Genomic DNA, 72089 nt, shown 5'->3' with positions numbered 1-72089 from the left:
GTCATTTTCTTTAGTATGTTTGTATCAGTGCAATACCAAATACTTCCCACCATATATTCTTGCGGGCTCTTTCTAAAAGCTGCTGTCTATCCCTCTTCTCCCACTACTCCAATAGTCTTCTGTCCATTCACATTTGTTTTCAATACCACTTACATAGTTTGTCATTTGTGGATTTTGATCTATAATCCAGTTTACCGGTCAAATTGTGTCCAACACCCCCCCACACACAGACCAAAAGGTAGGTCGAAGTCCTAACTCCTAGTAGCTCAGAATGTGTCCCTAGAAATAGGGTCATTACAAATGGAATCAGTTAAGACTGAACCATACTAGAGTAGGACGGGCCCCCTCCCCAATCCAACATAAGTGGTGTCCTTATAAACAGTCACGAAAAGTCAGACACACAGGAAGAATGCTGTAACGAAGGAAGAGACTGAAGTTATGTAAATGGAAGGCACGGAACGCCAGATTGTCAGCAAACCATCAGCAGCTAGGCAGACAAGGACTGCCCTACCGTTTTCAGAGGGAGCGTGACCGAACCAACACTTTGATTCTGAACTTCTAGTCCCCAGTACTGTGGGCCAATAAATTTGTTTTAAGTGCTGGTACTCTGTTACAGCAGCACTGAGAAAATAATATGCAAGGTGCCCCTCCCGACTGCCTGTTGTTTTGGTTGGTGTCTAGGAAGTGGGAGGAACTTTGGATCTAAGTGGTCACAAGTGTTACTAGCCACCATTCTCCACTTACTAAAGAATTGTCACTAGAATTCCCCACATGATTTCCCCATAAGGAATGGAGTCCTATTCCACCTACTGACCTACAAAGAATCCTGAAAAAAAAAAAAAAAAAAACGAACATTTTCATACATGGAGGCAAATGAACTTCTCCATAGTATGAATGTGACTACAACATGTAAGACTTAGGAGTTACTGTGAGCTTGTGTCCTTGCTAAGTGCTTGCATTACTAGGAACAAAGGCTCTCTGTAAGTAGCTGCATAGTAAGTTCTGGTAAAGTCCATTATGCCCTCCAAGTCCCATATGAGACACGGACTTACTATGTGAGAGAGATGGGAAGCTCCATTGTTAGGACTATGGAAGCCTCAATGAAGTCACATCTCTAAAACTTTAGATACTTCTGCTACTCCCTGACCAGTAGCAGCTCACTGGAAAATAGCTATTTTGCAAAAGTGTGTACTTCTTGGGGGCTTTAAGCTTATACAAGACAACAAGTGCAGAGCACTTGACCACTCTAAATAAATCAAGACACCTGGTTTGTGCAACACTCCAAACGTTGATTAATAACGTCCCTACCCAACTTCTTTTCCATTTATTTTCTCTTCACAGTATTCTTTCAAAGAGTTGAAAAAAAAAAAGACTATCTCCTTTTTCTCCTTCCATTCCCTTCTGGATTCACACCAACCTTTTTATGCTCATCAGTCCACTAAATCACACAAAGTCACCAAAGAATTCTGGGTTATCAAATCAAATGGTTGGCTTAGTCTTCATCTCATTGAACCCCTCAGTAGCATGTGACACACTCCACACCCTCTTTTGTGAAGCTTCACTTGAGACACCCTCCTGTTTGTTCCTTCCTTCCTCTGTTCCTCCCTTCTTTATCTCCCCCTTCCCACCCTTTCTTTTTTTGGGCTCTCTCACCTCATGGGCTGCCCCGTCAGTACTTTGTTGTATCATTCCATTTTCCCTATTTCTAGCCATAGAAGCACCCTATAGTTCAGTGTGCTGACCTTTTCTCTTTATCTTTCATCACCCTCCTGGTGATCTCACCTGGCTCCACTGCTGTAAAATTCTATTTAGACACCGTATCTCCCACAATTTTATCTCCAGCCCTGAAATTGTCCCTGAATTCCAGGCAAGTAGATCCAAATGACTACCAGTTGATATCTCCACTAGGTTTCCTCAAACTCTGCATAACAGGAACCTTTTGATTCCTGATCCCACCCCATTCTCCAGTCTTCATCTCAGTAGAAGACAACTCCATCTTGTTTCTTAGGTCAACAACTGGGAGATATCTTGATTTCTTTCTCTCACGTTCATTTCTTTCCCACCAATAAATGAAATTGGCTCTACCTTAAAAATATGCTCAAAATCTACTGCTTCCCCACTGCTATTACCCCAATCTAAACCATTATAATTACCTACATTAAGGCAAAATCCTTCCAATTCGTTGGCCTGCTTCCACAATTGCTCCCCCCGCCTATTCTTCAGATAGCAACCAGTGATAAAATGTAAGATCGTTACATCTTTGCTCATACCCTGTCACACATGAGTAAAAACTAAAATCTTTACCATTCCCCATAAAGCCCTGCACAATCATGTCCCCAAATACCTTCCAAATCCATTTCCTACCATTCTTCCTCATTTCCTCATTTTACCAGCCTTTGCTGCTTCACTTACCTTTAAGGGCATGTGCACTGATTTCCTCTGCTAGCATGGTCTTCTCCTTGATATCTACATGACTGACTCCCTCACTATCTTCAGATCTGTCCAAACTGCACTTTGCAAGGGCCTTCCCTGATGAACCCATATAAAAATACCCTGCCTTATTTTACTTAATAACGTTAACACCAACTGGTATATTTGACCCCTATCTTTCCTTACTAAAAATAAACTTCAGAAGAGGGATGTTGTCTGTCACATTCAGTGCTATATTTCTAGCACCTACATCAGTGGCCAGAGTATTTAAGGGAACAAATGAATCCTACTAGAGAGAGATGCTAGTCATACAATGTGCTATTCAGATGCCGTATTTGACCTCACATAAATTCCTGTTGTAAGACTTCCTGAATATTGCAGCACATCTATTCTGGGGCTCATCTTGAAAAGTACACATATAAACACCTAAAAAGTGAAACAGTCCTGAGCTGTACCTTCTTCAACCAGGTTATCTCCATCATATCCAACAAAAATTCAATCATGATATATTGGAAGCTCTCCAAATCGATGAAAATATACTACTACTTCATAGGAAAAAATACATTCTCAGCTCTTCACTAATTTTGAGATGAAGGCGCTTTTTAATTTGGCCCTAGAACAGTGTCTGGCATCTAGTGGGCAACTCAGTAATTGCTGTAAGAATGAACAGAATAGAATCCACTGATAATTAAAACCTTTCAAGTACTGGAAGACCCTATTAACTACCACCCAATACCAGTTTCCCTAATCCAGCCTGGTCTGCCACCTAATGGTAGTTGCTCTCATTACTGTGCTAGGGCCCATTCTGTCCCATGAAGATTCTGGTTCTGATGACTTCCATCTCAGCCAATTTCTTCAGGAAACAGATTCCAATTGAGGTTACCATTCTAAGATTTGGGAGCAGTTAGCACAAGTGTCGGGCTGAGGTACAGGCTCACCAGAGTGGCTCTAGAAAGCATAAAATTCTAAACATTCTGCTGAATGAGAAAGGCTGGCTGTTTAGACTACATCTAAGTACACTGCGTTTTATCATTGCATCACATCTAAGACATTGAATACATGCACTTTTGTGTAGCCTCACATGCACCTCAAAGTTTCAAAATGTTTATCTTGTTGCTGACCATCACTGGCAATTGCACTTCTCCCAAAACCCACTCCAGTACCCTGGACACTGGTGACCAGACACTTGGCTTCCTCTACCCAGTATTGTGTGAAGTATCGAATTTTAGGCTGTTCCCAGAGAAATTTGTGTCATGGCTCACTTCTGATAATACAAACCTTATGCTCGCCTTTGATGGTATCTGAAATCTTAAAACATATCAAAGCAACCATTCTAATAAATGTACCTTAGGAGCCCCAGTGGAACACTTCCCTTGACTGTATTCTTTTACCTGCCTGCCTCCAGAACTGCTATGCTGAATATTAACGATTTCCTTGTATTACTTTTCTATTATTTCCCTAATACTCACACACTCATAATTCTGTTTGGGAACTTTATATAAATGGAAGAACACTGTGTGAATTCCTCCATGACTTGCTTCTTCCAGTAAACATGATTTTAAGATTCACTTAATTTTGCTGCATATGGCTAGAGTTCTTGTATTTTTAGGCCAGAGTATTTCATTGTACAAATGTCCTATCTATTGTCAATGGGCATCTGAGCTGTTTCGTTTTTTGCTATTTAAAATGTTGCTATAAACATTCTTGTAAATGCTTCCTAATGCAGAGACACAAGCTTTCCTAGTGTATATGTGCATTTACTTTACAAATTAATGCTAAATTGATTTCCACAGTGGTTGTACCAATTTACACTCCTTCCAGTAGTATTATTCACTGCATCACATCCTAGCCAATACTTAGAACCAATTAAACATTTTCGCCAATCTTGTAGATATGAAATGGCACCTGTGATTTTATTATGCATTTCTTACTCATTTGCCTTTAACTTCCACATAAAGTTTAGAAACAGATTATCAAGTGTAATAACAAAAAGAAACAAACCTCTTGTAATTTTAATTGAATTTGCACTAATGCTAGATCAGTTTGAGGGAACTGTCATAATACTCTTTATTCATCAACATGGTATGTCCATTAACTTGGATCTGTATTGTCTTCCAATTAAGTTGTTTAAAAGTTCTTCCAAAAGAGGGCTTGCACATCTTTTAGTAAATTTAATACTAGCTACTTTATACCTGATTTCTATATTTTGTGTACGCTAACCTATTAATTCTAATAATTTAACTTCAGTCCTCCATATCATCTCCTATCATCTGTAAATAAAGACCACCAAGACCCACTATTACATTCTCTTGGGTGGCTCTTCTGACTCCATGGTAAAGTGGATTACTGCTTTGCTACTGAATCTTTCTTTTTTTTTAAATTTTTTTTAAAAATTTTTTTATTTATGATAGTCACAGAGAGAGAGAGAGAGAGGCAGAGACACAGGCAGAGGGAGAAGCAGGCTCCATGCACCGGGAGCCCGACGTGGGATTCGATCCTGGATCTCCAGGATCACGCCCTGGGCCAAAGGCAGGCGCCAAACCGCTGCGCCACCCAGGGATCCCTACTGAATCTTTAAGACTTTATTTGAGAGAGAGAGAGCGAGAGAATGCACACACACCCAAGCAGGCTCCCTGCTGAGGGGGCTCAATCTCAGCACCCGGGGATCACAACCTGAGCCAAAGGCAGATGCTTACCCGACTGAGCCACCCAGATGCCCTGCTACTGAATCTAAATTTGTTTTCTCATCTGTAAAATGAGGAATTCCAATAATACTGTTTTGACACTTTTATGAAATAACACATCAGAAGTGACCAGCATATATTAGTCTCATCAACTCTGATTCCAGACAGCACAACTCTGATTCCTTTGTATGTTCAAGGTATTTTGCACATTACAATAATTTTGAGTATTCTCTAAGGGCCCCTGGGTAGCTCAGTCAGTTAAGTCTCTGCCTTCGGCTCAGGTCATGATCCCAGGGTCCTGGGATCGAACCTCTGTGTCTGGGCTCCCTGCTCAGTGGGGAGTCTGCTTCTCCCTCTGCCCCTTCCCCGCTCCTGCTCTAAGTCTTCCCCTCTACCCACCAAAAAAAATAAAGAAAAGAAATACACAATTTTAAGTATTCATTGAATAGAAATTTTTCTTATTCCTGGCTCCCCCAAAACAAGGAATATTCCTTGGTCCATTCCTGTCTCATACTTAGCACAGACTAGGCACTCAAATGCTAAAAAAGATAAGCTTTCAATTAGGGCTAAAAACAAATACAGATAACTAAATAAAATTAAGACCACTCATACCCACCTAAGAATTCTGTTCAGAATGACATTAGAGTATTATATACACCTCTTCAAAGAAACATTAAATATATTCTGTAATTAAAGTAACGGTCTACCAGGATCGAATCCCACATCGGGCTCCTGGTGCATGGAGCCTGCTTCTCCCTCTGCCTATGTCTCTGCCTCTCTCTCTCTGTATGACTATCATAAATAAATACATTTTTTAAAAAAGTAACGGTCTATGTATAGAAGTACAAAATCTGTAGGTACAAAGTAACTTCCCTTCAAGGACTTATTGTGTGCATTGATCAAATTCAGAAATATTTTCAGTAGAAGGATGCAAATAAAGATATTAACCAACTAACTGGTTCTATTAACTGATTCCATCAGGAAAATCATTATTTTTACCTCATTCTGGTTGGACTATCCTGCTGGGACTTACCAGAGATATTAGATTAGAAAAGAATCTTTCAGATCTTTCTTGGATATTCAAACTTGGCTTGGACCCTTCAGTTTTTTGGTCTGCCCTTTATTGGTTTTATTAGTTTGGGCCAGAATGCTTACAAAATCAATTACTAAATCATGACTCACTCTTTTCTTACATAAAGCTATCACTAGATGGCAGCATGCTAACCTTTTAAAATATTTAAACTATTTAAGTCATTGTAAAAGTCACAAAATATTTAAAAACACCAGTTTTCACCTCCAAAATGGATGGAGATATATCTATATATAAAGAAACCATTATTGAAAAGTATATGGAGAAATGTGACTTTTCACATACAGCTAAGGTGAAGGTAAAACAGAGGGTAATTTCAAGTATCAAAAAACCTCAAATATTCATATTTATTGAATCCAGCACTCTAAGAAATTTCTTTTTGGAAAACAGAGATGAACATTTATTTATACAGACATTCACTGCAGTATCCTTTGTTATCCAAAATCGAGTGAAATAACCTGAATACTCCATAAGAACTGATTGAAACTGTAAGTTCAAATATTAGGTAGCTATTAAAAGTTTAAAAAGTCAATTTGTTGATCTTTACATTGCATAAGTCACTTGAGCATCTTGTCCAAAGGCATATTCTGATTCCTTAACTCTGGGATGGAGCCCTGGATTCAGCATTTGTAACAAGTTTCCCGCTCAGGTGATGCTCACATTGGTAGGCTAGAGGCCACGTTTTTAGTAGCAAGTTTTTCGAACATTTAATAAGGAAAATGTTGATACTGTATAAGCACTCAAGTGATCCCCATATAACCTACCTATACATTTTTTCTATAAAACAGACTTATACATGTCCAAAACCAGCAGGCTTTTTTTTTTAAGTTTATAGTTTTAATAATCTCTCCATCCAACGTAGGGCTCGAACCCACCATGATCCTGAGATCAAGAGTCACATATTCATCCAACTAAGCCAGGCAGGCACCCAAGAACTTCTGCTCTTACTAATTATGTTTACTATTCAGTTGCATTTGCTCTTAACTAGGTCAATAGTACCTTTTCCTTTGATTTCATGACCTTCTATTGCACAAACCAGTGAAATGAATACAAACAGAATTGGTTCAATGAAAACTAAGCTTAGTATGTTGGGAAGACTCAATAATGATGAGTCACCAAAAATCACAGTGGACAATGACACACTTCAAACCCATGAAGATGGCTACTATCAGAAAAACGAAAAGTGTTCGTTAGGATGTGGAGAAAGGGAAATTCTTACCCATTGCTGGTGGGAAGATTAAATGGTACACCTGCTGTGGAAAAGTTTTGGGGTTCCTCAAACATCGAATTACTGCGTATGATTCAGCAATTCCACTCCTAGGTATATATATCCAAAAGAATTGCAAGAAGGGACTTGTACACAAATGTTCATAGCATTATTCACCATAGCCAAAAGGTGGAAAACCCCTAATACCCATCAACAGATGAATAGATAAATAAACGGAAACTCTGATGGATGAACATGGATGAACCTTGAAAACATTATGCTAAGTGAAATATGCCAGCCACACAGGACCACATAGCATAGGACTCCACTTCTATGAGGTACCTAGGAGAGGCAAATTTGTAGACAGAAAGTATAGCAGTTTGTCAAGGGTTGGGGGCGAACTGGGAATGGGGAGTTATTGTTTAATGCGTACAGTGTTTGCCTGGGATGATGCAACAGTTCTGGAAAGGGATAGTGGCGAAGAGTTGCACATTGTGGCAGTATTTACTGCCACTGAAATATATTTAAAAAGGGTTAAAAAGACATTTTAAAAACGTTTTACAATTTGAAAGATGCTAAATTAGCTCTTCCAACTAGTATTACAGGTTTCCCTGTTAACCAAAAGTAGAGCTAACATGGCATAAAGAAGGAATTACCATTAATTTATGTAGAAAACTTTTTGAGTATTCCCAGGCCCAAAAAATAACCTCTCAGACTTTTCTAATACCTTAGCACACATTTTGCTAAGGGATATACAAAATAAATCAAGACAAAGCACAGATGCTCACAGTTCAAAGCTATGGTGGTTTGATGCGGAGTGGTTTCCAGGGAAGGAACTTGGTTGGTGGTGCCACTCAACTGCCAGAGTACACACAACCTCTATAACAGCTGGCTGTAAAACAAGTGCTTAACACTTTTTACTTTTTGCCTTATTCCATAAAAGCAAAAACTCTCTTCAGATTTCCTTTGGTTAGTGAAAACAAGGCACTAAAGCTTTTCATGAAAGTGGCATAAATGTGAGCTTTTGAAAACTACAAAATACCTGTATAAGCTTAAGCTAATATAATGTAGTAGAGCTACATTTAAAAGACATTCATTCACTTATTAACATCTATGTAGCACACACATTCATGTAGGAACTTAGGATTTACAAAAACAGGATCCTTGTTTTCATGGGTCTGTGTATTCTATTAGACAACAAACAGACCGTATACTGTGGTAGTAACATATTATGTTAATAAGCTTTTGGGGAAAATAAAGCAGAGTAAGGGAGTTAGGTTCCATTCTTCCAACAGAAAGGTGAAAATAAACCACATGAAGATGACACTGTAATGCAGATATCCAAAGCATTCCAGGTAGGGGAAATGGCCCCTGCATAGGCTGAAAGGCAGACACATGCCTGGCCTATTTGAAAAAACAAAACAAAACAAAAAAAAAAAAAAAACAAAACAACAAGGCCAGAGTGGCTGGAATGTAATGAGTCGGGAGGAGGAAGTGGTATTGGGAGGTGTGGTCAGAGATGAAACGGGCCAAATAATGGAAAAACCTTTTAAAGACTGGAGCTTTCGTGATAGAAATGGGGAACCACTACAGGAGTTTGGAGAGACATGATAAAAAACTGACAAACATGCCGAGAAGATTGTAGACAGGCCAAGAGAAAATGGGGAGACCGTTAGGAGTTACTGCAGTAATTTAACAGGCAAATGATGAAGGCAGTGGAAGGAGTAAGTGGTCAGATTCTAGGTTATTTTCAGATAGACAAAAAGATTTTTGATGTATTGGATGTGAGGTATTGATAAGTCAAGTGATTTCAAAGTTTGTATCTAAGCAATTAAAATGATGGTATTGGCTATTGAGAAAGATTGCAGGCTTAGCAGATGGTGGGGGAACGGGAAAGGGTAAAGAGTTCAGCCATGGCAGGTTGTTTGGTGTGCCTACTAGATATTTAAGGAGACTAGGCAGTTTGGGGAAAAGGTCTGAATTGGAAATATAAATTTAGAAATTGACAGCATATTAACATCTAAAGCCAGAGACGGGAAAAGAACAGCAAGGCTTGCAGGGAAGCTAAGCCTCCTCAGAGTACCCCAAAATTATAAGTCTAGGGAAGAAAAACAGCAAAACTGATTAAGGATTTAGGGAATATTAAATTTAAATGAAAATCTTCATTTTAACTTCACTTCATCTGCCTGCTTATGGCTGATACAAGGGCATGTTCATGTTCCACTCTCAGTATTTGTGTAAGCAGGGTACACAATTGGTAGAAGGTAACTTTAGGTAGATTACTGCCCAGGTATCCTCAATAAAGATGAGAGAAGTTGTGCCATTCATCTCCGAACTCCATTTCGTGTCCATTCCTATACTCAGATCATTTAGAAAGTCAGGGACCACAGACTGCTATAGAAGCTATTAGATAGGCAGTCTCTGTGTGCAGATACTCCTAGCATGTTCACAAGTAATGGGAAATAGTTAAGAGCTTAAGTTAATTTTTTTTTACTTTTAAGTTTTATTATAGTTTTAATTACCTAGCTTTATGATTGTGGCTTTTCATTTTTTTTAAGGATTTAATTCAGTAACAATTAGCTCTAGTCTTCACGTTCAGCAAATCATCTTCTAATAAACTGAACATGGGTCTTAGGATCAAGTAATATATTCCTAAATGCTTACAGTTCAGGTATCAATAAAGCTTAAGTTACCAGTTACAGCAGGGTGTCAGACGGTAGGGGCACTGAAGTTTGAGGACATTCAGCAAGTTAACTGTGAACAGAGGATTTGGAATCATGAACACATTCTAACTTTGACTCACCATTCTGCTAGTAGTCATGTAACTCTTTGAAGCCTATTGGCTCGCTTGGAAAAAAAACAAAAGACTACTACCTTAATAAGGTGCTTTAAGAAGCTCTGAGACAACAGGTAGGACAGCAATTTTTAAAAATGCTGATGGCAACCCCCCCACCCCATCAAAACAACCAAGTATCGAGAGGGCATAGGTGATGATTCTATAGGTGGGTTGACAACCATTAAACAGAAGGGTAATGACAATTATTAAAGCCTTCCCTATCCCAGAGCTTGATCTAACTACCCACCTGCTGGGTGACTGAATGTGTTAGTAAGTGGACTGCCACCACAAAACTGGAGCCTATTCTTAGCTAGACTAACCAAGTCCCAACAAACCTATCAACAGTTTTTCTCCCAAACTTAAACCCCAAACCCTTGCACAATGCCCTTAACTGTCTAAAGTCACTAGATATGAAGGTCTTAAAACTTCTACCCACCTTCAGCCCACAAACCTCCATATACTTTTATCTATCTACATCTTCCCTCATGAGGAGGGAGTGTTTCTCTTCTAATCCAAAGCCACTTCCTCTCTGGGCACCTGGCTGGCTCATTCCAGAGCATACAACTCTTGATAACCAGGTCATGAGTGCAAGCCCCATGTTGGGCATAGAGCTTACTTTACTGATCTCAATGAGCACTGTTTCCCAAACCAGAAACCTGGAAGTTGTACCGGACTTCTCACCTGCCCCACCTTCCCATGTTTTGATGGTTTCTTCTCTATTTTAACTGTTACTATGAAGTTATAGCTTTAACACATATATTCAAAACTCCAAAGCCATATAACTAATTAGAACTATTGGATTCCAAAGGCACAAGATTCATATTATCTCCACAGCTTTTTCCAAACTTCCTGACTTGGGCAATGGTATATACCATTACATAAGCTCTAAAAGCCATCCTACTCTATCATATCCAAACATCCAGTTAAGTATCAGTTTAGTTTCTTAAGTCTTTCATTAAATCAACTTTTCTGTGTCTATGATCCTATCTCCCTGTAGTTGAAGACTTCTACTACAGTTTCACTGGTTTACCCTATTCTTTTCCTGATTTGATCTTATACCCAAAAAGTTTTGACACTTCACACCCTTCGAGGATTCCACATTATTCTTGGGGCAATCTCTTTTTTTTCCCCTTGGGGGCAATCTTTAATGTGATTTATAAACCCCACAGTCTTGTTTTTTGCCTTTTTCTTGAAACCCAAACACAGGCTACTGTTTTTCACTTTAGCTGAATTAGCATTCTTCCAATTCCTACTAATACACTCCCTCCTGACACAAAAGCCCTTTAGTGCAAAGGTCTTTCACTAGAAGGTACCTGCTTTCCCTCTTTACCACGGCTTATTTGTTCTTCAGGTCTCAGTGCTATCATTAAAAACTAATTCCTAAAGTTTTCCCATAAAGCTGAATATACATTTTTGAAAGTTAAGATAATGTATATTTATCCCTCATTGGGCACGGACAACAGCATCTGATGGGAACAGACATAACAAAAATTCAAGTTTTGTTAGTGAAAGATAAAAGGGAGACAAGATGGAAACAAGAAGCATTGGAAACCATTTCTAATAACATTTCTTGTTTCATGGTAATGGTTATAGGTAATAAAATCAGGTAAATTGTCTATCAATTCCTTTTTTTTTTTTTAAGATTTTATTTATTTATTCATGAGACACACACACAGAGAGGCAGAGACCCAGGTAGAGGGAGAAGCAGGCTCTGTGCAGGGAGCCCGCCGTAGGACTTCATCCCGGGTCTCCAGGATCATGCCCCCTGGGCTGAAGACGGCACAAAACCCGAGCCACCCGGGCTGCCCTATCAATTCCTTATTTAAAAAAAAAAAAAAAGAAAAGAAAAAAAGTCCATCTTCCACCGAATCAGGCCTTGACTGATTGCTATGGAGTCTTGTGTTGCATCTGGTTAAAAAAAAATGTTCCTGATAATCTTTATTTCAAATACTCTCCAGTAAAAGTCTCAAGGAACTCAGGGAAAGGAGGATCAATGAATGTAATCTTCAAAATGTAAACATGTAACAGAGTAATAGGGAAACTAACAAAAACTGAACCACAATTTTAATGGGGACATGGAAAGGATCCTAGAAATGGTAACTTACTATTTCTTATATGGTTTTTACTGCATATAGACTTGTCACTTTCACCACACTCTGAAGCCTATTGGTGAGAATCTTGGACCTGATTATATCTGGCATATAAATCTGTACTGAAATCATAACTTGTTACTGTTTTAAAAGTACTCTATGTGGTTTCTAAGCTAGCTGGTGAAATTTTTTTTTATTTTTTATTTGTTTTTGGTGAAATATTTTTGCTGTAATCTAGAAACATTTTTTATTTGATTCAAGTCTAACATGGTAAATAATCCCCTAAAACTAAAGTTTTCTGAATCTCAGGTTTGAGAATAGAACAGCCTAGAACTGTTTTATGTTTCTAAAGCCTAATTTTAGCTAGGTATAATCTTCCTTCAAGACCACGAAAATGTCAATACAGAAGAAAATTACCACTTTAGGCTGGCTTAAAGACAAAATACAAAATACTGTAGTGTAACAACCCAATTTCTGTTATACTGTATATTGCCAATGGATACGAATTATTCAAACCATACACAATGGTTAAATTATGAACCAAATAAAAAGGACAAACTGTAAAGTATTATCAAAACTGTGTTTTATTTTTCAATACAAGATAAATACCATGCTTGTTACTAGTGCAGTTTAGGGCCAACAATGGCCATATAGCAAACTGCTGAACAGTCACCTAAATGCTAAAGAAAGAAAAGACAGAAAGTAAACATTAAACACAAAATTGCAATTACAAACATTTTAATAAAATGGAATGAGCTTTTTAAAGAAGCTAATATGGAAGCTAGTTCTCACGGACACCAAAAAGATGTCTATTTGATCAAATATCACCTTACCTTTTGCACAGAAATCTTATTGTGAAGTCACCAGAGTCAATAGCTAAAATTTTAAGACTTTCTTTGGCCTTCTGGTATTAGACAAATTATTTACAAACCGTGATTCAGTCAATTCATGGATACTGGTAATATGATACAATTTTTTGTTGTTGTTGTTAAGGGCTTTCCATTAAAAATTGTAAAACAACTTTGTAAGGCTGTACAAGGCTGTAAACTACTTTGCTAATATACCATGGGATGAAGAGGAAGAAGAGTAAGAATAGACCTTTTTTTTAAGGCTAAAGTCATCAATGTTATAGATGCATTCCTTAGAATACATTATGATTTACCCCAAGGATCCTTTCCCATTAAATACGACCTGAGTACTACAATTTTCAAAGTAAAAAAATAAACATGAATTTACCATTGTATTTTAAAATAATTTAACTTACAAAATGCTGCGAAGTGTTATGCAGTAACAGTGTGACAAAAAGAACACATCTTCAAAATGCAATGTTTTTACTAAATGCAGGGTCTATCTGTTCAATTATGAAATTAATGCAAAACATTTATACCCATGGCAGAATTTTAGGATGCTCGCACATGAAAGACTTTCTGTAGTATTTACTATTTGCTGATACCATTTCAAGATTTGTGTGACTTCAATTAAATTCTACCTAATATTTTAAGACTCCTATTACAACATGTTAATAGAGCAGGAAGTCTCTGAAATATTAAAATCTGTCTGCACCTAACAAAGTGTTTATATGTCCCATACAAAAACCACAGTAGCTGCATACTCAGAGTGAATGCCAACAACCTGAAATTTTAAAGAAACATTGGTTAAGACAAACCTAAATCAATCTAAACTGGATACAATTGCCTGAATATTTGTAAAAATTCATATTGCTTCTTTCTAATGCAAAGAAAGAAGAGTGTAAGAACTTCCTCCCAGAAGCCTAGACATTTTAACATATTTTCTATTTCAACTTACAATGAAACTTTAATCCAGAATCTTTTGATTTCTCTAATCAAAAAATCTCACATTACAAACACAAGGAATGCTATATGTAAGGCCACATCTTAAGAAATTTATAATTTTTGGTTGAATATTAAAAAATTAGTCTAAGGCTTCTAAGAGTCAAGTTGCTAAAAAAAATGAAATAAATACTCCAGTGTTTAAACTGAAGGTTAATGTAAAAAAACAACACACACAGAGTAAGAACAGAAAAATAGAATGCTTTGCTACAAAAATCCCACTTAATATATTTTAGCACAAAAAATGTCTAGTTATGTACAATGGATAAGCGTGCATTTAAGTACATACAACTGCAGGAAACATTTACAGACGGCTATGGGATGCAAATGAACTTAATGAATAAAATTTAAAAGGCAGTTATCTGTAAAACAGTAAGACTCTCAATACTGTATTCTAGTAAGGAATCAGAACATAAACTTCCTCTTAAAATAACAGGCTGAAGCTTAAAACACAAAATTGGAGCCATCTTATAAAATACAGAAAATGCAATGATCATTCAGGTATGAAAACCAAAATGTTGAGAGAACTCCAACAGAAAGTCTCATAGTAGCATTTCATTGTATAAAACAGTATGTATTTAGGTTATTGGCACATTTAAATACATAAGGGAAAGAGAAAGTCTTTACCCTTCCAACAATTTCCCCCTTTCACTATAAAATGTTATACAACATTCATTAAAATCCTGTTGTTTATTTAAAGAACTGACCTTAAACTAGTAAAAAACAAAGCAGTATTCTCCACAGGAGAATTAAATGAAAATAACACCTTAAGCTACAATCCATAAGTTATCTGTGAACTCCAAATTGTAGTTAACTGCTTAAGAATATTCTGAGTAAAAGGGCCATTAAATGGGCTAAACTATGATCAACAGCCACTGCAACTTACTACAAATCTTGCTTATGAAAACTGACAAAATAAACACTTCCAAACTTACACTGGAATATCCCTTCCAAAACATGTGTCCTTTAGCTAAAAGTAGCACGTCTGATTCAAAATGTTGCTTCAGAAGCAATACCACTGAGGTGCTGCATCACTCATTCATAACTACCGGCTGAGAGGAATGTGATCGCAGAGCACTTATAAATGCCTATGGTTTAAAGTTAAACTCAAAGTTGTTTTCATGTCACTACAATTATTAAGAAGAAGAAATGAAAAGGTCTCTGAAACTCTCTTTCTCTATCTTTTTTTTTTTTTTTTTTTGGTGTCTATGTAATGATTTCTCTCTTTGGATTGTTTTTACATGTTAAAAAAAAAAGAAAGTTTTCAAATAACATTAGCTCATAAACAACACAGGGATATGAAGAATTAAACAAGGCTTGCAATTTTCACCTTTACTGCTATACATTCATGTGTTATCAGATAGAAGACTAAAAATGGGTCAAACCAAAGTTATTTCCTTCTGACAACACTTAAAAATAACGGACTAGCAGCAAACAATTCTAGTACACTCACATTGTCTGCAACAAAAGTCACGTAATGAGATCAGTCACGTAGTGATATAGAATAAGCAATTAAAGGGTTCCACTGATAAAAAACAAAAAAGTAAATGAAGGATTTAATTAGCACAAAATTTCCAGTTTCATCTCAAGTTCAAGCAGTTAAGATTTTTAGAATTCCATTTTAAAACAAAACTCTCAGAGTATCTTATTCTCATGGACATTTACTTACCTTTTTAAGCTCACTATTAACTAATTTCCCTTGTAATATATTTATGTCCATACTTCTTCACATTAGGGCATTAGAATTAAAATATAAAAAAAGCTAAGGAATGACAAAACAATACCTATACACAAAACAAGAAAACCGATTTTGATACAACTCTCAAATAATGTTAAAAAAAAAAAGGCAACTGCATTTTCAACAAGATAGAACACTTGAAAAATTTCTGAGAGCAAACAGTTCTGATAAACACCAGTGATCCCATGCACAAGTACTCTAATCATAAAATGTTTTAAAATAAAACTAGCAAGAATATGAGTAATTTGAAACAGCTAATTTGTAAGAACTAGCGTGATAGCGGACAAAAGGAAAGTGAAGAACTGCAGTGCAAATCTTTAGAGGGCTTCTACGAGTTGCACATGACATAATATTTAGGGTACCTAAATACTTAAAGCATTGCCCTAAAATTTGGCTGTATTAAAAAAAAACCCAATGTGTATTATCAGATCTCTTAAAGACAATAGATCTTAAAAACAAATTAACTTGCTTAGGATTTCAACTCAAATTTCTGAAGTAGTGATTCGGAAGCACCTTCCTATAAAAGTATCTAATCAAGTTGACACTCTGCCTATGCTAATTTTGCAATTAAGAACACATGCTAGCCAAGTGCTTTTAGTGTGGGCCTATATGCAAGGCAGATTTGAAAAAAATCTTTGATTAGTAAGTAACTCTAGCATGAATCAAAAGGTTGCATGAATACACACAAAATTCCTTACTTAAACTGTGGTGACAGGGTACACCTATAATCACCCATTACACAGACAGGAGAAAACAACTCGGTATTAGTAAGCATCACGCCCTCCTGAAATCTATAGTAACCAGAAAATAAAACTAATGCTCTCCTTACTCACATTTGTGTGCTGCACGGCTGTATTTACATTGCCTATGGCTTCAAAAATAAACCATAAGCACTATTAATATAAAACAGCTAATAACTGCCGCATCAAATCAGAATTGTCAAAATATTTCTTCAATGCTAGCAGTTTACAATTAAGCGTTTCAGTACATCTGTTGTAATTAAGCTGCATTACTGTAGCAAATAACGTATGGGTTTTTACTCAAATGTTAAAACCACAAAAATTTTTTTGACCCCTAACACATTGACTGGATTGCTATGTCTGTGAAATTTTACAAGTTTACATACCATTCAGCAAAATCACAAGCTAACTAGGTAAAAACAGCTAAAAAAGCAGAATATAGAAATATTAAATATCCATGTAATCACCTATTTCTAATATCAAAATCAAGGGCAAGAGACACTTAATTAGTATGTTTAATTCACTGAACGCAATTTTAGATTGGTGCATATCCAAAAACGCTATTGCAATGCTTTTTTAAAGGACAGTATAAATGTCATAGTAACATTATCTTTAGATATTGCTGAACACAAGACTTTCCCTGAGGTGTAAACATCAAATAACTTGAACAGCTTTACACATCAGCCCCATTAAACAGTTTATTACAACACTACATCTATTGTAATCAAAGTGGTGCTGTTTACAGACATTATCATATGAACATTTTTAACAAGAACAAACTACTATAAAAACAAGCATTTACTTGACGGTTTTTTTCCAATTGCTTGCACATTATAATGGCCAAATGTATATAACCAGTAATAAAGTTGCAAAAGCTATAACTTTTTAAATCACACAGGTTTCCTTCAAATAAAACAGTTAAGCAACATAAAAAATAAAAGTAGAGCTACTGGTTACCATTTATGCAGATTTGCTTTATTCAGATCTATTCCTGTTCATTTTATCCATGAATCCTTACAGGTTCAGTTCAATCACAAGAAGCAAACTGCTGGACAAGCGTCATTTTTCCCCCATGAAGACTGTTTTGTCTTGGAAGGTGTTCCTCTTCCTTCAGCTGTAATGTGTCAAAATTTGTGATGTAGATTTTGCTATTCCCCATAATACACAGAAAAACGCTGGCTTAACTATACATACACAAGTCGTGCATCTACTTCACTGTTACGTATTCTAACACAATAAGCATTAACTGAAACAGTAGCTGCCTTTATGGTGGAGAAATGCTCCCAAATTTATGTACTGATTAAAAGTGAGACACTCTGATTTCATTCTTCTGTTTTTATGGCTTTATGTAACTGAAACAAATGAAAATATGGCAGCTGCTGTTTCTGTGATGATGGAAACATTTATAAGTCATTTTCTAAAGTATGCATACTACAAAAATAAATGGAAAAATGCTTGAATGATTTTAATGTAAATATTTTTCATTCACCCACATATCAATTCTAAAGAACTCATTAACAATTAAATGTGAACTGAATATAAAATGCAATAAACTATTTTACAAATTAGTTGTATTTATTTGACAGCATACAGGAACTTCTGCAAATGTTATAAATCAAACTGTTTCATGTTACAAAATGCATAAATAAAATTTATAAATATATAGCTCAGTATGCACATTTAAATAAATATGACATCCACATACAAATCTTTAGACATAATACAAGTTTAAAACATTTACTTTACTTTTACTCTATTCCACCTATATTGAAATAACTAACGTAATATAGAAGCTAACCAAAAACAAGCTAAAATAAGAATCTACAATGATAAATTTCATTGAAAACTCACATAAAGAAAAAAAACAGTAAATTTGATAAACTAAAATTTCAAGAATACAAAAATATGCAAACTTCAAGCAGAGGTTCACAAAAGAAACATTCAATTAACTTGCATGTAAGTGGTCACTGAAACACCATATTTAAAATGTAAATTCCAAGAGAGCATTTCAATATGATGATGTAGTAAGAGGTGAAGGGCACAATATTTAGTGATACTCTTGCCATATAAGTAATTGGAAAATACTTTCTGCTTCATACTTAAGAGTCATTAATAGTGTCACAACTCTGAACGTTCTATTTTATGTTCCTTCCTCCCCTACTAGGCTGTAAGCAACTTAAGTGTATCAATACACATACTCATTCACGTTACCTAGCAATAAAAACACAAATTTTACAACTGCAACATAAACAAAACCCCTCCAAAGCCCCAAATGTTATAATCCTGAACTGTCTCTTTTAAATAGTTCTATTTGCCTGTATTTTTCAATGAGATACTTAAGCCATTTCTAATGTTACCTTTTATTGTACCTTTATCTTATGTTGATAAAGCTTTAGGCAGAATTATTTCATTTAAAAAAAAATCTAGAAAGACAGCTTTCATAGGTTTTATTTTTATTCCTTGCAACATATCTAAAACCTGGTATTAAAGTATTAAATAAAGATAACGAATATGTTCTAACCTGAAAAGATGCACTACTGGAAATCCCTAAGCTTTACTGCAAAAGTATGTTATCTCCCTAAAATTTTTGTTGTGATGTGAGAGATAAAGAGAGATCTGGTCATTAAAGAGGGAAAAATTGTTTAAAGTCACAGTGAGCAAAACAAAAATACCCAATCCTTCCAAAAAACATATGGCATACACTGCAACTTATTTATTACTCCAAAGGAGAATTTTACTACTTTTTCTGTAGAGAATGCTGTTTGTAAAATTATAATACACATCTTTATGCAAGAAAATGCACTCATCTTTTGATTATACTTCATAGGTCTTTACTATTAATAACTCTCTCATTTTCACCATATAGACATAAAATCTGGGGGTAGTCTGACAGGTTTTATTTCTATTTCTAAACACTTTACATTTATCCATTGGGAAATACAAATTTTACAATCTCAAACGAAAGCAAATTTGAAGGCAATACAACCCATTTCCAATAATCCAATCCCATATTATACTCTCAAATTTCTAGGTAGACATCTACATAAACAAAGATATCAAAAAAGCTTAAAAGTGACAAATACATTCAATGCTCATGTTTTCAGAATACCATTTAGTCAAATATGTTAATGTCAAAGTCACAATTACTTGTTTTAGTTGTCAGTTATATAAGGAAGATCTATGCAAAAGCTTGTTTAAAAAAAAACTAAGACAAATGAAATCTACAGCTCTTTAATGAAGCCTATAAAGTACTAAGTAAAATTTCAATACAGAGAAGCACCTCTATCTTGAGATAATGTAAGATCAAGCCAATAGTAACAACTCAAATTACGAGCGTTTCTGTTAGAAACTTCAAAGTAAATTTGTTAGCATCAGTATTTCTAAGCTCATGGCCAATTCACCTTTCCAGTAAGATTCAAATATATATATTTGATATAGCTCTTTCATAGGTTTTTCACATTAATATTGAATTAAAAGAATTAACTGAATACTGAATTGAAATTCTAATATGCTTTAAGAGATGTGCATCTACTAATTCAGTGAAATAAAACTCACTTTTCTCTTTTCTGAAAATTTCTCCTTAATGAGAGGAATGGGGATGGAGTAGACAAAAGAAATAAAAGATTCTGAATATAAGCCAACTCTTATAAAATCAAAATTCCTTCTTGTGCTGACTAAAACATAGTACAGAAAATTTTGTTTACTGTAGATATTTACAAAAATTCCTTTACTACCACATTTGTTATTTCCTTCTTTCTACCTGTGGACATAGTACTTACCTCATTTTAACTAAAGTCTTTCATTACACTAATAAAACACATATACAAGATGGTTGCTCTAGGCAGGTCACTATCGAAATAAACTTCACCATAGTCAAGGAAAACTCTTATTTGCCCCCCAAATTTCACAAAATGGACATTTCAAAATAAGCTGTTTAATGTGACTTAGACTTTCCTGTGAGGATTAAAACATGCTACCACAGAAGGCAAATTAGTAAATTTGGATAGCACATATGGCACACTTACCCCCTTTTGGTTATTAGGTTTTCTTTAAAACAATGCTAACTACTCATTCAAAACATTACTTATTCAAAATGATCTAATTTACAAACTAAAACAATGATAGTAAATTTCACACTGAGATGAAGGTGAGAGCAAGGTGACTCACACTGGCACTGAATTTTCTTTTAACAGGGAACATTAATCATTTGTAAACAAAACCCATTCTTAAACCACAGTGAGCAAAAAACACACTACACATCCATACAAGGGATTACTCCCTACCCTCCTGTCACTTAAGAGAGCTGTGTAGTCAGGTTTTACAAATATTAAAAGGAAACCTAGAGCAAAAGAACTGAGAGCTAGCATATTCAGATGAAGCACAGCAGTTAAGATATATGGGAAAACACAAACACAAGGCCAGATAATATGAGGCAGATCTTAGATGACCTAAGAGTTGTAGAAATAATTTTTAAATATCACCACCATGAGTATCATAGTATCTATTCAGTGGGAAATTAAGAGAACTTAATTTTCACATTGGCCTCAAAGTAACACTATATCTTAAGGAGATGAAATATCTTAGCATGTAAAAAAAGAACTTTTTATTCTTTTGCCTTTTTTTGTTTTTCCCAAATTAATGAAAAACTAAAGAGTGCAAACCACCCTAAATCTTATGCAGTAAAAACACAACCTAAGATTTTGATCTATGGTAAAAGAAGTCTTACAACGAAGCATACTTATTTAATACATATTCCATACAATATGCTTAAAAATTTTATCAGAGAAATGGACAATGATTTGAAAATATGCAAAACCTTGTATTTCAGGGAGAGGAAAAGCATGAATGAAGAGTATTTAAAAAGTAATTTGCATTCATTACTCCTTGTATACAAAGAAAAACTGAGTAACAGAAATTTGCTGTGGAGCATAGTAAGAGGAATGCAATCTAAAAGAAAATAACGGTGAAAGTAAAATTATTTCTGTAAGAAGTGTACAATCTTAAAACACTGAACTACTTTTGTTTTGCTCAGAGTGGTCTGAGAATAGAGGCAGAAATTACAGAATATGAAATACAATGTATGTACATACTGAAAATTTACAATACTGATATTCCCATTAAAATATTACCTACTTGAACTTAAATACTAAATGTTTTTAGAAAAATTAATACATATTTTAAATGAGAGAATGCAATTAACATTACCAACAGTTCAAACACAAAAAAAATTAAGATGGGACAGACATTAACAGCTTGCCAACATCATTAAGTTTCCAGTTAAATTAAGAACTTGCCCTTTTAGCCATTTATCACTTTAATAATAAATTACAGTATTTTTTTTATATACACGCTTACTGACATTCACGTTAGCTTCCAAGTTATTTGTATTCCATTAGTCCACTTAAAATGTACATGAAAGCTCAAAAGGACTCATATTTTAAAACTTCTAAAAAGGTCAACAGACCCTATTATGATAATAATTAAATGTGCAGATAGTTTGTTTAAAAGTTTTTCACTCGAATATATTTGATCCTAGCCCCCACCCCTATAAAGTCACATCTACAACCGCAATAAATACTGTTTGGTATAGCAAAGGTACAATATTCCAGGATAACAGAATTTTTTGCCCTAAGAATGCTTATGTAAAATTTTGCTTGGATGAAGGCACATAACAATATTACAACTCAATTCTAATTAATGTACAAACAAAACATGGGAATTTTGGTATGGTACACATCAGTGATTAAGAAAAAAAAGCCAACAATAGTTTGCAAGTTAGGAATTCATAGTTAATGTCTGAATGTAATGAAACTCAAGCCATGATATAGTTAGGTGTGCCCATTACTGGAATGTAATGTTAGTTAATTCAAAGTATTTAAAATTAACAATGGACTTTTCAAGGAGTTTGAAAAGGAGTTGGCTAACTACGCTAGTTTAACTAAAACCAAGAAGAAACTCATTATCTGGTTCAGAAGCCCTTTGATGGGGCACATCCAATTTTGGAAATGATTAAAAATGTATGGAAGATTCATTATCATGCCTTCAGTAATTAGCAGCTTGTTGATAACTGGCGAAGTCTAAATAAAAACGTAACTTAAAGGACCTGTACCTTACTATAAATGAAATGGCTGATATAGTTAAACATTTCAAGTAATATGTTGGTTGTAATTCACCTTAAGCAACTGATGGAGACGGAGAATTTTTTTTCATAAAATGGAATTATGATCTAGTCAACCCAAGGGGAAAAAAACTACATCTTTAAAATTTAGCATTTAGATTTACATGACACATTTAATCCTTACTCATATCCAAGAGCAGAATTAATTTCAATAAGCTCAGCTTTAAAGTGAAAGATGTTTTGCTTCATATTAAAGAAATGTTTGAGATTTATATTAAGTTCTACAATACAAAAATAGCTCTTAAAGCTAAAGTTTTCATAAATATTTAAGATGCATATTCGAAATGCTAGGGAAGTATTAAAACTGGCCTTTTCACTTCAAAAAGCCCATAAAACTGTCAATAATGTAATAGCTAATCTACCATAAAAATCAGATTTACATGCTTGTTTTATAAATAGTATTACTCAAAAAGGATCTCATTTGCTAAAATCTATTATAGTTAAAGAAACTGCTATTCTGTCAAAGAATTGCATACACTTGATAGTCTCTGATTTTGCCCATAACAATTTAAATACTAACAATTACCATGACTAAATTTTTAGTGTTTCCCACAATTATGGAGAATAACTGTGTAAAGAATGGTTACTTATAAGGGGTTTATTTTAGCCTAACTTAATTTGGATATGCCACCAACACATAAAGAAAAATTACTTGTTCACAGAATAACCGTTGTGTCACATGCACAAGCCTCACAGTGCCCACCCCCTACTTTTCACATGAATAAATGCTGTTCACAAATATAAAAATAAAATTACACGTGAATATGAAGTATAAACAGACAACTTCCCGCTTTATGAAAAATGTACACAAGAAATAGTTTTAAAATACAGAAAAAAAGACACAATGATTATGGTTTATGAATGAAACATCAAAGAAAATTATTTCAAGGTTATTCTAACCTGGGGTGCATGATCTGATACAATTTAAAATTCTTAGATATGGAAAACCCTAAACCCATTTTAATTAAGTTTCGCATCTTCTTTGCAAATTAAAGGATATGGTTTCTTTTAAAACAAAAGCAGAAGCCAGGAAAAGTGTCTTCTAAAGAACATTTTAAATACAAAAGCTCTTTCAATGCTGAGACCATCCTCCTATATTATAAAACTATTACATTTTCTTTAAGTTTTAGGGATAGAATGAGTTCAAGGAAAGAAACTTTCAATTTACTTTTAAATATATACGAATTAACATCTGTATTTTTTATTTCAAATTACATGCAAACTATCTATACAATTAAGACAATTCCAATTTTTAGATTTTAGAAGTAGACATGAGTCCTCTTGATTATTTTCTTGCTTTCTTAAGACCATTAACAATCTAAAAGTTTTAACTCCACAATACAATATTCAAGGATAAAACATCAAAATTTTTTTTACCTGTCAATACTTACCTGTTATTTGTCTCAGATGTTTCCAGAAGATTTAATTCAGAACAAGTAGTTGGACCATTTAAAATGTAGGTATATACTGTATAAACAATAGCCTTGGAGTTATAATTACTGTTAATAACACATATGCTAATTATAACAGGAACAAGGAATACCCACCTTTTTCTAACGATGACGATACTCGCGCTCTCGGTCCCGTTCTCGGTCCCGGTCTCGGTCCCGATCCCGGTGTCTCTCTCGTTCTCTGCTTCTCTCTCTATAATAATCATCATGACGATCTCTACTACGGGATTTATGACGCCGACTCTTTTCTCGTGATCTACTATGGTCCCTCTCTCTCGATCGTTCACGTCTTCTAAAAGAAATTACTGGATTAATGCTCTCTGTAAGTGGATAGATAGCAGTGTTTAAAAGTACCTAAGGCAAAAAATTCCTTACAAATCTAGTTTAGACTTAGGATATCCTGAACTTCCAATAATGATTTACCAACTCATCTAACAAGCATGAACTAGAAGTTCCATTTTTAAAAATATTCACCCCCAAACTGGGAACCAGACACACAGGGGCAATACATCTTATCATCTATTACATCTAACAGCCTAAAACAAACACGTAGTGTTTACTGAACAAAAAACAGAAAGGTCAAAGAGAAAAAATTTCAAAGGACATGTTGTTTCAAACTAAAGAATGTACAGAAGGGAGTTTTTTAGACATAAAATTCATGAGATTATGAGACTTAAAATACATAAATATTACCACCCATTAACAGGTTTTATAAACCTATGTGTAAGTATCAATTTTACTTTTATAACTAACCCAAATATGATTAATCATGAGTGCTACTCCCTTAAGAAATTTTCTAATAATATGTATGTTTGCTACAGGGGTGTGTGGTGGAGAGCTGAGGGACATGATGGGAAGCAAAGTTCAAAACTTAGCACTTATGACCACTAGAAAATACTACAATACTATTCACATTGTTATTCAATAAAAAGCAAGGTCTCATTTAGCTGCTTTCAAACACAAAAAAAAACAGGTAATTTGACCAAACTAAACTGCTTAAAATACTTTTCTGAAATTCACAATAAGGAAGTAACTAAGTTGAAATATCCATTTTGTATTTTTGCACCAGATAGCTAGACTTAGCAAACATCATTAGATGCTAAGCTCCTTGATCAAGGAAGTTCTTATTAAGAAGGGCTTAAAAAACTAAAAAGAAGACTATGTAAAGGTATGGTCTTCAGCTATGACAATTTTGTTCAGCTATGGAGATTCTTATTTACACTGGGTCAGAAAGGTACTCATTAGGAAATTGGGGACCATGACAAAGAAAAGCACCTTTCCCTTATCTTAATGAATACTCTACACCAGATAAAATACACTAAGGACAGATCTATGAATAGCTCATAGAGATTAAGGATCTACTACCTTTCAAATATATGTAAAATTTCAAAGGTAGCTACAATGCTTTAAAAAAAAAAAAAAAGGAATTACCTAATTAGAAAAGAACAGATCATTAATTCCTTTGTTCAAAGAAATATTTATTTGGCACCTATTCTGTACCAAACATTGTTTAGGGGATCCCTGGGTGGCTCAGCAGTTTAGTGCCTGCCTTCGTCCCAGGGTGTGATCCTGGAGACCCAGGCTCAAGTCCCACATCAGGGTCCCTGCATAGACCTTGCTTCTCTCTCTGCTTCTGTCTCTGCTTTTGTGTATGTGTCTCTCATGAATAAATAAATAAAATCTTAAACAACAACAACAACAACAAGAACAATAAAATACTGTTTAGTCATTAGAAATATTGTAGTGAACAAGACGGGTAAGGCCCCTTCCATCTTTCAACATATGTTCTAGTGAAAAAAAAAAAAAAGAAATGTGCAATAATAATAAAGAACAGGGGGGCCTGCTGAGTGGCTCAATCAGGGGAGGGTCCAACTCTTGGTTTTGGCTTAGGTCATGATCTAAGGATTATGAGATTATGCCCTGCGTCAGGATCTGTGCTCAACGCAGAGTCTGCCTTGGATTCTTTCCCTCTTTCTCTCCCTCCCCCTCAAATAAATAAATAAAATCTTAAAAAAAAATAGATTATGGTGTACTATGAAAGAAATAAAAAGAATAACCTGGGAGAAGACCTCTCCTAGAAGTCAGGTTGAGTTGAGGCATGAAGAGTAAGAAGACAGCTATATGAAGAGCCAGGGAAAAGGACTCCCAGCAGAAGGAATATCAAGTATAAAGGCAGTGAGGTGATTGAGTGTTGATGTATCAAGAGGAAGAGAAGGGAGACCACTGTGACAAGAGAATAGTGAGCAAGGGGTAAGGTACACAACGAGGCTGGAAAGACAGGAAGGTATCATACAGTGTCTCAATGTTTACAGTCTTATTCTAAGAGTAACCAGAAACCTTTGAAGGGTTTTAGAAGCAAGCAAACACCTGGCATTTGATTCAATGTTTAAAACAAAAACAAAAACAAAAAACACTCTAGCTGTTGCATAAACAGTAATAAGTAAAATCAAAGTCCTACTTTAAAGTCCCAGACACATTATTTTTTGTTATTTTAAAAGTAACAGTTTTAAATAAGACATGAGACAGGAAAGTTTTACCTTGATCCAGAACCATAAGACTTGGATTCAATTCCATGAAGGCAATCTTGCAAAGAGCTAATAAGAACTTTGCAACGATCATCAGCAGATACTTTGGATTGTTTAATTAAAGAAATTGCAGTTACCAACGTCTCAATAGCACTCCCATAATCACCTATGAGGGAAAGGAGAGGGGTTAAAATCAAATAAATTATTTCCAAAATACCACCAAACCACTTGGGATAAGAGTGATAAAATGTTTTATAAAAGAGCACTAAAATAACTACAGAAGCTGTCTTAATTTTTTTAGTGTTTCACCATGTGGAAACAGCTTTATCCGTTAAATTAGCACGATTTGTTATTATTATAGCTGTATAAGACAAGTTATTTGTAAATACAAGAATCAAACTTAAGCCATTAAATGTCAGGACTAAAATTTAAATCTACATTTAAAAATTTTAAATTATGGATCTTTTCATTACATTGTGACATATATAGCTTCCTTCAATGTCTTTTAAATAAATATAGGTATGATTTGGGAATATGAACATAGTAAGTACTAAATGTAAATGACCAATCTTTAAGATTGCACATAGTTTTAGGTCCTTTCTAATAACACAAATAAGAAATATTAATATAGGAAGAAATATACAAACCAGCACTGGCATCAGACACAGCTCTTGAAATAGCACTGCTTGAGATTGCCCTATTTCTATTCATGATTTCTTCAAACTCAGCTTCACTCAATGGCGTTCTTGCAGTATCCATTTCCCTGTAAAATAAAAATAAACCTTAAATTGTACTCAACAAATTTCCTAAGTTAGTCATAACAGTATAAAACAATTCATAGTAGTTGCTTTTGACAAGTGCCTCAGAGCTAGTAGTTACTTTCCCAGAGCGAAGCATACTATTTTTATCCTATAAAGAGAAAAAGTCTAAGCAAAATTCTCTTACACTACCATCTTTCAGCTGAAATAAAGTAGCAACTTAGAAATCTTGTCTTTCTGGAAGCCTGAAATAATATATTTACATATGCACAATATTCTTCAGGCACCCAAAAACAGAAATAAATTATTTTGATGTATACAAGATAGTTACGTGTTATTATATCTTTCATTTACATATGTTTTTAAACGTTGACAGTAAAAAATACAGCCCTATACAATTAAGGAATCTGGTTACAATCATGTTTGGATCCTTTAGGCACACGGCCCAACTCACAATAGAAGGATAACAAATGTCTGATTAATTAATAGAACTTCGGGCAGGGACAAGATCTTAGACCATCTTGTTTGCCACTGTATTTCCAGAAAAGCATCTGGCAAATAAAAGATATTAAGTATAAACAACTGTTGAAAAAAAATGAATTAAATGCTAAAATTTTCTATAGCTGCTTGACAACTTTAAAAATTATACATGTACACTGTGTCAACTATACTTAAATTAAAAAAGAAAAAGTGTACATGTACAGTATAGGAAAAGGAAAGCTTTTTTGCCATCTGAGTTACTAGTTAGGACACTGAGTTAAGGGAGGCAGTAGTTCATTCCACTGAAATGAGGAAATAGCTAATCTAATCTTTTACATGCTTTTAAGGTATTACTATTACTCCCCAAATTATAAACATCCTGAGCAAATTACAAGTTGTTCAAAATACATGTTTTTCAACCAAATGCTGTGACTTGTGCCCATCCTATCACCCTTAAAAGTTCTCATGTAAGATGAGTTTTCTCTAATTTTTTAAAAAAAGATTAGTCATTAATAACCACCTCCCCATTCTTTAAAATTTAATACTGCACAAATTCTATTAGGTTAGGAAAAGGGTATGAAACTCAAATTTTAAACAAACTAAGTCATCTAACCCATTCTTACATACTAAAGGTGAACACTTAATAATATGAAGTCACTCACTGGAATTGAACACAGAAAGTTTTACTATTACTAGTTCAAGCAGTTTTAACCGTTTTCTAGAGGAAACAGTATTTTCTTTTTAAAAAAGATTTATTTGAAGAAGAGAGTGAGAAAACACGCACACAAGCAAGTGGGTAGGGAAGCAAACGGTAAAGGGAGAAGCAGACTCCCAGATGAGCAGGGAGCCCAACATGGGGCTCAAACCAAGGACCCTGACGATACGACCTGAGCCAAAGGCAGATGCTTAACCAACTGAGCCACCCAGGCGCCCCTAAACAGTATTTTTAATAGTTATAATAATGCAACCTCTACAAACAGATAATGGTTAATGGGCGTTGTTTACAACATCAAACTTACTGCCATGTGCCTGTGCAATTGCACGGAATTAGGCAGACTTTCAAATCCATTCCTTCAGGACATTATCAGACAAAATGAAATACAAGGTAGTTTAACAGTGATAGTTTAAAAATATAAACTCAGAGGAAATTAAAGGGGGCAAATTCAAATAGTTCTTAGAGATTACAAACCTAGCTCTCTAAATTATGTTTCGAGTATGGATAGTTTTTAAATTACTTTTGAAAGGGGCTAAGAGATCACTTACTTGAACAGTGATTTCCACCTAGCTCTTCTCCAAGGATCACCATTATTTTAATTTCCATAAAAACTGTGTTTTATAGGCCTTTATCTACCCAAATATACTTGTAAATTATCGAATGTTCCCATTTTAATTAAACGTTAGTAATTTGCCACTCAGGACTCCTAATCACCATGAGATAATCATTAGTACTCACATAATAAACTGATCTAATTCTTAAAATGAAGAAACTTTAGTGCTCTGTGTAGTATCTCCAATGGTAAATGAGATTCACTTTAAAATCTTAAAAGTAGCTTAAGAATACCACTTGCTCATTTAAATTATCTTTATTAACCTCTTTTAACTTAAAAAATAATGGAAATGAATCCCTAGGATTTAGTGACTTGCTCTAAATCATGCGTCTTTATTAAGTGGCAGAGGTGGTTTATTCCCAACGCTGTTTAGTATGTCTTTCACCAGATGACACTGCCTCTTCAAACAAGAGAAAACAATATAGAAAATTTAATATCTGGGGAAAAGGTCATAATTTTAAAAAACAAACAAAAACCTTAGTGATGAGAGCATGGAATATCTTTTGCCAATCAAATCCACTGTCCTAAATACACACTAACTTACCTCCCAGGAGGCCCATAGTCACCCCTGTCATAGGGTGGGGGTCGGCCATAAGGATCTGTTGGCGGTGGGCCCCGGCTATCTGATGTAGGCATGCCGCTGTTAGTCGGTGGAGGAAAGAAAGCCGGGTTCACATGTGGAGCTGGTGGTGGGGCACCTGGAGGTGGTCCAGGAAGATGCGGAGGAGGAGCAAGTGTAAGGGGCGGCCCAAGAGGGCCGGGTGGGCGAGGTGGAAAGGGGCCTGGAGGTGGAGGTGGTCCCTGTTGTGGAGGTGGTGGGCCAGGAGGGGGGCCGTAGCCTGGAACTGGAGGTGGAGGGCCGGGAGGAAGCGGGCCCAGCGGAGGCTGCCCAAAAGGCTGTCCAGGAAAAAGAACTGGTGGTGGAGGGCGATCTCCTCGATTAGGAGGCCCAGCTAAAGGGGGAGGCAGAACCTGACCCGGAGGTGGAGGACCTGGTGGACCAGGTGGGCCTGGGGGGCCCAAGGGTGGACGTGGCGGAGTCTGTCCAGCTATAGAACAGAGGAGAGAGAAGAGAAAGAGAGAATACACTTCAGTAAGGGATTACAACCGGTATGCCAAGATCATACTTTTAAAGCACAACTCACAGACCAAGATTCTTTCTCTTTAAATGAAACCCATATGGTAAATGCTACACTAACAACTACAAAAGTGAAGTATATCTTTACAAATGTAACTAGCTCAATTTATGCTTAAGAAAAACTATTGAAACAAAAAACGTTAATAAAGAAGATTACAATGCTTAGAGAGTTTCCATCTTTCAGCGTACACACATTTCTTACAGTGAAATCACCCACCTTATATTCTACTCTGATGCCAAGCTAGAAAGTGAAACAAGGAAAAATGGTCTTGAAAGGATTTTTTAAGAGGTAAGAAAATAAGACGGATGTAAATATTCTATATATAAGTCAAGCAAGTTTGGAGAAAAATAAAGACCTTTTAGGCCAAAAATGGGTATTTCCTCTATGCTGTGCCCCATATGCCATGGAATCCTAGTTTCCAGGAACAAAGGCCGAGTTCCTTTAACAAGATGCTTGATCAAATTTCCTGGATTCCAAAAATAGCATAACAAGGAGAGTAAGTCACATTAATAATGCATTACTTGAAAAAGAGAGAAAAGGAAAAGAGGTATTAAGGTAGACACATTTTATCCATGGTAATTTAAGAAAAATTTTACCTGGAAAAGGTGGGGGTGGCCCTCCTGGTCCTGCTGGTCCAGGAAATCTGTCCCCACCGGGAACAGCCCCTGGAAAACGGCCCCGTCCTCTACCACCTTGTGGAAATGCTGCACGTGAACTGCCTCCTGGAGGACCAGCTTTACCTTCCCCAGACATTTGTCCTGATTGTGTAGCTGCAAACATCCAAATACTCATAAATAGCATTTATTAAAATAGTCCTCTGAAATGTAACCACTGCTATTAGAAACATCTATTTCAAAGTTCAAGTATGCTATATACTAAATTGCAGATGCCTCAGGTCTGTCCACATTACATGGGAAGTACTGGTTAGAAAATGTTCACATCTAGTTAAGTTCTTTTGAAGTCTCAAAATATCCAGACTTAAGTGTATTTCCACTGAGTAAATATGAGTTACTTTTGAAATACCAGTACTCTGCAGCAACCAAGACTGAAATTCTCCCAACAGAAATACGAATTTTGGTAAGCAAAAATTATTTAAATTTTATAACATATTCTTCACTTAAGTCTTATGTGCTAATAAGAAAAACAACCACTTGAATTTCTGTTAATTACGTGATCATCTACCTTATTTCTTTAAGTGATAGCATTCCTAAGTGTATAATGGCAAATCTTTTCTATATTCACTTTACCAAGTGGTGAAAGATCTTGGTGCCACGCAGAAAATCAACGAGTATTTTCTGGTTACCAGTGGTTTCTCCCCACCACAACACACATCCACATAACTGTCCTTCAATCTAAGGATTAGAATGTAGTTTCTTCCTTGCTCTAGGATGGGAATGACAGGACAAGAACGGCAGGGCTATAGAACTTACAAATTGTTGTATAACATGGGTCTGAGACATGTAGAGAAAAATGGAAATGGGTTTTCAGTACACAGGACCACAGTCATAAACCAGATTTAATTCAAAGGATGGACTTTCTAAAATGGATTCTCCAACGAACATGTTGACTTCTCTAGTGTAATATCTAACAAATACTAGCAACACTGCTTAAAATGCACATCTTTTAATAAAGGCCTCTGAGGGATTGCTTACTTTTCCTGGACTGCATTTCAAATTGACTCAGGAACTGTTTATTGCATGGAGTTACAACAGGATTCTGACCATGAAGTTCTCTTTTAGGCAACAGATCCATTAACTTTTTTGAGGATGCTTCAGATCCAACACCAACAAGGGCAAACCTAAAAGACGTTTAAAGGGGTAAGGGTAGAAGGTGAGGAAGGATTAACAAAGCAACTGTTACTGAAGAGGAAATGGTGTGAATTTACCTTTATGTAAGAAAAATGAAAATATTTCTTAAATCTATACAAGTTCACATTTTCATCTTTAACTTTTTCAAAATAAAAACATACCATACACTTGACTTATTTAAAGTGTACAATTCAGTGTCTTTTAGTATATTCAGAGTTTTACAACCATCACCACAATCAATTTTAGAGCATTTTCATCATCTCAAAATGAAACACCATATTCATGAGCTGTCACTCCATTTCCTCCCATCTTTCCCCAACCCCAGGAAACTACTAATTCACTTTCTGTATTTATGAATTTGCCTATTCTGGACATTTCATATTTATGAAATTATATAATATTGGTCCTTTGTGACTAGCTTCTTACACTTGGCAGTTGTTTTCAGGGTTTACGTATATTGTACCATGTATCATTCTTAATGTCTTTTTATGGCTGTATAATATTTCATGATATGAATACAGCACATTTAAAAAAATCCATTCATCAGTTGACAGACATTTGGGTTGTTTCCATTTCTTGGTTATTATGAATAATGCCACTGTAAAAAGATGCTCAACATCACTAACAGGGCAACGTAAATTAAAACTATAATGAGATACTGTTTCACAACCACTAGGATGACTATAATCAAAAAGATGGAAAGTTTTGGTGAGGATGTGGAGCAACTGAAAATTTCATACACTGCTGATGGGAATGTAAAATGGTGCAGTTACTTTGATGAATCATCTAGTAATTCCTTCAAAGATTAAATATAGAATTAACATATAATCCAATAATTCCACTATTGTGTGTGTGTATGTGTGTCTACCTACCTACATTATGGGACTGAATATATGGGCACACAAAACTGGTACAAGAATAGTCATGGGGCATTATTCATAATAGCAAAAGTGGAAAACAACCCTAATGTCTAACAAATAATGGAATAAAAATGTGGTACTTCCATATAATGGAACAGTATTCAGCTATAAAAAGAATTAAGTATGACACATGCTACAAAATAGCTGAATCTTGAAAACATTATGCTATGTGAAAGAAGTCAGTCACAAAGGACCACATACTGTATGATTTTATTTTTATGAAATGTTCAGAATAAGCAAATCCACAGAGATAAATTGTTTAACAGGTATGGGATTTCTTCTGGGGGTGATGAAATGTTCTGGAATTAGTGATAATATATCAAAAACCATTAGACTGAACATTTTTAATAAAAGGTCAATTTAAAAAATAAAAATAAAAGGTCAATCTTATGGATGTGATTATATGTATCTCAATTAAGAAAAATAAATTTTAAAAAGTGGAAAAAGAAAAAGAAAAAGAAAAAAAAGAAAAAGTATAAAAACAAGAAAAGAAAGGAAAGACTACCAATTTCATACAGTTATAGGATATTCTATCTCAGAGAGACTCTTAGGAGCTTAAAACTTCTCTCCAATGTTCAAAATGGTCCCTTAACTAGATCCCTTATTCTAGTCAATGAAAAATTCTGGTGTGTGACAGAAGATTATCTTGGGTCACAACACTTAGAAACAACCTAATGAATTCATTAAATTAACAAATATTTAGTGACCACCACCACCTACATGCCAGACATAATCCAGGGTTAGGGACGCAAGAGTGAACAAAACAAAATTCTTCCTCTCATGGAGCTTACAACCTAATGGAGAGAAGACAGTAAGTAAAATATACTATAATAAAGAAAAAAGAAAGGAAACAGTGAAAGGAGTAGAAGGTAATATTTTGCATAGGATGATGGTGAGGAAAGAGAACTCTTTCAAGAGTCCTGAATGAATTGAAAGAGATCCATGTGGATATTTGGGAGGAAAAACAAACTAAGAATAAGAAACTACTAGCATAAAAATCCCAGGTAGGGAATGTGTTTGAGGAACAGCAGAGATAAATGTGGCTGAAACAGCATAAGGAAGGCGAAGAGTGGTAGTATATAAGGTCAGACAGGTGGTAGGGAACAGATCACGAAGTGCCTTGTAGGCCAAAGATTCTGGCTTTTACTCTAAGTGATAGGAGCCCAACAGAAGAAGATCTTAGCAGACAAATATTGATGTCACTTTTTTCCAATGTTTACACTGTGGTAGTAACATAAGCTGTAGGGGATTTAGGGTGAAAGCAAGAACACCAGGTAGGCTATTACAAATGTTAAGTAAGAGATAACAGTGGCTCGGACCAGGTAAAAGAGAAGTGAAGTTCTTGAGAAGTGGTTGGATTCCAAATATATTTCAAAAATATTCTTAACATACACTAATACACACTGAACAACATAAAACAAGCACATTAAGGCATATTCCATATCATTTTGCATCTAGCAATTTATTTTAAAAATCCAAAATCTGCACCTAAAGGTTTATATAAAGTGATGCCTGCTGTAACATTATTTATAATTGGCAGCCTGAAAACCCAAATGACCAAAAATAAGAATGGTAAAATAAATTACTGCAGCAAATAAGCTAAGATGGAAAGAAGACATTAGAGAGGATGTGGTATTTATGGGTAAATATGTTTTTACTCATGTCCTAAAACATGTGAATTGTAATCCTGTTCTTAATTTTTTTGCCCTTAAAATACAATAGAAGCACAAGGAAAAAACCTAAAAGTATAGTCACTAAATATTAAGAGTGATTGTGTATAGACAGTGAGCTTGTGGCTTTTTATATTCCTGTTTCTGGGTGTCTGTATTTAACATGTTGCTATTAATGATCCTCTCATTTAACTGATTATCTCAGTTAAAAAAAATTAAACCAAACATTCATGCTACATTATTCTCCAGTTGCCCATCTTTGCCCATCCCTAATCACAGGAGAATAATGCTTCTTCAAACTGTCATTTCAATAATCATTTCAACCACAGCGGGAGGAACAGAAAAATTAAATAGGCCTAATCAGTCTACACTTCTAGCTTCACTAGTTTTAGTAAGTTAGGGCAAGTGCCCATATCTCTGCCCAAGAACCTTCTGCCAATGTGAATAAAGCATTTGTATAGTTAGCATTAAGAACAGTTGCTCTCAAAATTATAATCACTAGCTACTAACATATTAGGGAAAAAATGAAATTAAAATTCTTACCCCTTTGACTGGCCATTTGCCCGATTTTCAAAAAATTTTATCTCCAAAATATCATTCACTCCCAAAGAATGAACTGCTTCAGTTAAGTCTTCATCTGTTGTCCACTGCAAAACATTCCCTCCTTATTAACTATCAAAACATCCTAGATTTTTACTGTTCCAATTTAGTTTTTAAGGGTAAACTCAAACAGGAGACAATGCTCAGTGCAAATCTAAGTAGAGATACTGCCAATTAGTCTTTTTTTTTTTTAAGATTTTATTTATTTATTCATGAGAGACAGAGAGAGAGGCAGGCTCCATGCAGGGACCCCAGGACTTGATCCCAGGACTCCAGGATCACGCCCTGAGCGGAAGGCAGCCGCTTAACTGCTGAATCACCCAAGCATCCCTAGTCTTTAATTTTTAAATGGCATAAAAGCACCTGAAGACCTAACTTCATCCCTTGATAAGAGTTTCAGAAATTAGAAGGTATATATCCTTAGAGATGAGATTTTTTTTTTTTTTAACTCAAAGAATTTCTGGTCTCTCCCAACTAAACTGCTACAATGTTAAATTCTTAATAAAACCAATCTCACTTATCATTTCTTTCCTTAAAGCAAATTATTTAGGGAAATAAATTCCACCTTATATTTGAGTATAAGATAAAAAAGAAACCGAAAACCACTAACATGCACTGAGTACCTATCATGTACTTTGTATCAGATATTTAACGCTTAAAACAATACTATACGTCTTATTATTATTCCCATTTCATATATGGTGCAATGGAGAAGTTAAAAAGCTTGTCCAGGGGATCCCTGGGTGGCGCAGCGGTTTGGCGCCTGCCTTTGGCCCAGGGCGCGATCCTGGAGACCCGGGATCGAGTCCCACGTCGGGCTCCCGGTGCATGGAGCCTGCTTCTCCCTCTGCCTATGTCTCTGCCTCTCTCTCTCTCTCTCTCTCTCTGTGTGTGTGTGACTATCATAAATAAATAAAAAAAAATTTTAAAAAAAAGAAAAAAAAAAATAAAAATAAAAAGCTTGTCCAAGATCACAAAAGCAATACACAGAAAAACTAAGATCCAGAGTCTTATTTGGCAATTGCACTCCTCACAACTACCCTTACACTGTCTCCAGTATTATAAAACTGCTCAGGCTGAGTGGTTGGGGATGTAGTTAGTTTTTTAAAACTGTGAAAATTTTAAAATAAAATGCTACTAAGGAAGACGAGTGACAAATTTTGATTTCTAGACAATTTTTAAACTTTCAAATGTATGTACTAAATGTTTCTGAGGGCAGCCTGGGTGGCTCAGCGGTTTAGCACCGCCTTCAGTGCAGGGTGTGATCCAGGACCCGGGATCGAGTCCTGCGTCCGGCTCCCTGAATGGAGCCTGCTTCTCCCTCTGCCTGTGTTTCTGCCTCTCTCTCTGTCTCTCGTGAATAAATAAATAAAAATCTTAAAAATAAATAAATAAATGTTTTTGAGTAGAGATGTAGACTCTATAGGACCATTTCAATGAATATTTAGGAGTTAGGAGTTATAATAAAATAATATACACTGAACACCCAGGTAATAAAATTCCCAATCAATAATCTCATAAAAAACCCAAATTAAAATACAATGTGGGATCCCTGGGTGGCGCAGCGGTTTGGCGCCTGCCTTTGGCCCAGGGCGCGATCCTGGAGACCCGGGATCGAATCCCACATCAGGCTCCCGGTGCATGGAGCCTGCTTCTCCCTCTGCCTGTGTCTCTGCCTCTCTCTCTCTCTCTCTCTGTGACTATCATAAATAAATAAAAAAATAAATAAAAAAAAAAACCCTGAGTCTTTAAAAAAAAAAAATAAAAATAAAATAAAATACAATGTATACAGCAGTAGTTCCATAAATGAGATTTCAAATTTAAAAGCAGAAATAAAGTTCAAGTTTGTAATATAAATTAGTTAGTGAAAACTTACTTTTTTAAAGATTTTATTTTTTAAGTAATCTACACACCCAACATGGGGCTAAAACTCACAACCCCCAAGATCAAGAGTCGCAGTTCTGGGGATCCCTGGGTGGCTCAGCGGTTCAGCGCCTGCCTTTGGCCCAGGGCATGATCCTGGAGTCCCGGGATTGAGTCCCGCGTCAGGCTCCCAGCATGGAGCCTGCTTCTCCCTCTGCCTGTGTCTCTGCGCCTCTCTCTCTCTCTAGGTCTAGCATAAATAAATAAATAAGTAAATCTTAAAAAAAAAAAAAAAAAAAAAGAGTCACAATTCTTCCAGACTGAGCCAGCCAGGAGCCCTAATCATCAAAACTTTAAAAAATCCCAGGTCAGCGACACCCGGGTGGCTCTGTCGGTTAAGCATCTGCCTTCAGTTCAGGTCATGACCCTCAAATCCCAGATCAAGCTGAGTGTCAGGCTCTCTGCTCAGCAGAGAGTTTGCTTCTCCCTCTCCTTTTGCCCCTCCTCACTCCTGTCAAATAAATAAACAAAATCTTAAAAAAAAAAAAATTCCCAGGCCATATTATTTATTCTGAATTCTGGTTTCAGACCTCATGTATTTTTCTGCGTCAAACTAGGATAGCGGACATGTAGAAGTACTAAAGTAAAAAGGATATCTAATTTAAACTCAAAATATTATTTAACTGGAATCTCTACCTAAAGAAGCTGAATGACCACAAAATTCAAAACTAGATTTGAAATTTATAACGTTTAAACATACTTGAATTTTTCTCCTCATTGCATAAACAAGCATACAGAACAAATCTTCAAATTTTTATTTTATAAAACAAAAAAATTAACTACTTGACCAGTTCAAAACCAACTACTAATAATTTAATTCATATGTTGAAAGTTTACTTACCCATGTTAGATTTCCAATATACAATGCAATTCTCTTTCCAGTATACGTATAGACAACATTTGGTGCTGCTCCTTTACCCACATCATCACCAACAGTTGGTGGGAGAGTGTCCATGTAATCACGGTCTTCTGGGGCATCTCCATTATTTGCAGATGGAGAGATGACATCATCATACAAATCTATCTGATCATGCCCACCATATTCAGCTTCCTGAGGCACAGAAATAATACTCTAAATTATACAACAGTCAGACAACCACTAAATAGATTTGAATACAAATTCATTCAACTATTTTGTTTTAAAAATCTGGTAGAAGATAAAGCCCCAAAGATCTCAGTATAAATCTTCTCTTACTTTACACCATATATGTATTCTTGACTGGTACCTATAAAGTGAATTTCTAAACAGTAAATTCTATTTTCCCATTTATATATATTATAGGAAATAATGTTTCTTGGTAAAAGGAATGATGTGGAGACAAAATAATAATATAAAATTTTTCTTGGAAGTACAATACTCTTAAAGTAGAAGTAATAATACATGAATACAAATAGATGGGCTTCAAAAAAAAAGGACAGAAAATAGCAAAAAAACTCAAGAGTCATTATGAATCTTTAATATTTAACTGCAGAAAAATACAACTATTATTTTCTATGGTATTCAGGATCTTGTTGTCCAACTCTGTGAAAGGTATTAGTTTTAGAAAAAAGCACCACGAGCTAAGCCAAAGGAAAGGGGTGAAGAAATCTGAGTACATAAATAATTCCAAATGTCATAATAAATGAACAAGGAAAAGAAAAACAATAAATGAGTTAAACTATCCAAATTAGTATCTAGCAATAGTTTCACTATTCTCAGTCAACAAAGAATTAATGCTTACCCAACTTATTAGTTTTCTAGTCAATTTAGCAAGAGATATCTAGTCAATTTGCAAGAGAAAAGTGGTATGAACAAGAATTTAGTAAAGCTCTTCCACGGAGTGTCACCAGCAGAATTAAAAAATGCTAGTGGATGCCACTTACATCCCTGAATGGTGAGCAGGGAAAGAAGGAAAGCAAAAAATAGAAATGTACACAGGAGAAAAGTTTAAAAAGGAGGGTTCTAGCATCAATAATTAAAGAAAAACAAAATGCAGACATTGGCAAGACAAAAATAATACTGCCCTTCATTTAAACTGCCCTTAGTAAGGGCCACAGGCTTCACTAGCCAGAAGAGGAAGTACTTTTATCTTCCTTTCTTTCCATCACTAAGTATCTAAATAAATGTGAATTATTTCATTTTCCTTATGAGGTAGAGTATTTGAGATAATAAAAGAAAGCAATTACAATTACGAAACAACAAACTTGAGAATTTGGATATAGCTTATAACCCCTCAATAACAGAATTTATTAAAGACAAATTACAATATAAATGGCACATAAGGAGAGCTATAAGTTCCAATAGTTTTAAGGACTCTTACAAAGATAGAGAAATGACGCAGAGAAAACATTTGTAACATGACTATAAAGAGATCAACAAAAATATTGTTATTACAGGCCCCAGGAGAACACAGCTATTGTTTTGTTATTCAGAAGAACGGCAGAGTTAAGAATTTTTTTTTCAAAAGATTAAAAACCTAAAAAGGGAAATACCGATTATACACACAGCCAAAGGAATCTGAAATTTACAAAGTCATTTTCAGGTAATCTTCTGCATAACTTAGTTAGCCAATTTACTAATTATATAACACCATCTTTACATAACATTTTGTTATGAGGCAGAAGGTCTGTAAGGCTTATTATCTAATAAGAAATCCAAGATGTCTAGGTAAGTCATAGAACAAAGCCATCTTTAGCAATGGGCAGAAATAAGACCACAAGTGACTAAATTATGCCTGGATTTTATTTTGTTTGTACAGCAACATCAAAATAATCTTCTACAACTGAGTTTTTGTTAAAGTAGCATGCTCAAATTGCAGTGACAGTAAAAATTAAAAGGAAAAGGAGTTTTGTTACGAAGTTTCAGTGTAGCTAAAGCTTCAGGTGGCATGACTGCAACAGTGGTGCCATACACTTAAGATACTAAAAAGATTCCCACAAGGGGTAGTGGGCACTTTAAGCTCTTGCAAGCTAGTTCTGTACATCAACTGCAATTACTCCTCCTCCTCCTCCTCCTCCTCCTCCTCCTCAAAGGGACTTGTGTTTCCCTCCTCCTCAGCAGACTATAGTCACAATACATGGTCTGAGGGAGAGCAAAAAAGAATGCAAGGGTTATTTAAATTTACACTTTCATGTAACAGGTTAACACATTATTAGATTTTCCATTACTTGTAAATCTAGGAAAATGTTTAGGTAAGTAGACAATAATTTATAAGCATAAATGCAGCTACACTAACCTGGTGAATCATAATCACTATTTTTGTCTGTCCACGAATTCCTATGTTGACACCAACCAATTTTCTGTATTGATATGATTCTACCAATATTTAGGATCAGCCATTTTGTCTGGTAGTTGGACTGCTTCCAATTCGTTGAAGTATGATGCTAATTGAGACCATGGTCCTGGGGTTTGATATCCATGTGGACTAGTTAGCTTCACTCTGTTCCAAGGCCACAGCCTGTACTTCTAACCCCAACGGTATGCATTTGGATGTGGTGAAAAAATATTAATGAATCTGAATACATTTGCTGCCATTACTAAAAATGCAACTCAAAGTACATACTCTTGAAGTATCAGTAATCTTTCTTTTCAGCTTCAGCATATCACATCTATCCTCCACATTAAAAAAAAAGAGAGATACAGGACTCCTCTACTTTCTGTTCCCACTTTTAAAAGGAGGGAAACAGGGATCCCTGGGTGGCGCAGCGGTCTGGCGCCTGCCTTTCGCCCGGGGCGCGATCCTGGAGACCCGGGATCGAATCCCACATCGGGCTCCCGGTGCATGGAGCCTGCTTCTCCCTCTGCCTATGTCTCTGCCCCCCCCCCCTCTCTCTCTCTCTGTGACTATCATAAATAAATAAAAAAATAAAAATAAAAAAAAAATAAAAGGAGGGAAACACACATACTCTGAAATTATGCAAAATATGTATCATAGGTCATATACAAGGAATGTGACCTCTGAATGTCCAGTTATTGAACAAAACAATAGCTTCTACTTTGTCAAAGAGAAATGGTCAACAGTGTCAAGTTCTATTATGGAAAAATCTTTTCAATTATTATCTTTAGAAAATTTTAATGGCATTCGAAAACAAAACAAAAATCAATTATTGTTCCTCTAAATATTTTACATGACAAATGCTGCCCAGTCCAACTATTTTTCATAGTAACTAACCTACTGATAGAGCTGCACATTATATATAACTTTCAAAAAAAAGCAGTTCTCAGGGTTTGTTAAAAAAAAATAAATCCAGTAGTACTTTTCATTCCTTACACTCTAAATCACTACAATCGCTCTACAAAAAGGCATCCTTTCAAGATTTTACCCTTCAAGATTATGTTCTACATGATATACAAGTAGCTGCTGCCACATCAGAGAAAAGACTTTCCTCCAAGGACTTATTTTTAGGCATATTTTCCTTAATCATGTCCCATAAAATCTTAGTATCAGACATCCTGTGTATACATTCTGTATACCCTTACTGTACTACAGTAAGGAATGGAATAACTGTACTACACTCTGAGTTCTCCCTGACACGCCCAACATGGCTTTGGGTGATCCTAAATAACAGTATTCTTGCATTATATGAGTACTAGTAACGGTACAGCAAGAGCCACTGGTTTCAAAGCCCCTCTACTGAAGGAGGAGAAAGAGAAGAAGAAAAAGAAAAGAAACTAAGGAAGAATGAGGTGAAAAAAAAAAAAGAGGAATTTAACAGCCATTTCCATTTGGAGAAATATAAAGGGGGGAGGTTTATATTTTGCATTTACAAAATATTCTATACCGAGGAAGAGAAATACTAGCGTGCAAAATCCAGTAGCAGATCATCTAATTCATATTTACCTTTATAGAAAAATACCATTTTTTGTATCTACTTATGTTCTAGATTTGAAAATTAGTTTGTAATCCCTGTGAAAAGGTCAACTAATGTAAAGAAGCCAATGTGATACTAAAAATATGCCACACAAACCACAAAGTGGACAATTCATAGGCAGTTGAATAAACTACGCTCATAAATCATAAAACTGAGTGGGAAGAGTTCCAGATCCGCTTAATATTTTTACCAAAGTTTCTGACTCAATCTCTACCTACCTTATTCTCAACTTTACAGCCTTATCTCAAGATTTTCTATTAAACATAAGTTTATCAGAAATAAGGTTTCAGTAACACTTGTACAATATTTTCCAGAATTGGCTAGACGACTGGCTAGAGTAGATACATAATGATTAAATATAAAGTATAGTGACTCATGAAATAAAGGCAAGTTGACTTATGAGGATGTCTGGGTCTCTAACTTCTAAATGAACTTTTTCCCAGCCACAAACTATACACATATTCATTTTAAAAGTCATCAAATTACTAAATCAGCACAGCTACCAGTGACCTATCACCAGACGAATCAATAACTAAATTCTATATTAAGAGCTTTTGATCTCCAAACAAGCAAAATATACAGTTCAATGTATACAGTGTAAACTTTCCTAAGGTTCCTAGAATTGACTTTCCCCATCAATAAAAAACATAAAGGAGTGTTATAAACACATGACCTATCAGTGTTACAATTAAGTAGAGGCTTCTCTTCCACACTACAGTGCATTGTCAGAGTAGACTATCCGAACTTTGTATCTCTCCTTGTTGGCATATAACTCATACTCAATAAATGTATTTTGAACAACTGAGCTTTAAAATTTTTTATTTAGTCTTAGTCAAAATAAAAGTCTGTAATTATTAAATATTAGGCTAGTAACTACCACATTAGAGTACAAATCCCAGTTCAAACTGGACTGACACATACTATAGAGGCTGAAACAGAACTGCTTTCTTCTCAACTCCAAGTTCAAGTAATGTAGAGGTTTGGAAGTAGTTCAAATTCTCCTTCCACTGGAGCAACTAACTGTTCTCTTTGGTTACCTCCAAAGACCTTTAACTTAAAAACTAAAGAGCACCCATGAAGAATAGCCAAATCTCTTATGCCTTCTCCCTTTCTTCAACCTTATTCTCCATTCTTCAATTCCATCTGGTGAAGAAAGGAACTCTATAGTTTCACTAAACTTAATCTCACCCCACCCCCAAATGAAAATTTCTTCTAAGACAGTTGACCATCTCATAGATTTTTGAAACAAAAATCTATGAGATTTTGTGCTTAACCAAAATACACACCTGAAGAAAAAGCTTCATAAAATACCATTTAAAATAAAAAATGGAAAATAGTCTACAGAGAATGTCAAAGTATACAAATGCAATTAAAACTGCAGCTCACAGTGAAAAAGGACTTTTTTTTTTTTGAAGGTTTACAGCAGTTTAGAAGCCAAAATAAGTCAAGGTTGGTTATACTTAGTAAAACAGTTTACTTAACGACAGTTAAGAGTCATAGTTTCCTACAGCAACCGGTAGGAGTTAAGATCACCAGCTCACAATAAAGGGAAAATTAAATCAATCAGTAAGTAGTAATTCTGTAGTTGCCTCTAACTCTGATCAAATTTTGGAAAAATATTTCTGTGACAGTAACTTTTTAAAAAAGAGAATGAACCTTGAAAACGGCCAACTATCCTTTTGGGGCCATATTTTGTACAAGAATTACAACAGCAAGCAGATTACAAAGACTGAAAATATGCAAAATAATAACAAAAACAAAGCCTCTATTTAATCCCATTTATCTGTTCAAAAGTATGAAGACGTTACTGGTAAAATTCTACAACTGTGTGTGAGATAAAATGCTGTAAGTTCAAGTCAACAAAGAACTACGTTTTTAAGAGAACCCTACAAAGAATAGCTCATCATCAGGGCCACAAAATTTTAATCTCCTGTCCTGCTCCATTAGCACTAGTTACAGCACAGGGAGAAATGGCCATCCCAAATTAAGTATGGGAACATCTTTCATGAAAAGGTCCCGAAGAACGCTCAATTTCTAAAACTGTACCCGAATTCTTCTTTTATCAATCTAAAAAAGGCAAAGCAAATGTATTATCTCCTAAGAAAAGCTAAAGGCGGCCGCCTTGAACGTTTAATTGCTCCTCTACTTTCCGGTATTGGCCCTCTTTTGGATGGAATGTTATACCCATTTGATTAAAAAAAAAAAAAATTCCTAGAGGTCTTTGTCTACTGAATCTTCAAAAGCAGTAGAATCTGATTGTAGAGCCCAAGACCATTTTCTAACTTGTCATCGACACAACTCAGGCATCACGTATCCAAAATATAAACGCGTAACAAGACGTTAAGACTTTTTAAAGCTTAACGTTTGATTACAATACCCAGCCTGCGACGGAGTAACAACCGTTTCAAGTTAATTGGGAAACATCTTTCTTTTCACCCCCGGGGGAGGAGGGGGGAGGGGCACAGAGTCATTCCTGAAAAATGAGAACTGTTAAGGATTTCTAGCTTTCCCTATTTTTTCTTTTCTTTTTAAAATCTTGAGGCCCTAGAAACAAATAAAAATCCTGAATGGGACGGAGGGCAGGGGGTGGAAACCCCCCCCACCCAAAAAAAAAAAAAAAAACCACCAAAAACACATTAACCAGTAGAATTGTATTCATAAGCTTCTCTTACAGACCTGGAATATAAAAAATAAATAAATAAATAAATAAATAAACTTTTCGGTGCACTGTCGTCAGGCACCATTTAATTCTGAAAAAAAAAATGTGTTTCTAGGATGGGGACAGCGGGCTCGGCTTCCACGCCACTCCCGTCGCAGCAGCGAGACCTTCGGCGGGGCTGCCCAGCTCCGCGGCGGGTGTTCGAGCCCCCGGGGCGGACCTTCCCTCCTCACCTTCTCCGACCTGAGGCAAAGCCCCTCGGAGGGCGTCTCGCATTCGCTTCTGGAAATCAGGTCTAGTTTGCAAACCCTTTAGGGTCAGCTACAAAGGATTTCGGGGCAACGTCCTTTATGGTCATCCTGGTCTCCCGCGGAGAGAGCCACCAGCCTTTTTTTTTTTTTTTCCAATGTTTCCCGATTGCCCCCCCCCGCCCCCCGCCGGCCCCTCGGAGCAGCTCGCCTCCAGGTCCTCCTTCAGGCCGCGGCCACCCCTCTCCACAGGTGTCTTCGCCGCGAGGGCCGCGACCCCCGGGGTTGGAGGCGGCCGCGCCGACTTGCACACGCCCGAGTGTGAGGAGGACTTGTTGCGAGCGTGCCGGCGCCCGGGCCGCCCTCGGAGAGCGTGAGGCGGCGGGGGGCGGGGAGGGCGCCGAAAGCCGGTGGCGGCGGCGGCGGGGCCCAGGAAGCGGGGCGCGCGGGATACAAAGGGCCGTGAGCGCGGCCTTCCATGAGGCGGCCGGGGGCGCAGGGGGGCGCGGCGGGAGGAACGGGGGCCCGGGCCGAGGCGAGGGCCGGGGAGGACGCGGCGGCCGGCGCGCGCCCCGCCGGGCTGCGCCCCCGGCCCCGCGGCGGCCCGTTCTCCCCGCGGCGCACACGCGGCCTAGCGCGGCGGGAAGCGCCCGCCGGCCGCCGCCAACAATGGGGAGGGCGGGGGAGCGGCGGCTGCACGCGGGCCGCCTCGGCGCTCCGGGCCCCCGGCCCCGCGGCCCCGCGGCCCCGCAACGACGCGGCGGGGCGAGGGGCGGGGGGCGGGGGGCGCCGCGGCGGGGGCTGCGGGGGCGGCCGGCGCGGCCTCGGCGGCCGGGGGGCGCACGGGCTGCAGCCGCGGCGGGGCCCCGCGGCGGGGGCGGCGGCGTCCGGCCCGCAGCGCCGCGGGCCCGGGCCTCACCCACCTGGTTGAACTCCTCGCCCACATCCGCGTAGATGTCTATGTGGTCCACGCCGTCCGCCATCTTCTCTCGGCCGAGGCCGCCGCCGCCTCCTGCAGGTCCGCCCGCCGCGGCAGCAGCAGCCGATCTGGCGGCGGGGGCGGGGCGCGCTGCGTCACTTCCGAGGCCCGAGGGACGAGGCGGGGGCGGCCGGGGGCGGCGCGGGGGGCGCGCTCCGCTCCGCTGGGCTCGGCTGGGCTCTGCGCGGCCGCGGGCTGGGGGCTGGGGGCGCCCCTCTCTCGGCGGCCCCCGCAGCCGGCGCTCAGGTTCCCGCCTCCCGGCTCTTCGCCAACGACCCTCGGAGCCGGGGCTTCCGGGCGGAGGGCGGTGGAAGGCCCCTGGCCGCGACCCGCCGGGGGCGGGAACCCCGCATTCGGAGAGCGAGCGCCCCGAAAGCCCAAGTCAACGTTGTTGCCCGCGGCGCCGGGCGGTCGTTCGGACTCCCGTTCGCAAAGCTACTTCGGTTTGCAAAAGCGACGTAGGCTCCTTGCATGCGATTCAGCTTTGCACCTCGAGCTGCAGTCGCCGACCGCTCTCACCGCCTCCCCTCCTCCCCCTCTGCCCGCGCGCTGCCCTTCGCCTTTCTCCTCCTTAGGCCTCAGGTGGTTGTCTCTGGAGCAGTGCAAAGGGCTCTAACTTTGCAAGCATCCTAGAGCCCACCCGACAGGGGGCAGGCACCTTGAGGCAAGGTGGGCGGGCAGGTGGGGGGGGCGGGGGGCTTCTCTCTTGGAACCATAGAATGTCCGAGCCAGGAGGGAACTGCACAAGGTGTCACTGGGCCCAATCACACGGCTGTTGTCCAAACCAAGGAACCCAGGCCGCATGGAAGGTGATGAGTTAAACTGGGACCACGTGGTCAATAGAGAAGGCTTTGGGCCAGTACCTGGGGCCCAGATGTCCCCCCGGTTAGAAACCGTACCCTGTCCTTTAGGTCTGTCTCCCCCCCCCCCCTCTAAAAACCCCACCAAGTCAGAGTGTTTGCTCAGGTATACAGGGAGCTTTCACACCATGAGAAGCCAGGGAGTGTCCACCTGCACGGGGCAGGTTGGGGAAAGCGTCCCTGGAGACTTAGAGACCAATGTGGTGACGTGGACCCCAATTACTAGTTTACCAGCTCCACGGCCTCAGTCCGGGTACCCACCTTCTCTGTCTCATGTTCAATGTCAGAGACCTTTAGGTCCGAGGTCATAGTATCTGCTTCACCAAGATTGAAGGTGGGTGGTGGGGGTTTAAATAAGATAATACGCGGGCAGCCCGGGTGGCTCAGCAGTTTAGCGCCACGCTCCGCCCAGGGTGTGACCCTTGGGTCACGGGATCGAGTCCCACGTCGGGCTCCCTGCATGGAGCCTGCTTCTCCCTCTGCCTGTGTCTCTGCCTCTCTCTGTGTCTCTCATGAATAAAATAAAATCTTTTAAAAAATAAATAAATAAGATAATACACAAACCCCCATCCTCTTCTACTTCTTTCCATGGGATTTATAGAAGAAAAGAGCCACTGGTCATAAAGGGTGAGACCTTTTTGAGATTGGTAACGGGGTAGGCACCACAGGCCAGTTGTAAATGTCCATATCCCAATCCCTGGAACTTGTGACTCTCTTACTTTATGTTGGAAGAAGGACTTCCCAGGTACAATTAGATTAAGGTCTTGGCTTGTCCTTGATTTCCTGGTAGGTCCAAGGTAATCACAAGAGTCCTTCTGAATGAAAGAGGAAGACAAAAGAGGGGAGATTTGGTGATAGAAGCAGTTGATGTTCTTTTACTTAAAATTCACTCCAGGCTTCTGACTTCCGTTGCCTACAAAAAGTCAGCAGTACGACTGTTTTTTTTGAAGGTCATTGCACCCCCCCCCCCCCCCCCCCGGCTGCTTTTTAAATTTCTTTTTTCTCTTAGACTTTGGTTTTCTGCTCTTTTACTATGTATGTCTGAAAGTGCATTTCTTTTTATTTATGATGCTTGGGATTCACTGGGCCTCTTGAAGACGTTCATTGATGCCATTCATGAGTTCTGGAAGATTCTCAGCGTTTACTTTTTCAAATATTGCTTCTGCCCTACTCTTCTTCTGTAACTCCAATAAATGTATATTAAATCTTTTCTATCCACTCTTTCTCTTGCCTTCTCTCTCTTTTTTAATCTTTCCATGCTTCATTTTGAATAGCTTTTTTTCCTGATATATTTGCTAGATGACTGATTCTCAAATAGAAATAAAAATAAATAAATAAAAAATAATGGGGGTATCTGGCTGGCTCAGTTCATACAGCGTGCAATTCTTGATATTGAGGTCATGAGTTCCAGCCCCACATGGGTATAGAGATTATGTTAAATAAATAGAAACAAAAAAATAAATTACTAATTTTCTGTCCTATGTTGTCAAACTTATCTATTTAGCTATTAATTCTGGTTTGGGGTTTTTCTGGTAATTTTGAGGTTTAGAATTTCTTTCTTTTTTTTTTTTTTTAAAGATTGTATTTATTTAGTTGAGAGAGAGAGCACAGGCAGGGGGAGTGGCAAGCAGAGAGAGGGAGAAGCAGGCTCCCCACTGAGCAGGGAGCCCAATGCGGGGCTTCATCCTAGGTCCCCAAGATCATGACCCTAGCCAAAGGCAGACACTTACCTGAGCCACCCAAGTGCCCCAAGTTTTGGAATTTCTATTTGATTCTTTTAACATCTGTTACATTCATTTTTATAGCATCCTATTCTTTGCCAAAATTATGAATCTTGGCTTTCATCTCTTTGAGTGTAGTAGGCATCATTGGTATACAATCTGGGTCTCTGCTAATTCCAATATCTGGAGTGCCATTGAGTGTATTGTTGGTTTTTTGTTTTAGTTATTAGTTGTGTTCTTTCTTTTTTAAAGGGAGAGAGGGGTGGGGGTGGACAGAGCAGGGCAGAGGGGAGGGAGAGAGAATCTTAAGCAGGCTCCACGTCCAGCCCAACACAGGGTTCTTTTTTTTTTTTTAATTTTTATTTATTTATGATAGTCACACATATAGAGAGAGAGAGGCGCAGAGACACAGGCAGAGGGAGAAGCAGGCTCCATGCACCGGGAGCCCGACGTGGGATTCGATCCCGGGTCTCCAGGATCACGCCCTGGGCCAAAGGCAGGCACCAAACCGCTGCGCCACCCAGGGATCCCCCAACACAGGGTTCTATCTTATAACCCAGAGATTATGACCTCAGCTGAAATCAAGAGTTGGATGCTTAACCACCTGAGCCACCAAGGTGCCCCTGTTTCTTGTGTTCCTTGTGCTATTTCTCACTCATGCTGTCTTATTACCTGTCTTTGTGCGCTGGACATCATAATTGAAATACTTGAAGAAATAATGTGAGTCCTAGGATAATTTTTTTCCATAGAGGATATTCATTATTTTCTGCAAAGCATCTCAGGACACTAATAAACAAGATCACCCTAATCTAGGTGACCTCTCAGCCATCTCTTTTGAATCTGAAGTGCAAAAGCACTCTGAAGATATAGGCCTTATCCCTTCTACATCTTGACCAGGTAATTCCTCACTCCCTGGCTAGCTTTTTCAAGGTTTTAAAATGTTACAGGGGCACCCGGGTGGCTCAGCCAGCTAAGTGTCTGACTCTTGATTTCAGCTCAGGTCATGATCTCAGGGTTATGAGGTTGAGCCCGTGTGTTGGGCTGGGCGTGGAGCCTGCTTAAGATTCTCTTACATCCTCTGCCCCTCCCACCCCTGCCCTTGTCTGCTCGCACTCTCTCTCTCTCTCTCCCCACCTTTCTCACTCTTTCTAAAAAAATAATAATAATTAAAATGTTTTTACAGGATATCTGCTTACTTAGTAATGTTCAAGAAATGAAATATTATTGTAGATTACAAAAGAAAATGGATAATAATACTAATAAAAACAACAAGCAAAATCTCTACTACTTTTTGAGTACTTCTATAAGCCACCCTTTTTCTTAGGCATCTTATAGTCATTAATGTATGTAGATGAAAGTTTGGAGACTTGATTTCTCCTAACTTTACAATAGACCATCCAGGTGACCTTAGACAAGTCCTTGACTTCAATTCCCCCATGAAGGTCCCTCTCAGTTTTGAAATTCTGTTATTCAAATCTACACAGAATTCAATGTCCAGAGTGCCTCAAGAGGAATTTGACAATGGTATTACCAGAAAGTAGTGGCTTAAAACAACACAGATTGATTATCCTATAGTTCTAGAGATCAGAATCCAGAATGGATCTCATTGGGCCAAAATCAAGGTGTTACCCGGTCTGTCTTCCTTCTGGAAGCTCTAGAGGTGGGTACATTTGTTTGCCTTTTCCATCTTCTGAAACTGCCCACATTCTTTGTCTGTGACCCCCTCAATCACATCACTCCAACCATATAAATGATATAAAAATCAAAATATTTAAGAAGAATAACAAAGAGGTTTGAAGGAGGTAAATATTCTAAGGTTCTTTGTTCATGTCTTTTTTCTCTATGTAGAAGAACTTTCTCTCCTTTTCCACACACAAGTCTATGCAACAATGGCAGTCTCAGCTCCAGAGTTCAAATAAGCACCATTTAGGAAGATGGCTTTCTTAGTTTCAGTCACAAATCTAAAGAGAAAGCAACTGATTCGCTCAATTTTTGTAGGAGTCTACTTTTGGTCCAATCAAGTTTGTCTAAGGACATGGAGTCATGGAGTAAAAACACAGCTTACAAAATCTACTCTGTGAATTAGGAAAGGGTGAATTGTCAGAGAAAGGCAGTTGCTTTGAGCTAAGCAGATACCCCAAAGCTTGTCTAACACATTCCACCTATTGGATGACAACACATAGACAAAGAGCTGATGGTTGGAGAAGGGAAACCCAAATCCATAAATATTTAGCACATATTACCATTCTGACTTACTTCAAGTCAATGCCGTAATATCCATAGGAATATGATTTTGATTCTAGTATACTGTGGGTCATATTTTAGCTCTATGCTTGCCAAACTTTAATTTTTTAAAAAAGGTTTATTTATTTGAGAGAGAGAAGCGCAAGCTGAGGGAGGGGCAGAGGGAGAGGCAGAGTGAATCTCAAGCAGACTCTGTGCTGAGCGGGGAGCCTGACTCAGGACTCAATCCCATTATCCTGAGATCACGACCTGAACTGAAACCAATAGTTGGATGCCCAACCAATCGCATCACCAAATTTTTAAAAATACCCCTATCATGTTAAACATGCAACCATAATATATGTAAATGTAAATATTATTTCTTAAAGATTTTATTTATTTATTCATGGGAGACAGAGAGAGAGGCAGAGACATAGGCAGAGGGAGAAGCAGGCTCCCTGTGGGGGCCCCATGTGGGAGCTGATCCCAGGACCTTGGGGTCACGCCCTGAACCGAAGGCAGGCACTCAACCACTGAGTCACCCAGGCGTCCCCTTAAGGCATTTTATATTAACATTTTTATACCATGAACACCCATACAAATGTATAATTTTGAGGGATGAAATGAACGTGATTTTTAAAAAGATCTCAAGCAAACTCCACGCTGAGCATGGAGTCTGATGCGGAGCTCGATCCCGTGACCCTGAGATCATGACCTGACACAAAATCAAGAGTTAGATGCTTAAGTAACTGAGCCACCCAGGCACTCCAATACATAAGATTTTTTAAACGTCTGGCTATTATAATGGCCCCATATCATTAGTGGATAGAAATCCATGTTTCAAATAGTCTTAAAATTCTTGGTCCTGCTCTTGTCAAATCTGATTACATCATCCTTGTTTTCATCTCCTTATGGAGCTGACAAGAATTCATTCATACTAGAAGTAGGTGTTGGCTCTGACACTTTCTTATCTTTCACTTATACTTTCATTATTAGTATTAGCTGTGACCCATGGTTTCTTAGGATTCTTTTTTAAGACACTTGGGCGTTTTGTGATGTTTAACTTAGTTACAGCGAGAAAAGAAAATCTGTCAGTTTCTGTAACTGGGCTCTCATAAACTGCCATATATCATACTACACAGCAAGTAAAGTGTATTAAGTGTCTGTATGAAGGGATCCCTTAGAATCCTCTGCGTTGAGGAGGAAGTCCCCCTCTTTCCTCAATATTGCCCCCAACAGAAGCAATTATGTGGGAAGTGAAAAAAGTTAATGATTTAAAGTCCCTTATTGTTGGGTACCTGGTGGCTCAGTGGCTGAGCATCTGCCTTTGGCTCAGGTCATGATCCTGGGGTCCTGGGATCGAGTCCTGCATCAGGTTCCCTATGGGGAGCCTGCTTCTCCCTCTGCCTTCGTCTCTGCCTCTCTGTGCGTCTCTCATGAATAAATAAATAAAATCTTCTTAAAAATTTTTTTTAAAAGTCCCTTACTTTCATGGACTCCTTTCATAATTTGTCTAACACTACTATTCTTCTCTGTCATACATGCTCCCCTTTGTGTTGGGTAGGGGTTGGAGTGGCAGCAGCCATATTTTTGCATCTAAGTGGAAGTTGAATGAGGGTTTATTTACATTTAGTTGGGATTTAATAGAAAATATTTATGAATATTTTTAACCATCCTGACATAGGAATGCTTTCCAGAAATATTTTTACTGTCACTGTGCCACCTCATCCAGCTTCTGTGATATGAAAATGCAAAGCGAGATGTCACGTGGAGATCTCAGCACGTCCAACCATGCTAGGGGCTGGAAGTATGTGGGTGCTGGAGGAGAAACAAAGTTCGAAATGTATGGAATCAGATACTGTTCTTTGGAAAATTAGTCTAACGAGACATGCAAAATTACCAGTGAAAGATTTGGTTCTCATTAATACTTAGTCAAAATGAAACTCTCCACTGGCAAGAATATACTACATAATGAGGCATATAAAATTATCAACTTGCCATATATTCTTTTTATGAGAAAATCATATGAAATTGAAATCCCTATGTTTCTTTTCTTCTTCTAAATAGCAATTTGCTTTCATACCTTATTTTGTATTCATAATTTTTTGTTATTTTTCTTTACGAAAGCTCCCAAAACATGGATATATCAACCCCCAGGAAACCTGAATTTATACCTTAGTAAGGTGAAATCATTTGACAGATGAATTGAGTGAGGACACTATTCCTATATTAAATATTAATTAATATTAATTTTTCAGCTTTTTAAATAAAAAATAAATATATGCTCTATTATCTTTCCATATCCCAATGAATATATATGCATACTCTGGAAATAATTAGTTAAACCGATTGCTATGGCTAAATAAGAAAGACTTACTGCAATGCCAGAGAAGTGGTGCATCACACCCTCGACTGCCCCTCCTTGGGCTTGAACTCATGACCCTGAGATCAAGAGTCACATGTCCTGTGGCTGAGCCAGCCAGATGCCCCAGTTCAAACACTGCACTTTCTGTTACCAAATTCTGTCAGACTGAACCATATAAAAGAGCAGATTTTATAGGTCATAAGTGATCTAACATTGGAAAATTCATAGATTCACCCAAATATATCATTTAGAATGCATTTGGCTGCAAGTAAAAGAAACAAAACTCAAATTGACCTAAACAATAAGGAAATGTATTGTGAGGATATCAGTGAACTCATAAAATTGACTACGGGCGTGAGAACCACTTCTGAAAACTTATAGCACATGGTCATGCACACACTGCCAGGGTGACTAGCTACTGGCCAAAAAAGAAAAGTTCATCTCAATTATGTACAGAGAAAATACTGCATAGAAACATGTTCAAATGTTAACATTATTTTTGAGCAGTGGGATTATGAGTATTTTTAGTTTCTTATTTATGCATTTCTATGTTTTTAATATCACTGCAACATGTATTCATTAACTTTATAATCAAAACAGAATTTCAACTTTATTTTTTAAAATAGAAAAGCATAGAGGCACCTGGCTTGCTCAGTTGGTAGAGCGTGGGACTCTTGATCTTAAGGTTGTGAGTTCAAGTTCCATGTTGGGCATAGACGTTACTTTAAAATGAAATCAAAATGGGGTGCTTGGATGGGTTAGTTAAGTGGTGGACTCTTGATCTCAGCTTGGGTCTCAATCTCAGGTCGTGAGTTCAGGCCCCACCTTGAACTCCATGCTGGGCGTGAACCCTACTTAAAAAGAATAATTAATAAATAAAATGTTTTTAAAAATAGAAAAGCATAAAATTAAGATTTTTAAATGCAAGGGCACCTAGATGGCTCAGTGTTTGAGCGTCTGCCTTTGGCTCAGGTCATGATCCCGGGGTTTTGGGATGGAGCTAAAGTCCCACATTGGGCTCCCCACAGAGAGCCTGCTTCTTCCTTTGCTTCTTCCTCTGCCTGTGTCTCTGCCTCCCTCTGTGTCTCTCATGAATAAATAAATAAAATCTTTTAAAAAAATATTTTTTTAATGCAGTATAGCCATACCTTGGACTCAAGATGGAGCTTGGCATTTAGAAACCTATAATAATAATGAATCACACACCCGATTGAAAAATTAAAATATGTGAGGTCTACACTGTAGTTTACCAGAAACTATTTTTCAGCACTTGTGTGAGAATGTGTTTAAAAACAGACATTTCTCACCATAGTTTTAAAGTGCATTGTTTGCTACAAGTGGTCTTCTTTTGTGCTATTTGTAAAATGCATTCATCTTTCTGTTTTGCATGATTTATTTCTGGAAATTACAGAAGATGTGAAGAGCTGGACTTCAGCAACATAAAATAACATTAATATGAGTGAAAGTATTTTTCAATATTAAAAACTGTTTGTTTTTTAAAGTAGGCTCCATGCCTGGTGTGAAGCCCAGTCTGCAGCTTGAACTCAGGACTCTGAAATCAAGACCTGAGCTGAGACCAAAAGCCAGATGCTTAGCTGAGTCAGGCATCCCCAAAACTGATTTTATGGAGCTAATAGAACTCCAAATTAGTAATCTTACCATTTTTTAATACAACTTATACAGCAACTAAATAGATTCTGTATGAGAGAATTTATTCATCCTACAATATAACAAATATATATTTTTTAAAGATTTTATTTATTAATTAGAGAGAGAGAGAACACAAGCAGGGGAGCAGCAGAGGGAGAGGGAGAAGCAGGTTCTCTGCTGAGCAGGGAGTCCAATGTGGAGCTCGATCCTAGAACTCTGGGATCATGACCTGAGCCAGAGGCAGATGCTTAACTGACTGAGCTACCCAGATGCCCCCCAACAAATATTTTTAATGAAACTACTGCATGGGGGCCACTGTAGTAGATAGAAATGAATAATGCAGATGTAGCGAGAAGACTTCATTATCATGCAGCGAGAAGTGGCATGGTAAGGTGTAATGTGACAAATCATGGTATGAGACCCAACTCGGTCGTTTGATACTCAGCTGTGCCATTTTGGACAAGAGTTACTGAACTTCAATGGGACCTGTTAAAAAAAAATAGAAATCATAATATCTACTTCAAATAGAGGAATGGAAAGCAGCTAACGATTTTTGAGCAGTTAGTATTATGTACCAGCCTCTGGGATATATGCTTTATAAGCATCAACTCAAATTAGAAAACATATGTACAGTGTGAGAGATGAGAGAGCTGGTAAATTGTTAGAAGTACAAATATCACATTGGAATCTCTGGCAATATGTGTCAGTCAGAAACTGGCAGGAGAAAGATGGTATACTCGATGGGGAGATGGAGTAGAATGTGATGGAATAACTATCTATGGGGGTTTGGACAGGGTTAAGAGAAACTAATAGAGGATGATGAAGCACTGAAGGGCAAGCCTGAAGGGATAAAGGGAGCAATCAATTACTAAAACTCAGAGGGAGAGAGAGAGAGAGAGAGAGAGAGAGAGAGAGAGATCTGTAGCTGTTGAAGAAGGCTGCCTAAATCAGCTGTAGCCTTCAGGCCTACAGTGGAGAGAGCCTGGAAAATAAATCTTGATATTACTTCTCCTTTGACCTTAGGTCTTCTGGTAGGGTCTTCCACTGGTTGAACCTAACTGAAGTCAGAGGGAAAGAGGTACCATTGGTATGGTCAATAAAGGTCACCCACTAGAACAGAGAGCAGCATGGAAAGGATGGGAAGTAGATCTGGAGAAGCAAAGGAGAATAGTATCTAGCACAGAAAGTATAGAAATGAGCAAATGTTGCCTCATATGTATGTTCACCTGTGGTGTCAAAAAGCTGCAATCCACATTTTTGGAGATTCTGCTCAAAAGTGATGAGATTTAAAATGTATTAGTCATCTCTGGTTAAGCTTTTCTCATGACCAGTTCAGTGATGAAACTGTCCAGTAGTGAGCATAACCATTCTTTAAAAATGTCTCCTTTTCGCTCAAAGTCAGGAAGCAGTGTTTCGTCTCACCAGCTAGGTAAGCTATTATGGAGCATGAGTTCTGACTAGGAAGCTACTGAATCCCCAGCTCCATCTCATTTTCATAGACCCTCCTAAAATGAAGCTAATTCTGCCTTTTTCTATATGCTGTCTCTCTTTATCGAGAAACAACCCCAATTACATGGAATCCAGGAACAGAAATACCTGGAGTGAAGTTCTAAACTACCTCTGCACTAGGCTCCGATAATGGTAAGATGGGCCTTGGAAGAAGCAGGCCTGAAGAAAATGAACATAGGTGATGGGGATGGGAGTAGTGATGATAATGATGATATATAAAGATATCACACTTCTTATACTGTGAATTCCTTGAGGTCAAGGAACACATTTTTCTCATCTTTATATTCCCATAGCCTCTGGAAGAATGCCTTACTTGAATAAGATGTTTAATGAATGTTGGTTGAATTGAATTGTTAAAATGAGTCCACAAATTTCAGAGATAAGAAGGACCTATGAATCCAAGTCCCCTGATCCCTGTTATTTTGTTTTTGTTTTTTAACAAAAGAGGAAACCTAATACTAAACAGATTGATGGTAAAACAGTGCTGGTCCCACCATAAAAATTTCTGAATAAACAAGTGAAAGAAATTAGAACTGAGATACAGGTGTTTATTAGATAGCACTGAAAACAAATGAGAGGGGGAAAATTGTAAATTGTTGAAAAACGTAGGTTCATTCAATCTCAGATCTGTAGAATTTTCATTTAAATATTTCTTTTATTAAGAGAATTTATTTATTTATTTGTTTATTTATTTATTTATTGGAAAATGTGAGCAGGGGGAGGCAAAGGGAGAGGGAGAAAGAGAACCTCAAGCCGACTCTGCACTGAGCATGGCTTGATTTCATGACCCTGAGATCACAACCTGAGCTGAAATCAAGAACCAGATGCCCAACTGACTGAATCACCCAGGTGCCCCCTCCTTTAAATATTTCTCAAATACTTTCTATTCTGCTATTATTATCCTGACCCAGACCTTCATCACTACAAATATCCAGTATAGATCATCTAAGTCCAATGTGCTAATTTTACAATGGAGGAAAGCGACTTGCTCCAGAATGTGGTAGAAGGAATGCATTTTCTTTCCTCTCGAAGAGCCATTTTCAAGGTTTGCCTAAAGTGAGAATAGAACCCTCATCTGGAGGCAAACACTTTGTTGCCTTAGTTTCCCTAACTTCCTTTGCAGCTAGGGTATCATCGACTTGGTTCTGGCCAACGTACATTACATCTTCAGTACTTACTATCTTATAACTGGAAATTTGTACCTAGTGATAGGTCTTCTTTATTTTTTTAATTTTTTTTAATTTACTTATGATAGTCACAGAGAGAGAGAGAGAGAGAGGCAGAGACACAGGCAGAGGGAGAAGCAGGCTCCATGCACCGGGAGCCCGACGTGGGACTCGATCCCGGGTCTCCAGGATCACGCCCTGGGCCAAAGGCAGGCGCCAAACCGCTGCGCCACCCAGGGATCCCGATAGGTCTTCTTTAAAGTAGAGTTGGAATGTGTAAAAAAGTAAAAGGTAAAAGAAAAATCACTGTGTAGAGGCAACTACTATTAATATATTGGGTATTTTTCTTTGCGTATTTTCCTTTGCTTCTTTCCCTGACTGGAAGTAACTGTGTATTTTGTTATATGCCATAGAAAACTGATATAATGATAGAAAAATGTAGACAATGCTGAAAAATAAGAAAGGAAAAGTAAAAATTAGCATTATAACTTAGAGACAATCCTATTACTATTTCATGTATATCTTTTCTGATACTTTGATGCGTAACTAACTTAGCTATTGTTCTCTTGTTGAAGTTTAAGTTGTTCACAGTAGTAAGTTGTTTCACTTATAGATGCTGCAATAATAATCACATTTCAGAATAATTTTCTAAAGTTTGTGGCTTTGAGGCATTTTATTATAAAAGCTGGCACTCATATATATAACTAACAGGAACTTAAAATTCATCATGTAATTACTTCATTTTTTAGCTTGACCATCTAGTAAATCTTTAGCTTCATTGATTTTGGCTGAAATAAGGAGATCCTCTCCTGTCTGGGTGATTTAAAAGCATAATTCCTTGATGAGCACCTCTTATTTTCCCTTATTGGCATAGTCTACTATTAATGCTACTTCTGTTTCATCCTTTTGGGTTCAAACCCACCTTTGTAATAATGACCACGGAAGATGAATTTTGGTAGGTTTTGAAAAACCTGTTTTACCTGAGGCTTCATATGTTTCATGGCTTGCAAAATATAAAGGCCTGCAAACCCTGCAGCAGCAATGGTCAGTCCAACTGCTATCATTGTATTGCCTGTGGCTCTGGCTCAGCTCCCAGGTCTCCACTGAGAGCACAGTTCATCCCAGCCCAAAGGTCACAGCCGTCAATCCCATGCCTCTCCAGAATAATTTTTTTTCCAGAATAATTTTTAATGACACATGGAGCCCCTAGATTTTCTGTCAAAGTTATTATAAATACAAGGAAGTCATCACCAAGGCATTAATTGAATGTCTAATTAGTTATTAACATGTTATTAAATTAGCATATTTTCTTGGGGTAAGTCAAATGTATGATTTAATAGTGTTGAATTTATTTATTTATTTTTAAGATTTTATTTCTTTATTTGAGAGAGAGAGAGAGAGAGCCAGAGAGCTTAAGCAGGGGGAGCAGCAGAGACAGAGGGAGTTCACTTAACCAAATGAACCACCCAGGTGCCCCAATAATGTTGAATTTAATGTGCTGATTATATTCTTCATAGTATAGAAGTCTTCTTAGGAAATCTATGCAGATAGGACATTTATTACTCTTTTGTAAGAAGTGAGCAGCTTATCACAGTTTTTAGCTATTACAGACTTTTCTAGTTGTTTATATGTGGGGTTTTTTTTTGATATTTAATCAGTCAAATTTGTGATTTATTTGATGCAAAGTCTTTCATAACATGATCCCCCAATCACAACATTGTTCTTCCCTGAATCCCTGCTTCCCTAAATCATAAGGACCAGCTGGGCTGGTGCGGGAGATCTGTTGTCTGAAACTCTAAATGTCACAGGAATCAAGGGAGCATGCCAAGCGCAGAGTTATATGGATTGCTGAGCTGAGTGAGCTGCGAAAGAGAATTCTGGATCTTCAGACTGAGGGTGCAGGTCAGAGACAGATATTAGACGTCAGAGAATTGTGCCAGGAATTAAAAAGCCAGGGACCGAAGAGTGGAGAAAAAAAGATCTGACGAAGAGTCTGCAGTCTGAGCCTGTCTAATACACCCAGTTGGAAGCTGTTACTTCTGGGTTTATTGCACTTACCTCCATGTGGCCCAAGAGGGTGTGTTCAAAGAGTCAGGAGCAGAGGTGTCACCAACATGTCCCTCCTTGCCCCTCTAGCTCACATCCCTCCTTAGGTTCAGTAGTATCACAGCTTCCCTATGTTAACAGGTCGAAGGCTCATGTATTAGTTTCTATGGCTGCTGTAACAAATTAACACAAACCTAGTGGCTTAAAACAACACAGATGTATTATCTTATAGTTTTGGAAATCAGAAGTCTGCGCTGGCTCTGCCTGGCCTAAAATCAGGGTGTTGGTGAGGCAGGGTTTCTTTCTGGAAGCTTTAGGAAAGAGTCTATTTCCAAGCCTGTTCCATAAAAGACCAGTCTTCAGACTTAAACAAATGTCTAGAGGACATTGGCTGTTTGATTACTGCACAAAGGCCCCCTCGCTTGCACACAGAAATCCCTTTTGAAAACCAAGCAGCCCTAAGTAGGGCACATTCTGCACAACCTGCTTCAGATGTGGCCATGGAGACAAATGGACAAGAACTTCCCATAGGACAAAAACTGGGGTCATGGAGAGGAAGGGACAAGAATTCAGGAGAGAGGTCTCTATTGTCCCAACCCCCTATGCATCCCCAGGCCACAAGAATACCAACTGCCAGATGGGATAACCTAGGAACTTACTCCATCACCAGGTCAGGGAGTCTTTGCAATTACTGCTCTGCAAAATTTGATGATTGCTACGAACTAGAGCCTGTTGTTTTCTTCCTATTCTTCCTTTTTTCAAATAGATTTAAAGTATATGGGTATATTGGCTACCCTATTCCTGCTCCACAATTTATAACAGGAAGATTGGAGGACAGATCACTTGTCTTTTAGTTTATAGGCTACCAGACCATGAGGAATTATATATGGACATTATAAATAGGACTGAGAATTACCCAGATATTGTGAACACTGAGCTGGATGCAGAAAGAGTGAGAGCATGGGGAGGGGCAGAGGGAAATGGAGAGAAGCAGGCTCTGCCCTGAACGTGGAGCCTGACATGGGCCCAATGTGGGGCTCCATCTCGTGACTCTGAGATCATGACCTGAGCCGAAATCAAGAATTGGAGACTTACCCAACCACCGAGCCCCCCACGTGCACCATCTGGTTCTCACTCTTAAAGGAGTGGCGTGCTCTCTCTTTTCTCTTTTCCTTTTCACTGTTCAAAATGTGATGACATTGAGCCTCCTAGGACCCTGGAAACCAAAAGAACACCATACAGATGGATAGCGGAGCAATAAGATGGAAGGAACTTGGGCCCCAGACACTATGGGGTGATATGTCAGATTTTTACATGAAAGAGAGATACCCTTTCACCTGTAGAGCCAGTATTATTTTCCATCTCTGTTTGTGTGGCTGAATCTATAGCTTAACTTTCACAAATGGGTTGAGTCTGAGGTACCCCTAGAAAGTTTCTAATGAAACATATCAAACATATGCAAAAGCAGAAAGAACAGTATAATAATGTCATGCATACTCACCTTTGGCTTCAGCAACTACCGTTTCATGTTATTTCATCTCCACCTGCATGTCCTCCTCTCTCCACTGGAGGACTTGGACGCAAATCCCAAATGTCATATAATTTCTTCTGTAACTATTTTAGTATGTATCTCTAAAAGATAAGGATTATTTTTTTTAAAAAAATAAGAGTTTGAAATGTTTTTAAGCAAAACAAATATTGATATCCAGTTGAGTTGAACATATCTCTTTAACATTCAGGAGAAAGTTCCTGGCCTGAAGGTACTGCTTTGAGAGGCAACTCTTATGTGGAAGCTATTTAAGGCCTTGGCAGTAGATGAGATAACCCAGGGAGAGTGGTCAGCTGAGTTGAAAAGAAAATTTATATCAGTTTAGGATGACCAAAATTTTCTTTCTCTGGCATCAAGTAGTATGAGAAGTAATGGAAGACAGGGTAAATACACCTTGTAGGAAGTTTTTATGGACATTGTTTCCATTATCCTCAAAGCCAGTTCTCATCTTGTTCTTTTTCCTCAGCTCTAATCTCATTTTCTAGAAACATTGTTTGTTCAGGGTTGGTCATGTATTTTAGTCATAGCTGACAAGACCCAAGGAATGTTTGCTGAGACTTCTAGGAAAGCCTCTCATTCTTCAAGAACTACTTGCATCTGCCAGGATGCTGTAGTGTGATGGAATGTGCTGGAACTGCTGCAGTCATTTTGTTATCATGAGAGGATTCTAGAACTACCCCAGGGCCCGGCGTAGAGACAGAACGAAGTGAACACCGAGTGGAGATGTGGAGAGAAACCCAGTCCTTAGTGACATGGTTTGAACTGCAGCTTCAAACTTCTTCAAGCCAGCCTCGCTCTGGACCTCTGAGTTACATGAGTTATGAGCTAATTTGCCTTTGCTGTTTAAATCATTTACGTCAGTTTAAATGTTTAAATAAAAAAAAATAAATGTTTAAATCATTTTAAATCATTTAAATCATTTTCTGGCACTCGCAATACAAAGCAGTCTGTTAAGAGTAGGTCATGTGGTCGATGTTTTTCAAGACGTTGAGGAACCCCAGTGCTGGTCATGTCAGTTTTACCTGAGCAGGTGATATATTTGCATAAGAAAAGTAAATAGATGCTGTCCTCCCCTTAATATATTTCCTTGGTATTCACTAGCAGTAAACAAATATTGCTTTTGGACAGATTGGTAGATTTTCTGCAAGCTTCTCTTGCAGCTTCTACGGGTACTGGCCAGTTGGCCATGGTGGCGGGGGGAGTGGATGGTGCTGAGGTGGGGTGGTGGTGATGGTGGTGCTTAAAGCTATGGGTAAATAGCAAATGTGGAACCCTCTGCTGTGAAGGAATGTGTTCTAGGCTGAGAAATGCAGTGAGCTGCCTATAAAATATGCTTCGGTTATGAGGTAGACCTGGTTATTCTCTGCAGAAGCATGGCATGGAGGTCTTCCTCTAAGACTTAGTGTACACAATCAGGTGGACAGGAGAATGTAAAACATTATCTTTTCAAACCATATCCTTCACAACAGCAGCCATGCTGGTATGAATGATTCTCACAGGTAGATATTTCTTTGACAAAACTCTAGATGGAGGGAGGGTAGATGATGTTAACGGAGGCCTAGAGCAGGATAAAATGTACCATATTGACGAGGGATGTCTTCAACCTTCAGGTTTTGTGTTGAAGTCATGGGATCATCATCACCTAAATGTGGTTTCATTCTGCAGCTGTCTTTTCAAGCAATCATTAAGCCAAGAGTGCTCAATGGCCAATGATATGGACAATTACTAATGTCACCCCTTAATGATTTTTTCATATATGGAAGGGGAAATCTTTTTTCCATTTTCCAATCTGCTGAAAAAAAAAATGGCAGCCACGAAGACTCTTTGCCAGGAAGAGCACTCACGCTTTTTGACAAGCAATTTGGCTGGGAAATTAGCTGAAGTTACATAGCTCTTATTAAGTAAATGGAAGACAGCATATGAATATTTCAAAAAAGCAAATTTGAACCTGTTTAAATTTAGTTCAGAGTACTACAGTTTGTTCAAACTCCGTCGATGAGGGCTTATAGAAAAACAGGCTTATTTTCATTTTTTAAGTACCCAGAACTGGAAGTTTCATGAAGCCAGAAGGAATTTATTATTTAATTATAAAATATTTATAAATATTTGCATTAGCAAACCAAGCATCTTCTTTGGAATCTAGATTTTAGAGTAATGGGATTAGTAGCCACACTTGCCAATGTTGGGATAGGGAGAGGCAGCTCTCTTAGAGGGCAAAATATCCCAAGGGGTGGGAAGGCTCCTGGACACAAGAGTACAGAGCCCCCTGCTGGCTAGGAAGGATAGAGACCAAAATAAATAATTCAGGTAAAGCTGTCAGAAAGAATGAGGGGTCAACAAGTGAAAGTTTAAGGCTGACAAGGTGGATCAGATTTATTGCCATCCTTGGTCCAAGAAGCCGAGAATTTGCCAAGGTGGAGGATCTTGGTGTGTCTTGAGAGACAGGTGTAAACGTTTACCCAACTGGTGCAAAGATAGATGACCGGAGTAGGCGTCAGAGAATCCGCCAGAAGTGCAACTAGCAGCCGAGTCACAAACCAGAATTACAAGTATTGATCTCGGAGAGGATAAATGAATCGGTTAGTGTAAAAGTGGCCACCAGGGTCTGAGGGGCCAACCATTTCTCCAGAGCTGGAAGGAGTTTTTGAGATGGTGGTGTCCTCACGTTTCTGGCCAGGTACTTAAAGGTGAATATTCATTTATTTACCTTCCCAAACCCTTTCCTTCCTCCCCTCAGCCCCTGGACTTATTTACCAAAAGAGCTTAGGAGCTCTGGCTTTATGATGATGACTAATGGAACCTCTAAGAGGTCACTATTTCAAATTGTTGCCTTCTACTACTGGGCCCCAAATTTCTGAATCCCTTAGGCACTCTAGTTCCCTGAAGTCAAGGACTGTAGTTTTCGTTTGTTTGTTTGTTTGTTTGTTTGTTTGTTTGTTTTAATCATTTCAGGGGCACGTGGGTGGCACAGTTGGTTAAGTGACCAACTCTCCGTTTCAGCTCAGGTCATGATCTCAGGGTCTTGGGGTTGAGTCCCATGTAGGGCTCTGTGCTCAGTGCTCAGCACAAAGTCGGCTTGGGACTCTCTCTCCCTCTGTCCCTTCCTGCTGCTCTCTCTCTCTCTCTCAAATAAATAAATAAATCTTAAACAAATTTTTTTTTAATTAAAAATCTTTTCAGTTCTGACCCTCCCTAATACAATGCCTGGCTCATAGTCGATGCTTGATCCATATTTGTGAAGTAAATGGATGAATCATTAAGCCAGACCTGTGGGAGGTTTATAATTTGGTGATGTCTCAGAAGAGTAATTTACTTATATATTCATTTACTTCTCGCTTTATTTCTATTATGTCTTGTTCTACAGGGATTTGAAAAAGCTTGTAAGAATACATACGATCAAATAGAAAAATATAAATAATAGATAAAGCCAGGATCATTAGAAACACGCATTAGGCAAAGACAAGTCAGTGGAGTAGAATGAGTTATGCAAGCAATAGGGCTCCGCGTAATTATCTGAGCCACAGATTCACAGATCTGAGTTTTCTGCTGAAGAAAAATGAAGGCCAAAAATGATTCTCTTGACTACAAAGGCAGAGCATTCTAGTTTCTCAATCTTTTCCGGGAACTTAGCTCTAAAATAAATTTCTGGAATGGAGGATTATGTATGAGACATTGAGTGAGGTAGTAAATGGTGTCCTCAATGATATTCTTACAGCAAACCTATAAGACCTTTTTAAAGTTGTGTCTTAGTGCGAAACCTCCGTCTTGTCCTATAGCACAACTCCCAGAAGTAATTTTATAGGAGACCAGGGAAACATGGTTTAAGATGAAACTTTCTAAAATTTTAGCTAAATAATAATAATAAACATCTGGGAAACCCAGAGGATTGCAAGCCCTTCAAACACTTCAAGCCCATTGAGATCGCCTCTCTGAACCAGACCTTTCATAAGGGTTGGGAGCCAATTACTGGAGTTTGTATCTTCTCTCAAGGTCTGAAAGGTCCTTGTTCATTTAGAGGAGCAACATATACCATTGTTACTGGATGAGATTTTTTCCAAGCTTTTATGACAATGGAGGCATCTAACCAAAACCTTCAGGACAGATAGCTAGCTACCCTCTGTTCTGGTTGTCTATTGCTGCCTAGCAAACTATCTTCAAACTTAATGGTTTAGAACAACAATGGCCATTATTATCATCTTTCATGGTTATAGGGATGGACCGGGCTCAACTAGGCAGTTCTTGCACAGCTTTCCTCATGCAGTTATAGACAGTGACTGGTGCTGGAATGATCTGAAGACCTGCTCACTCACATGTCTGGTACCAGGTTAAGAAGGCTTGATCAGCTGAGGGCTGGAACAGCTAGTTCCTTGGGCAACTCTATGTAGTCTCAGTACATGTTTTCCCCTGCAGCATGGGTTCAGGATAGCTGGACTTCTTACACAAGGAAGAGGGAGAGAACCAGATGGAAGTCATATTATCTTTTTTGGGACCTAGCCTTGGAGGTCGGTCATACACTGTCTGTTCTACAACATTCTATTCATTGAGGCATGCACAAAAATCTGGCCAGTTTCAAAAAGAGGGGAGATAGACTCCAGGAGATATTGATGGGGAAGTGACAGGGTTCGGAAGAGCATGTAGGACCAGAAATATTGTTGCAACCATTTTTATAAAATGCAATCTGCCAACCCTTCTCATTTCAAAGGTCCACCTAGGGAGTACCTATAACCAAGACAGGATTTTTCTTAAGGACCACATTTTGAGCCTTCAATAAATGAATCAATTTGAGTCTTTCAAGTTTTTTTTTTAATCATAGAATGTAGACAAAGTGACCTAGCATGGAAGATTTTCAAAGAAGCTTTTACCAATCACTCACCACAGACATAGAAAAACTGCATAATGCTCCCATGGCAAGCCCAGTTTTGAACATGAAAGTCATTCCTAGTTCAAGTCTCCAGATGACCCAATGGTTTCCTATCAATCCAAGAGCAGTTAAAAGGAAAGTGTGGGGGAGGGGAGTCCTGCTTTAGGCTCTTCAATATAGTTAACTGGTTTTCCAGGAGCTAGATCTATCTGAAGTCAGATAATGACTCTTGCTAAGATGTTAAAATGCAGCTTTTGTCTAAGAGCCAATAACTAGGAATTTTCTTTTTTTTTAAGATTTTATTTATTTATTCACGATAGACACACACACACACAGAGGCAGAAACATAGGCAGAGGGAGGAGAAGCAGGCTCCATGCAGGGAGCCCGAAGTGGGACTCAATCCCAGAATTCTGGGATCATGCCCTGAGCCGAAGGCAGACATTCAACCCCTGAGCCCCCCAGGTTCCCCAATAACTAGGAATTAATACTGTGTTTAGGAAGCTTTACCTAGAGTAAAAGAGTAAAGGCAGAGGAAAGTTAAAAACAAACAGGAAAAATCAACTCTATAATTCATTTATTTTTAAAAATTTTATTATTATTTTTAATAAATTAATTTTTATTGGTGTTCAATTTACCAACATACAGAATAACACCCAGTGCTCATCCCGTCAAGTGTCCCCTCAGTGCCCGTCACCCATTCACGCCCACCCCCCGCCCTCCTCCCCTTCCACCACCCCTAGTTCGTTTCCCAGAGTTAGAAGTCTTTATGTTCTGTCTCCCTTTCTGATATTTCCCACACATTTCTTCTCCCTTCCCTTATATTCCCTTTCACTATTATTCATATTCCCCAAATGAATGAGAACATACACTGTTTGTCCTTCTCCGATTGACTTACTTCACTCAGCATAATACCCTCCAGTTCCATCCAGTTGAAGCAAATGGTGGGTATTTGTCGTGTCTAATGGCTGAGGAATATTTCATTGTATACATAGACCACATCTTCTTTATCCATTCATCTTTCAATGGACACCGAGGCTCCTTCCACAGTTTGGCTACTGTGGACATTGCTGCTAGAAACATCGGGGTGCAGGTGTCCCGGCGTTTCGTTGCATCTGAATCTTTGGGGTAAATCCCCAACAGTGCAATTGCTGGGTCGTAGGGCAGATCTATTTTTAACTCTTTGAGGAACCTCCACACAGTTTTCCAGAGTGGCTGCACCAGTTCACATTCCCACCAACAGTGTAAGAAGGTTCCCTTTTCTCCGCATCCTCTCCAACATTTGTGGTTTCCTGCCTTGTTAATTTTCCCCATTCTCACTGGTGTGAGGTGGTATCTCATTGTGGTTTTGATTTGTTTTTCCCTGATGGCCAGTGATGCGGAGCATTTTCTCATGTGCATGTTGGCCATGTCTATGTCTTCCTCTGTGAGATTTCTGTTCATATCTTTTGCCCATTTCATGATTGGATTGTTTCTTTGGTGTTGAGTTTAATAAGTTCTTTATAGATTTTGGAAACTAGCCCTTTATCTGAAATGTTATTTGCAAATATCTTCTCCCATTCTGTAGGTTGTCTTTTAGTTTTGTTGACATTTATTTAAGTTTTAAAGCCATACCCATTTAATTCCAAGAAACTGAGGTCACCAATAGTCTGTTTTTTATATATATAATATATATATATAATTCAAGTATAATTAACATATGGTATTATATTTCATTCAGGTGTACAATATAATGATTCAATAATTCTATACATTACTCAGTGCCCATCATAGTGAGTGTACTCTTAATCCCCTTTACCTATTATTTTTGATAATTCTTTCCAATAAGTAATAGTAGAGTATTTTTGCTTGCAACTCCATTGAATCTTGTGTAAAGTATCAATCCAGAAATCCTTAGTCTGACATATTTTAAGGAAGAAATAGGCATAAAGTTTAAATGGAATGTTTAACAAACAGATGGCTCTATATTTTGGAGGAAGTAATTTAGAACAGGCTTTGCATAATTTTGATAGCAGAAAGTCTTTACCTGCTGCTTTATTTAAATTAAGCCTTCCAGCCAAACGGAATACATGAGGAGATGTTCCTGGGTACCAACCTTAGAAACTGTAAATTTCAATGTAGTCTTAGGATGATACTAGCGGGAAGAAAGGGAGGCCTCCCAGTTATCAACTGAGATTTGTGCATATTTGTGCTGACCATAAATAAATATGTCTCTAGATCTTTCCTCTTTATTGTTTCTGACAGTAAAAACCCAGACCTCCCACAATGTTCATGAGATTGAGTTTTAGGAACTGGTTTAAATGTGAAGAAAATTCATCTGATCCTTTTGCATTCCTTTTATACACCACTGCACCAACCCAAGTAACAATCAGAGGAATAGTAACTAGAATTCTGACCTCCCAGAACTCTAACTCCACCAGCCTCCGGATGGATGTCCTAAGAGGGTGCTCCTGAAACCTTCCTTTGGAAGCTCAGCAGGATTGCACTTGAGGTATTATTGTAGGAAGAGCAGGAACCTCTGTTCTCAGACCACTAAGAGCACCAATCCTAAGTGCATATCTTGGTGAATTATTGCACACACATACACCTGTGTCACCACCACACAGATCAAGATGTAGAAAATGCCGAGCTCCTCAAAAGATTCCCTCTTACTTCTTCCCAGTTTGTACCCCAAACCATGGGGAGATAATCACTATTCTCATTTCTATCATTATCAACTAGTTTTGACTGTTCTTAAACTTTGTATGAGTTTCTTTACTTTCTTCTTTACTTAAAGGAGAATACAGTCTGTATTCTCTTAAATTTGACTTCTTTCACTCAGTTTAATATTTGTGAGATTCTTCGTGTTGTTTCATATACTAGTAGTCTGTTCTCTTTTTTTTTAATCGCTGTGTAGTATTTTATTTATTTTTATTTTATTTCACGCACATGCCACAACGTATTCATCTATTCTTCTGTTGATTGGCAGTGAGTTGCTTCCACTTTGGCTAACACAAATAAAGCTGTGATGGACATTCTTATGCACCATCTTTGTGGGCATAGGTACTCATTTCTCTTCAGTAAATTTCTAGAACTGAATTGCTGTCATAGGGTTGGCAGTGTTTAGCTTTAGCAGAAACTGTCAAGTTGGCTTAGGAAGTAGTTATAACATTTTACACTCCCATCAGCAATGTAAAGAATCTCAGTTCTTCTTCATATTTGCCATCACTTGGCACTGTAGATCCTCTTTACCTAGTCCTTTTGGTTGGTGTCTGGTGGTATTTCATTATGGTTTTAGATTTACACTTTTAAAAAATATTTTATTTATTTTTAGAGAGAGAGAAAGTGTGAGCGGGAGGAGGGAGTCAGGGGGGAGGGGCAGAGGAGAGGGAGAGAGAGAATCTTTTTTTTTTTTAAGATATTAATTATTGGGATCCCTGGGTGGCACAGCGGTTTGGCGCCTGTCTTTGGCCCAGGGCGCAATCCTGGAGACCCGGGATCGAATCCCATGTCGGGCTCCAGGTGCATGGAGCCTGCTTCTCCCTCTGCCTGTGTCTCTGCCTCTCTCTCTCTCTCTCTCTGTGACTATCATAAATAAATAAAAAATTTAAAAAAATTTAAAAAAAATAAAAAAAGATATTAATTATTTGAGAGATAGAGAGCATGAGCAGGGGGGAGGGGCAGAGGGAGAGGGAGAAGCAGACTCTCTCCATTGAGCAGGGAGCCCAAAACGGGGCTCCTTCCCAGGACCCTGGGATCATGACCTGAGCTGAAGGCAGACACTTAACCGACTGAGCCACCCGGGTGCCCCTTAAATTTACATTTTCCTAATGATTAATATTGCTGAGCACTTTTGCATATGCATATTGGATGTTTGGTTATCTTATTTTGTGAAATGCCTATTGGAATTGTATGTCGACTTTTAGTTAGGTTGTTCATTTTTTTCTTTTCTCTTTCTTTGTTTTATTTTGGGAGGGTGGTGGGCAGAGGGAGAGAGTCTTAAGCAAGCTCCACACACCCGTGCAGATCCCAACACAGTGCTCCATCTCACAATCCTGAGATCGTGACCTGAACCAAAATCAAGTCAGGCGCTTAACTGAATGAGCCACCCAGGCACCCCTCTTTTTTTTTTCTTATTGCTTTGTAGGAGGTATTTACATATTCTGAACATAAGTCTCTTGTTAGAAATATGTGTTGTAAATATCTTCTCTCAGTGTAGGGCTTGTCTTTTTATTGTTTTAATGGCATCTTTTAAAAAAATTTTAAATTATTTTTTTAATGGCATCTTTTAATGAAATGCAATTTATCAAGTTTTTTCCTTTATAATCATGCCTTTTGAGTCCTGGCTAAGAAATCTGTGCTTATCCCTATGTCATGGTATCAGTTGGGTTTCAAGCAGAGCAGTAGAACCACTAGGGATATATATTAAACACTTTATTGTAAGGAATTGTCTCAAGTGCTATGGGGACTTTCCAGGTAAGTTCAAAATCCATAGAGCATGAAGCTGTATGTATTTTTCTCCTTCATCAGGGAAGTCTGAGCTCTGCTTTGAAGGCCTTCCACCGACTGAATCAGGTCCGTCCACATGATCTAGGATATCTCCTTTACTTAAAGCCAACTGATTTTGAACTTTAATCACATCTATAAAATGCCACTATCTAGATTAGTGTCTGATTCAATGACTGGGGACCACAGGTTAGTCAGGTTGACACACCAGAAGATCATTGTAGTCGTTAACATATTTTTCTATGTTTTCTTCTAGAAGTTTTATTGCTTTATCTTTTTATTTAGTTCGACAATCCACCTTAGAGTGATTTTTGTGCATGGTGTGAAACAGGGGTCAAAGCCAAGTTGGGGGGCAGCCCCAGTGGCCCAGTGGTTTAGCGCCACCTTCAGCCCAGGGCGCAATCCTGGAGACCCGGGATCGAGTCCCACGTCGGGCTCCCTGCATGGAGCCTGCTTCTCTCTCTGCCTGTGTCTCTGCCCCCCTCTCTCTCTCTGTGTCTCTCATAAATAAATAAATAAATAAATAAATAAATAAATAAATAAATAAATAATAAATGTAAAAAAAAAAAAACAAAGTCAAGTGGGGTATAGTTATGGGGCAGAGTGTGCTAAGGGAAGATGTGCCCCAGCCCCATGAGATGAATTACAGATTGATTCAATCCAGTCATGGTAATCTATTCATTCAGCAAATATTTTTTGAGCCCTTAAATTTACCAAACATATCCTCAGTTCTGAGATGCAACAATGAACAAAACGAGTAAAGTCACCGCTGTTGTGAAATTTTCCTTTGCAAGTAATTGATTAGAAATTCAGTACGTGACCCCATTCTAGGCTGTGGTGCCTGAAGAGACATATGCTGTAGACATCTGGGAAAAGTGCTGCTTCTTGATAAAAGGAGGCTTTCAAAGAAAAACTCTGCCGTGCACATGGGAGCATGTGATAGTTGGTATTTCGGCAGTCTTACCCAGAGAATGACAGAGAAGCCAACCCAGAGCCCTGACATCATCAAGCTCCTTTATGATCCAGTTCTGGAACAGCCCATCTCCAGGTCTGTGGACATAATCACATTTTCTTATTGTTTAAGCCGCACTTGGGCATTTTACCACTCGTAGCTGTAGATACATGTACTTCTCGGAGTGGCCCTGCAGCTCTCCAACACTTGGGCTATACCTCACCTTGGTTCCTTTCATTGTCCAGCTCTAGCCTTCATTTCGCCTTCCACCTTAGATATTTACACTCAGATCTTCTCTAGCTCCCTTTCTAACTTGCTTTGGCCTTTAATGAAGAAAATTGATCCCTTCCACTGAGGTCACTCTGCCCCAGTTTCACCCCAAAACTATATCTGTCTTAATTTCCCTGCCACAACCCTCTTGTTTTTCTAGTTTGACTTCCATCTCTCCAAACCTACATACACCAAGCCCCAGCTGCAGAGGTAGACACTTGATTATGGTTATGCTCTGTTTGAGCTATGATT

General features: G+C 38.0%; 1 protein-coding gene and 1 pseudogene across 4 annotated transcripts; both read right to left on the bottom strand.

The window, feature by feature from the left end:
• Positions 1-12898: 12898 nt before the first annotated feature.
• Positions 12899-46237, bottom strand: CPSF6 (cleavage and polyadenylation specific factor 6). 4 transcript variants are annotated; one of them, XM_055328223.1, is made up of 11 exons: positions 46127-46237; positions 38287-38496; positions 35466-35569; positions 32177-32322; positions 31121-31294; positions 30880-30990; positions 29930-30434; positions 27467-27582; positions 26832-26985; positions 24391-24586; positions 12899-17779 (listed from the first exon to the last, which is right to left on the bottom strand). In XM_055328223.1, the coding sequence occupies exons 1-10, from the start codon at positions 46184-46186 to the stop codon at positions 24397-24399; spliced, it is 1770 nt and encodes a 589-aa protein (XP_055184198.1). In that variant the 5' UTR covers positions 46187-46237; the 3' UTR covers positions 12899-17779; positions 24391-24396. The 4 variants fall into 4 exon arrangements, with proteins under 4 accessions (XP_055184198.1, XP_055184199.1, XP_055184200.1 ...); XM_055328224.1 differs by having other exon boundaries at positions 24391-24583; XM_055328225.1 differs by lacking the exon at positions 30880-30990.
• A 12177-nt stretch (positions 46238-58414) lies between these two features.
• LOC129511278 (mitochondrial import inner membrane translocase subunit TIM14-like) lies at positions 58415-58740 on the bottom strand (annotated as a pseudogene).
• Positions 58741-72089: the final 13349 nt, after the last annotated feature.

Source organism: Nyctereutes procyonoides, unplaced genomic scaffold (assembly GCF_905146905.1).
Source record: "Nyctereutes procyonoides isolate TBG_1078 unplaced genomic scaffold, NYPRO_anot_genome, whole genome shotgun sequence".
Lineage (NCBI taxonomy): Eukaryota > Metazoa > Chordata > Mammalia > Carnivora > Canidae > Nyctereutes > Nyctereutes procyonoides.
Note: the sequence above shows the minus strand (reverse complement) of the source record. Positions and strands in the feature narration are given on the sequence as shown.

What these genes read in the sequence shown, in the direction of transcription:
- CPSF6 (XM_055328223.1), bottom strand. Translation starts at nt 46,186, where the DNA reads ATGGCGGACGGCGTGGACCACATAGACATCTACGCGGATGTGGGCGAG. An exon ending in TGTGTCTGATGCCAGTGCTG is followed by an intron (nt 26,986 to 27,466) that starts GTTTGTATATTT and finishes TTTCCCTCATAG; the next exon opens with GTGATTATGGGAGTGCTATT. An exon ending in TCTTATGGTTCTGGATCAAG is followed by an intron (nt 24,587 to 26,831) that starts GTAAAACTTTCC and finishes AATTTCTTTTAG; the next exon opens with AAGACGTGAACGATCGAGAG.